The sequence below is a fragment of the Zea mays genome, chromosome 8, assembly GCF_902167145.1.
Source record: "Zea mays cultivar B73 chromosome 8, Zm-B73-REFERENCE-NAM-5.0, whole genome shotgun sequence".
Classification (NCBI taxonomy): domain Eukaryota; kingdom Viridiplantae; phylum Streptophyta; class Magnoliopsida; order Poales; family Poaceae; genus Zea; species Zea mays.
The window spans coordinates 177,072,026-177,142,527 of NC_050103.1; the positions used below are offsets into that span (position 1 = coordinate 177,072,026).

The following is a 70,502-nucleotide window of genomic DNA, read 5'->3' on the forward strand; positions in this document are numbered from 1 at the left end:
GAGCAATCGCCATCTCGAGTTAAAACCTTGTTTGCATTCCTTTCACTCCCCCGTTGGATCATCTTGCTCAGGAGAGCAAGTTCCAACATGAGCAATGCACTTCCCTTTTAGTTGTGTCAAGCTCATTTTTAGCCTCTCATTTTCTTCTTTGAGCTTTTGATATTTATCATCTTTTGTTCCTGCAAATTCTAGCTCAAAGGAAGATTTGCTTGTCGATGGACAACAAGCATTAGCACATGGTAATATAGTTTCAATTTGAATACATGTGCATGAGTGAGGTTGTTGGGATTTTAAGTTTTCTATCACAACCTCATGAGCAATATTTAATATGATATGATCATCCATAAGATTTTTATGAGAGCATAGAAGCATATCACATTTTTCTTGAAAAGCTAGATTTTCAAATTTTAGCTTTTCTACTTGGTCCTTACGTAAGGCATTCCTATTTACTAATTGAGCGATACAATGTAAAGAGTTATCTTGCTCAATTGAAATAGTTTCATACCTTTGGACCAAATCAACATGAGAGCATTTTAGCTCCTCATGTTCTTTAGTCAACTCGTCAAAGCTTAGCATTTTTATGGAGAGAATATCTTCTAGCCTTTGACGAGCTTCGCTTTGCTCTCTCGCTCTTTTTAGAAGGTTGAGCATGACCGCCTTATCTTCTTGGCTTAGGCGAGCGTAGAGTTGCAAGAAGCTTCTTTCTTCCTCCTCATCCTCATTTGTGCTTCCGCTATCATTTTCATTAGCCACACAACATATGTGGGAATCGAAATGGGAAGACAAGCCTTTTGGAGAGGTGGATTCATCATTTGGTCTCCATCGTTCATTTTCTTCTTCCTTCAAAGGGTTAGTTTCACAAATACCAAAGGAAGTAGAGGCACAAAATGAATCATCATGTTTGGACTCATCAAATTTGCTTTTAATTCTAGTCCAAATATCATGCACATCACAAATAGGTTTATCATATTTTATTATGAAGGCATGATAATCTTCTTTGCTAAGGGATTTACTTAAGATGTCATAAGCTAGATAGTTTAAGCGTATACATCTTAGATCTTCCTCGGAAGCATTATCCCTAGTATAACTAGGAGGAATAATACTCTTGTCTAAAATTTGTTCTAATTGAGGATCTATGGTTCTAAAAGCATTTATCACTCTAGTAGACCATGAATCATAATTAGAACAATCAGAAAGTAGTATATCAAGAGTTACCTCCTTGTTCTCCTGGGTCTTCTTATTCTTTCGGGATCTTCTACGAGCCATCACTTCGAGTTGTTAGACTCAAGATGAAGTGCCTACCTCTGATACCAATTGAAACTCGCCTAGAGGGGGGTGAATAGGCAAAACCTGAAAATTAAAACTTTATCCCCCAACTAGATCCCTTGATTAGTGGTTAGAACAAGATGCACAATTATCAAAGTATAAAAACTAAGTCCTTTGCTTGTAAAGAGTATTGCTTTCAAATAATGCGGTATTGATAAATCAATGCAACTAGAAGATCTATGAGAATAAAGCAAGAGGGCTTAAATAAGAAGAGCAATAACTCAAGTTCTTTTCTTACAAGGTGTTGCTTCACTAAATGAGAATTTAACTTGAAGTAACACCAAATAATATTAGCAAAGAATTGAGAGCACCTAGAGGGGGGTGAATAGGTGATCCTGTAAAAATCAAATACTTGTAGCCACAAAAACTTGGTTAAGTGTTAGTGCAATAGAACCAAGTGGCTAAGGACCGAGCTCTTGTGAAACACAATGGTCACAAAGAAAGACAACACACAAGACACGGTGGTTTATCCCATGGTTCGGCCAAGTATAATACTTGCCTACTCCACGTTGTGGCGTCCCAATGGACGAGGGTTGCACTCAACCCCTTTCAAGTGATTCAATGATCAACTTAAATACCACGGTGTTTTCCTTTCTTATACTTTCTCCCATTCACGAGAAATCTCCACAACTTGGAGCCTCTCGCCCTTACACTTGATGATCACAATGAAGCACGGAAGTAAGGGAGGGGAGAGCAACACACACAAGACTCAAAGCGAGAGCACAATCACGCACACAAGCCACAACTTAAACTCAAAACACAACGCAAGGAGTTATTTACTCAAATGGAGCTCAAGTCACTATCTTAAAGAATCGAATGCGTGAGAACGGAGTCTTGTTGCTTTGGAATGATCAAAGAATGATTAGGTGACTCCTCCATGCGCCTAGGGGTCCCTTTTATAGCCCCAAGGCAGCTAGGAGCCGTTGGAAGCAACTTTGGAAGGCAAATCTTGCCTTCTGTCGGGTGGCGCACCGGACAGTCCGGTGCGCCACCGGACAGTCCCTGTAGCTGTCCGGTGCGTGATCTCCTTCCTTTTCTGGCGTATCCGACCGTTGCAGATTTCTGGCAGTTGGCGCACTGGACACTGTCCAGTGCACACCGGACAGTCCGGTGCCCCCTACCGACCGTTGGCACGCCCACGCGTCGCGCGCGGATTGCGTGACCGACCGTTGGCGCAGTCGACCGTTGGCTCACCGGACAGTCCGGTGCCTCACCGGACAGTCCGGTGCCTCACCGGACAGTCCGGTGAATTATAACCGTACGCTGTTGAATATTTCTCGAGAGCGACGACTTCACCGCGGACGACTCACCGGACAGTCCGGTGCACCACCAGACAGTCCGGTGATTTATAGCCATATGCCACCGTCAAGTCCCGAGAGAGGCCTGTTCACCGGAGGCTGGTCTAGCACACCAGACACTGTCCGGTGCACCCAGACCGAGCTGCATTTGGTTGTACATAGCCAACTCCATTCCAAACCAATTTCTCCTGTTTATAGCACTTAGACACAATACATTAGTACTCAAATCAATGTACTAAGTCTAGAAACGTACCTTGTAATATGATTTGCACTTCTTCACTCTTTGGCACAAGTTAGCACTTAGAGAGAATGTGTTGGACACTTAATCACCAAAACACTTTGGAAATGGCCCAAGGGCACATTTCCCTTTCAATCTCCACCTTTTTGGTGATTTATGCCAACACATCAAAAAGCAACTAAAAGAAATGCAACATCAACGCGATTGAGAACAAGAATTGTTTTTTATTCAAATTTGGCATATTTGGATCATTCTTTGCCACCACTTGGTTTGTTTTGCAAATCAAATCCAATTTCCTATCTCTAAGTCAAACACACTTGTTGAGGCATAAAGAGAGATATTCTAAGATAAATTGATCAAAGATCCAAAAACTCCCCCTTTTTCCATAATCAAACGTTCTCCCCAACTTTTGACAATAAGAGACAATAAGAGTATTTTGACAAATCAAAAAGTTCTAACTCTACTCTTTTCGAAATTTCACAAGTGGTAGCTGATCCATTTGCTTTGGCCTTAATTTCTCCCTCATTGGCATTAAGCACCAAAACGGGATCATTCTTGGCCCTTAAACCCCATTGCCTCACCAAAATTGTCAATTAAGGTAAAAAAGGCAATGAGGGCATAGGTATGAACTTGGAATTATTACCGGAGTGCAGTGGAAGTCTTTGCATGGTCCAAGTTCACCTTTCCCTTTTAATTCACCTTTGAGACTAAATCAAGAACTCAAACACAAAGGTTAGTCTCAAAGTGTCAAGTTGTAGCATGCCTCCCCCTAAATAAGTGCATCACTTGCAAATTGACTTGTGAAGTCCGGGGATCATGGTTACAACTTGAGCACCACAAATGAACAAAAATAGATTGAAATGCATAAATTACATGATCAAAGGCATAAAACACATGTATGCTATAGATCAATCCAAGTTACGCGAATCTAAGACATTTAGCTCACTACGCAACCTGCAAAACCTTTTCTCATCTAAAGGCTTGGTGAAGATATCGGCTAGCTGGTTTTTGGTGTTGATATGGTACACCTCAATATCCCCCTTTTGCTGATAGTCTCTCAGGAAGTGATGCCAGATGTCTATGTGCTTAGTGCGGCTATGTTCAACAGGATTATCCGCCATGCGGATTGCACTCTCATTGTCACATAGGAGTGGGACTTTGCTCAGATTGTAGCCAAAGTCCTGGAGGGTTTGCCTCATCCAAAGTAGTTGCGCGCAACACTGTCCTGCGGCAACATACTCGGCCTCAGCGGTGGATAGGGCAACAGAAGTTTGTTTCTTTGAACTCCAAGACACCAGGGACCTTCCTAGGAATTGGCACGTCCCTGATGTACTCTTCCTATCAACCTTGCACCTGGCATAATCGGAGTCTGAATATCCAATCAAGTCAAAGGTAGACCCCTTTGGATACTAGATCCCGAAGCAAGGCGTGGCAACTAAATATCTAAGAATCCGCTTAACGGCCACAAGGTGACATTCCCTTGGGTCGGATTGATATCTAGCACACATGCAAACGCTAAGCATAATATCCGATCTACTAGCACATAAGTAAAGCAAGGAACCTATCATAGACCGGTATGCTTTTTGATCAACGGACTTACCTCCTTTGTTGAGGTCGACATGTCCGTCGGTTCCCATTGGAGTCTTTGCGGGTTTGACATCCTTCATCCCAAACCGCTTGAGCAAGTCTTGAGTGTACTTTGTTTGAGAGATGAAGGTGTCGTCCTTGAGTTGCTTCACTTGGAACCCAAGGAAGTAGTTCAACTCGCCCATCATCGACATCTCAAATTTCTGTGTCATCACCCTGCTAAACTCCTCACAAGACTTTTGGTTAGTAGAACCAAATATTATGTCATTGACATAAATTTGGCACACAAATAAGTCACCATCACAAGTCTTAGTGAAAAGAGTTGGATCGGCTTTCCCAACCTTGAAAGCATTAGCAATTAGAAAATCTCTAAGGCATTCATACCATGCTCTTGGGGCCTACTTAAGTCCATAGAGCGCCTTAGAGAGCTTACACACATGGTCGGGGTACCGTTCATCCTCAAAGCCAGGGGGTTGCTCCACGTACACCTCCTCCTTGATTGGCCCGTTGAGGAAAGCGCTCTTCACATCCATTTGGAACAACCTGAAAGAATGGTGAGCGGCATAGGCTAACAAAATGCGAATAGACTCTAGCCCAGCCACAGGAGCAAAGGTCTCCTCAAAGTCCAAACCTGCGACTTGGGCATAACCTTTTGCCACAAGTCGAGCCTTGTTCCTTGTCACCACCCCGTGCTCGTCATGTTTGTTGCGAAACACCCACTTGGTTCCCACAACATTTTGCTTGGGACGTGGCACCAGGGTCCAAACTTCATTTCGCTTGAAGTTGTTGAGCTCTTCCTGCATGGCTAACACCCAGTCTGGATCTAGCAATGCCTCTTCTACCCTAAAAGGCTCAATAGAAGAGGCAAACGAGTAATGCTCACAAAAATTAGCTAGACATGAGCGAGTAGTTACTCCCTTGCTTATATCACCCAAAATCTGGTCGATGGGATGATCCCTTTGAATCGTCGCTCGAACTTGAGTTGGAGGGGCCCGTGGTGCTTCTTCCTCCACAACTTGGTCTTCTTGGGCTCCTCCTTGATCACACGCCTCCTCTTGAGGAACCTGTTCATCATCTTGAGTTGGGGGATGCACCATCGTTGAGGAAGAGGGTTGATCTTGCTCTTGGTGTTCCTGTGGTCTCACATCTCCAATTGCCATTGTGCGAATTGCGCCCGTTGGAACATCATCTTCATCTACATCATCAAGATCAACTCGCTCTCTTGAAGAGCCATTAGTTTCATCAAATACAACGTCGCTAGAGACTTCAACCAAACCCGATGATTTATTGAAGACTCTATATGCCTTTGTATTTGAGTCATAACCTAACAAAAACCCTTCTACAGCTTTGGGAGCAATTTTGGAATTCCTTCCTTTCTTCACTAGAATGTAACATTTACTCCCAAATACATGAAAATAAGACATGTTGGGTTTGTTACTGGTAAGAAGTTCATACGACGTCTTCTTGAGGAGGCGATGAAGGTAGACTCGGTTTATGGCGTGGCAAGCTGTGTTCACAGCTTCCGACCAAAACCGCTCGGGCGTCTTGAATTCCCCAAGCATCGTCCTCACCATGTCTATAAGCGTCCTGTTCTTCCTCTCTACCACACCATTTTGCTGTGGTGTGTAGGGAGCGGAGAACTCGTGCTTGATTCCTTCCTCCTCAAGGTACTCCTCTACTTGTAAGTTCTTGAACTCGGACCCATTGTCGCTTCTTATCTTCTTCACCTTGAGCTCAAATTCGTTTTGAGCTCTCCTTAGAAAGCGCTTAAGGGCCCCTTGGGTTTCTGATTTATCCTGCAAAAAGAATACCCAAGTGAAGCGGGAAAAGTCATCAACAATAACAAGACCATACTTACTTCCCCCTATGCTGAGGTAGGCGACGGGTCTGAAGAGGTCCATGTGAAGTAGCTCCAAAGGTCTTGATGTGGTCATCACATTCTTGCTGTGATGAGCGCTTCCCACCTGTTTGCCTGCTTGACAAACTGCACAAGGTCTATCTTTTTCGAAAAACACATTTGTTAGACCTAACACATGTTCTCCCTTTAGAAGTTTGTGAAGGTTCTTCATCCCAACATGTGCTAGATGGCGATGCCACAGCCAGCCCATGCTAGTCTTAGCAATTAAGCATGCATCTAGATCGGCCTCCTCTTTCAAAAAATCCACTAAATAGAGTTTGCCATCTAGTACACCCTTAAAAGCTAGTGAACCATCACTCCTTCTAAAGACAGACACATCTACATTTGTAAATAGACAATTATAACACATGTTACATAATTGACTTATAGATAATAAGTTATATCCGAGCGATTCAACTAAGAACACATTTGAAATAGAATGCTCGGATGAAATAGCTATTTTTCCTAGTCCTTTAACCTTGCCTTGATTCCCATTTCCAAAGATGATCGAATCTTAGGAATTTTTGTTCTTGACGTAGGAGGTGAACATCTTCTTCTCTCCCGTCATATGGTTTGTGCATCCGCTGTCGATAATCCAGCTTGAGCCCCCGGATGCATAAACCTGCAAGGCAAATTAGGCTTGGGTTTTAGGTACCCAACTCTTGTTGGGTCCTACGAGGTTAGTAACAATAGCCTTTGGGACCCAAATGCAAGTCTTGTCTCCCTTGCATTTGGCTCCCAACTTCTTAACAACCACTTTCTTATTTCTATATGAAAGTACAAAAGCAGTACTGCAAGCATGGAAAACAGTAGCAGATTCATTATGCATTTTCCTAGGCACATGATGAATAACATTTCCCTTCCTAGGCCTACTTCTACCATGCACAAAAGTAGAACTTGAAGCAATCATAGCATGTGAATCATAAGCATCATAACTCCTATTATAATGAGCATTCCTAGAAAATTTTCTATCAGAAATGAACGCCTGATTCCTTTGAATGCCACTAGCCATAGGAGCCTTCCCTTTCTCCTTGTTAGGAATGGGAGCCCTTTGGCTTGTTAAGTTCTTGGCTTCCTTGCGAAAGCCAAGCCCATCCTTAATAGAAGGGTGTCTACCAATCATGTAGGCATCCCTAGCAAATTTTAACTTATCAAAGTCACTTTTGCAAGTCTTGAGTTGAGCATTAAGACTTGCTACTTCATCATTCAATTTTGTAATAGCAATGAGATGTTTATTACAAGCATTAACATCAAAATCCTTGCATCTATTGCAGATAACAACATGTTCTACACATGAACTAGATTTATTAGCTACTTCTAGCTTGTCATTTAATTCATCATTAACACTCTTTAAGCTAGAAATAGACTCATGACAAGTAGATATTTCAGAAGATAGAATTTCATTCCTTTTAGTTTCTAAAGCAAGAGATTTTTGTACACTAACAAATTTATCATGCTCTTCATACAAAATGTCTTCTTGCTTCTCTAAAAGTCTATCCTTTTCATTTAAGGCATCAATTAATTCATTAATTTTATCAGTATAATCTATTTCATCATCTCTAGATTCATCATCGCTTGAAGTAGTATACTTAGGAGTTTCATGAACGCTTACCTTTTTCTCCTTTGCCATGAGGCAGGTGTGGCGCTCGTTGGGGAAGAGAGATGACTTGTTGAAGGCAGAGGCGGTGAGTCCTTCATCGTCGAAGTTAGACAAAGAGCAATCTGAATCCCACTCTTTGCCTAGGTGCGCCTCGCCCTTCGCCTTCTTGTAGGCCTTCTTCTTCTCCCTCTTCCCGCTCTTTTCTAGTTCCTGTTCATTAGCATTATCGGGACAATTTGCTATGAAATGACCAGTCTTACCACATTTAAAATAGGAGTGCTTTCCCTTTGCTTTGCTCTTGTTGGGATGCTCCTTTTGTCCTTTTAGCGCCGTCTTGAAGCGCTTGATAATGAGGGTCATTTCATCTTCATTTAGCCCGGTAGCTTCAACTTGTGCCACCTTGCTAGGTAGCGCCTCCCTGCTACTGCTTGTTGCTTTGAGTGCAACGGGTTGGGGCACATAGATGGGCATTGGGCCATTCAATGCCTCATCAACGTATCTTGCTTCCTTGATCATCATACGCTCGCTCACAAACTTTTCGAGTATTTCCTCGGGCGTCATCTTTGTGTACCTAGGATTCTCACGGATTGAGTTCACAAGATGAGGGTCAATGACAGTAAAAGACCTGAGCATAAGTCGGACGACGTCGTGGTCCGTCCATCTCGTGCTTCTATAGCTCCTGATCTTGTTGACCAGGGTCTTGAGCCTGTTGTACGTTTGCGTTGGCTCCTCTCCCCTGATCATGGCAAACCTTCCTAGCTCGCCTTCCACCAACTCCATTTTGGTGATCATGGTGGCGTCGTTCCCCTCATGCGAGATCTTGAGGGTGTCCCATATTTGCTTGGCGTTGTCCAAGCCGCTCACCTTGTTGTATTCATCCCTGCACAACGATGCTAACAAAACAGTGGTAGCTTGTGCATTTTTGTGAATTTGTTCATTAATAAAGACAGGGTTGTTCGTACTATCAAATTGCATTCCATTCTCAACTATCTCCACTAGGATGGAGAGAGAAAAGGTGACTGCATTTTGTGACTCTAAAAAGCGTAGTCCTCTCCATCAAAGTGTGGAGGTTTACCAAGACGAATAGAAAGCAAATGGGCATTGGAATTATACGGAATACAAGAATAATCAAAAGAAAAGTTTGAGTTAACCGGTTTCTTTGTCTCGTCGTAGTTGTCGTCCCTTAGGGAAGAAGAAGACTCGTCGCTGACGTAGTAGACGATCTTCTTAATGCGCCTCTTCTTCTTCCCGTCCTTCTTCTTATGACTCGAGCCAGAGTCAGTGGGCTTGTCGTCCCTTGGCTCATTGAAGATGGACTCCTTCTCCTTATCATTGACCACCATCCCCTTTCCCTTAGGATCCATCTCTTCGGGCGATTAGTCCCTTTCGTGAAGAGAACGACTCTGGTACCAATTGAGAGCACCTAGAGGGGGGTGAATAAGTGATCCTGTAAAAATCAAATACTTGTAGGCACAAAAACTTGGTTAAGTGTTAGTGCAATAGAACCAAGTGGCTAAGGACCGAGCTCTTGTGAAACACAATGGTCACAAAGAAAGACAACACACAAGACACGGTGGTTTATCCCGTGGTTTGACCAAGTATAATACTTGCCTACTCCACGTTGTGGCGTCCTAATGGACGAGGGTTGCACTCAACCCCTTTCAAGTGATCCAATGATCAACTTGAATACCACGGTGTTTTCCTTTCTTATACTTTCTCCCGTTCGCGAGGAATCTCCACAACTTGGAGCCTCTCGCCCTTACACTTGATGATCACAATGAAGCACGGAAGTAAGGGAGGGGAGAGCAACACACACAAGACTCAAAGCGAGAGCACAATCACACACACAAGCCACAACTTAAGCTCAAAACACAACGCAAGGAGTTCTCTACTCAAATGGAGCTCAAGTCACTATCTCAAAGAATCAAATGCGTGAGAATGGAGTCTTGGTGCTTTGGAATGATCAAAGAATGCTTAGGTGACTCCTCCACATGCCTAGGGGTCCCTTCTATAGCCCCAAGGCAGCTAGGAGCCGTTGGAGGCAACTTTGGAAGGCAAATCTTGCCTTCTGTCGGGCAGTCCGGTGCGCCACCGGACAGTCCCTGTAGCTGTCCGGTGCGCGATCTCCTTCTTTTTCTGGCGCATCCGACCGTTGCAGATTTCTGGCAGTTGGTGCACCGGACAGTCCGGTGCCCCCTGTAGACCGTTGGCGTGCCCACGCGTCGCACGCGGATTGCACGGCCGATTGTTGGCGCAGTCGACCGTTGGCTCACCGGACAGTCCGGTGCCTCACCGGACAGTCCGGTGCCTCACCAGACGGTCCGGTGAATTATAGCCGTACGCCGTTGAACGTTTCCCGAGAGCGATGACTTCGCCGTGGATGACTCACCGGACAGTCAGGTGCACCACCGGACAGTCCGGTGATTTATAGTCGTACGCCGCCGTCAAGTCCCGAGAGAGGCCTGTTCACCAGAGGTTGGTCTGGTGCACCGGACACTATCTGGTGCACCCAGACCGAGTTGCATTTGGCTGTACACAGCCAACTCCATTCCAAACCAGTTTCTCCTATTTCTAGCACTTAGACACAATACATTAGTACTCAAATCAATGTACTAAGTCTAGAAACGTACCTTGTAATATGATTTGCACTTCTTCACTCTTTGGCACAAGTTAGCACTTAGAGAGAACGTGTTGGACACTTAATCACCAAAACACTTTGGAAATGGCCCAAGGACACATTTCCCTTTCAAGAATAGTGCAAGAAAACTTAGAGAGGGAAAGAACAAACAAATCACAAAGCAATAAGCACACGAGACACGGGTGATTTGTTTTACCGAGGTTCGGCCCTCGAAGGCCTAGTCCCTGTTGAGGAGTCCACTAAGGACAGGTCTCTTTCAACCCTTTCCCTCTCTCCACCTATCACTGAAGACCGGCGAGCTCTTCTTCTTCTCAAGGATCACTTAAGACCCCGCAAGGATCACCACACTCTTTGGTGTCTCTTGCTAGCTTTACAAGCCTCCAAAACTTTGGAGGAAGTTCAATGGGAGTCAAAACTCCACGTGCAAATGAACACAAAGATGTAGCACACACTATCTCTCAATGAATCTCACAAGGCACTAGTGCTAAACTCAAATGAGTAGCTCTCTCTTGCTTGCTCTCTCTTTTGTGGCACTTGTGTTGGTTGTAGTGGTCTAAATCTTATGTATAGGATGGATCAATGAATAGAGGTGGTTGGGAGGGCTTGAGTATATCAACTAGATGACTTGGAATGTTGCTTGGGCTCCCCCACTTTGAAGTGGCCGGTTGGGGTGGTATTTATAGCCACCATCCAAAATATAGCCGTCGGAGAAGTCTGCTGGCGATGGGCGCACCGGACAGTCCGGTGTGCCGCCATGTCATCCTCCCGTTAAGGCTTGGAGCTGGTCGACCGTTGGAGGCTTTGTCCTCATGCGGCATCGGACAGTCCGGTGCTACACCGGACAGTCCGGTGCCCCTCTGACCAACTGCTCTGACTTCTGCTGCGATCACTGTGCTACACTGTTCACTGTCAGAGTCGACCGTTGCGCGCAGATAGCCGTTGCTTCGCTGGCACACCGGACAGTCTGGTGGCCCACCGGACAGTCCGGTGAATTATAGCGGAGCTGCGCCTGAGAAACCCAAAGCTGAGGAGTTTGAGGTCGATCCTCCTTGGTGCACCGGACACTGTTCGGTGGCACACCGGACAGTCCGGTGCGCCAGACCAGGGAGCACTTCGGTTTCCTTTGCTCCTTTATTTTGAGCCCTTTCTTTTGACTTTGTATCTGGTTTGATGTGAACCTTTGGCACCTGTAGAACATTTATTCTAGAGCAAACTAGTTAGTCCAATTATTTGTGTTGGGCAATTCAACCACCAAAATCATTTATGAAAAGGTTTGACCCTATTTCCCTTTCAGTTCGCCTCGGCCTGAAGTTGTTCGTGGGTAATTCAATCCATTGCCATCTTTTACAGCTGAAAGGGAAATGTGCCCTTGGACCATTTCTATAAGTGTTTTGGTGATTAGATGTCCAACACATATTGATTGAGTTCTAATGTGTAAGAAGTGCGAATAAAAAAAACAAGATATGTTTCTAGACTTAGTAAATTGTTTTTGAGTACTAACATGTTTATCTAAGTGCTAGAAACAGTGATAAAAGAAGAAGAAAAGAATTGGAAAAGAGTTGGCTGTGTATAGCCAACACCAGCTCGGGCCTGGCACACCGGACTGTCCGGTGACCCAGGCGAGCCGACGGTGAACCGGCTGCTCTCGGGAAACGACGGAGTGACGTGGCTATAAATCACCGGACTGTCCAGTGGTACACCGGACTGTCCGGTGAGTCGTCAGCAACGAACTCGTCGCTCTCGGGAAAAGAAAAGGCGACGTGGCTATAATTCACCGGACTGTCTGGTGGTGCACCGGACTGTCCGGTGGGCCAACGGCGCTCGCGGCCAATGGTCGTCAGCGAAATCTGCGCGACACGTGGCCGAGCCAACGGTCGGTTGGGGATACCGGACTGTTCGGTGCGCCAACGGGACCACCGGCTCAACGGTCGGATACGCCCGATATGGAAGGAGATCGCGCACCGGACAGCTACAGGACCTGTCCGGTGGCGGCAGAAGGCAAGAATAGCCTTCCATGTTGATCTCCAACGGCTCCTAGCTGCCTTGGGGCTATAAAAGGGACCCCTAGGCGTATGGAGCAGTACACCAAGCTTACAAGAAACATCCTAAGACACCTAGACTCTGCATTCACACAATCGGATCATCGTTCTTGAGATTTGAGCACTGTTCGAGTTGTAAACTCCTTGCGCTGTTGTCGGCGTTTCGAGACCGGGGGTCCCTAGGCCGACGAGTGAATGTCGCCGCGTGCCCCAGCCCAGATGGGTCGAGCGCGAGGCCGAGCGCGAAGGGGGGAGAGCGAGGCGGCCGGAGACCGGCGCGAGAGAGGTGGGAATCCCGCGGCCTTCGTGTTCGTCCCGCGCCCAGGTCGGGTGCGCTTGCAGTAGGGGGTTACAAGCATCCACGCGGGAGAGGGAGCGAGCGGCTCCAAGCGAGCGCGTATCTCGTCCTCGTCCCCGCGCGGCCAACCTTCTCTAAGAGGGCCCTGGTCCTTCCTTTTATAGGCGCAAGGAGAGGATCCAGGTGTACAATGGGGGGTGTAGCAGAGTGCTACGTGTCTAGCGGAGGAGAGCTAGCGCCCTAAGTACATGCCGTTGTGGCAGCCGGAGAGATTTTGGCACCCAGCTGGTGTGATGTCGTGGCCGTCGGAGGAGCGATGGAGCCTGGCGGAGGGACAGCTGTCGGAGCGGTTGAATCCTTGCTGACGTCTTCTTGCTTCCGTAAGGGGGCTGAGAGCCGCCGTCGTCACAGAGTATGCAGGGCGCCATCATTGCCTATCTGGCGGAGTGAGCCAGATGGGACACCGGTCTTGTTCCCTGCGGCCCGAGTCAGCTTGGGGTAGGGTGATGATGGCGCCTCCTGTTGACGTGGCTGGTCTGCGCCCTAGGTTGGGCGATGTGGAAGCTCCTCCGAAGCCGAGGTCGAGTCTGTCTTCCGTAGCTGTGGTCGGGTCCGAGCCCCTGGGTCAGGCGAAGCGGAGTTCATCGTCTTCTGGGGCTGAGCCCGAGTCCGAGCCCTGGGTCGGGCGGAGCGGAGTTCGCCGTCTTTCGGGACTTAGCCCGAGTCCGAGCCCTGGGTCGGGCGGAGCGGAGTTCGCCGTCTTCCGGGACTTAGCCCGAGTCCGAGCCCTGGGTCGGGCAGAGTTTACCGTCTTCTGGGACTTAGCCCGAGTCCGAGCCCTGGGTCGGGCGGAGTTCGCCGTCTTCCAGAGTTCGCCATCTTCCGGGACTTAGCCCGAGTCCGAGCCCTGGGTCGAGCGGAGCGGAGCTTCCTATGGTGCCTTTGGTCGGGCCTGACTGCCTGTCAGTCTCACTCTGTCAAGTGGCACCGCAGTCGGAGTGGCGCAGGCGGCGCTGTCCTTCTGTCAGGCCGGTCAGTGGAGCGGCGAAGTGACGACGGTCACTTCGGCTCTGCCGGCTGGGGGGGCGTGTGTCAGGATAAAGGTGTCAGGCCACCTTTGCATTAAATGCTCCTGCGATTTGGTCGGTCGGTGCGGTGATTTGGTCAGGGTTGCTTCTTAGCAAAGACAGGGCCTCGGGCGAGCCGGGAACACATTCGCCGTTGGAGGGGGGCCTCGGGCGAGACGGAGATCCTCCGGGGTCGGCTGCCCTTGTCCGAGGCTAGGCTCGGGCGAGGCGTGATCGAGTCCCTCGTATGGACTGATCCCTGACTTAATCGCACCCATCAGGCCTTTGCAGCTTTATGCTGATGGGGGTTACCAACTCAGAATTAGGAGCCTGGAGGGTACCCCTAATTATGGTCCCCGACAGTAGCCCCCGAGCCTCAAAGGGAGTGTTAGCACTCGCTTGGAGGCTTTCGTCGCACTTTTTTGCAAGGGGACCAGCCTTTCTCGGTTGCGTTTTGTTCCGGTGGGTGCGCGCGAGCGCACCCGCCGGGTGTAGCCCCCGAGGCCTCGGAGGAGTGGTTTCACTCCTCCGAGGTCTTAATGCCTCGCGTAATGCTTCGGCTGGTCTGGTCATCCCTCATGCGAGCTGGCCGTAGCCCGGGTGTACGGTCGGGTCCCAAGTTCTCGGGCTGGTATGTTGACGCTGTCAACGGTTCGGCCGGAGCCAGGATTGCGAGAGCAGCCCCCGAGCCTCTGCACAGGGCGAGAGGACGATCAGGGACAGACTCGACTTTTTTACATACGCCCCTGCGTCACCTTTCCGCAAGGAGGAGGGGGGAAAGCGCCATGTTGCCCTCGATGGGCGCCGAACATGGTGTCTCCGGTGAGCTGCAAGCGGGTAATCCGAGTGGACGTCCGTGCCCCGTTCGTTGGGGGTCGGCTAGGGGCCCAGGGGCATGCCCAAAAGTACCTGCGGGTGATCTGCCGGACCCGGTCCCTTGGCGACGGGGTCCGAGGGCTCGATGCCTCCCTCTGATGGGATTCCGTTACAAGATCGTTCCCGCTGGTCTCGGAAATGTCCTAGGGTACCTCGGGAGCGCAGCCCGAGCCTTGGTTATGTATCGAACGTACCCATGGTCATCCCTCGCTCGGCGTCTGAGGCGGCTGTGAACCCTTCGGGGGCCAGCCTTTGAACCCCTGATCAGTAATGGGCGCGGAGCCCGAGTAGCCTGAGGCAGCCGTGGAACCCTTCCGAGGGGCCGGCCTTCTAACCTCTGACCAGTAGTGGGTGTAGGGCCCACGCGATCTGAGGTGGCTGTCGAACCCTTCCGGGGGGCCAGCCTTCGAACCTCTGATCAGTAGGGGGCTTGGAGCCTGGTTTCTTCTCGGGGAAGGATCCTTTTCGGGGTATCCCCCTTTCCCGGTCCCTGTTGCAAGAGAGAGAAAGAGGAAAAAAGGAAAAGGGTACGAAATCGAATGACGCGGCGTACCTTTTTTGACGCGGTCATTATGGCGAAGGCGAAGCGCCGCCCGCTTCTCCTGCCAGAGGCGCCGCCTGTCCTGCCGCGGAGTTAACGCGACGGGGCGAGTGGTTCGCGGGGCGGCCGTTGCGCGTGCGCGAGCCGTTCGAGGAACGGATCACGGGCGCGTTGTCTTCACGCCGTGAGAGAGGGTTCTCTCGCTGCCCCCGGACGGGACGCGAGCTTGGTTGATGACGCGACCGCTGCTCCTGCCTGCCTGCCACCGCCATTACTGCCGGCCCATTCTTGGCCGCATTGACCGTCGCGCCAGGCTGGCGCCGCTGGGTCGTGCACTGGGCCGCCTCGAGTCGCGGCATTGGTTCCGCAGTCGAGGAGGCGCAGTGGTGGCGCAAGTGGCGGTGCAGTTGCATGCACGAAGCATTCGGCGCGCCGGTTGCATGACGCGTGGGCCTGGGCCTCCATGCCGGGCATGTTGGGAGTCGGAGAAGTGCGCCCACTTGGCGCGTTGCATGCCGCCTGCATGGCTGCCCACCCTTTCGCCCGCTGGTCTGGGCAAAAGTGGAGGGTCGCTTGTAACCGTTGGGCGGTTGTACGCACCGCGCGCGGCGGTTTGGCTTCTTCTGCTCTGAGTCGGCTTGCATGACACGTGGGACCCAGCCCCCGTGCCGTAGGGGAGGACCTTAGAGTGTGTTGGAGAAGACTCAGCCCATGACGGCTGGGGACGCAAGTAGGGAGAGCCGCCTTTAAAAGGAGGGTGACCCCCTTGGAAGGCGACCATGTCTTCGCGCTCCCTTATGCGTCGCGTCTTTCCGCCTTCCAAGCCCCCGGATGGGGGATATCCGCCGTCTTTCCGCCTCGTCGTTGGAGGAACACAACTCCGTGGGAGTTGGTACCTTTCAGCCATCGTTCGGCTTCAAGGATTTTCATCATGCAGCCCGGCTGCACCCCCCCCCCCCCCCCCCGCCGGCGGTCACCCAAGACGGTGACCACCAGCCCCTGGGTGGGGAGAAGCAAGCTGGGCTGCGATCTTGGTCCCACCCTCTGCTTCAAGGATGTTCATCATCCTCGCTGGGGTGGAGGTTGGGCTGAGCCGGAGCTCTACCTCCCGCGCGGGCTCGTGGGTCACCCTCTCCTGCGGCGTTCGAGGGAGAGGGCGCTCGCCGGCCCTGCGGGTGGGTCGGACTTCGACAACGCGGGGCCGGTCGACGACAGGCGTCGTCTGCCCTAGCGCGTCGGGCTCGTTGGCTTGGCCCCCAGTGCCCCCTCCTGCCGGAAGGCGGCTGCCGCGCCGTGTGCACGGGAGGACCGCCCAAGATGTCCCGCGCTGCTAGGGCGGCGTTCGTGTTCTAGGGCGGTCCTGCCTTTGCACCGGTACGGTGCCTCCGCGGGGAGGTCGGTGCCCTGCTCGTCCGGGAGGATCCGAGTGGGGATCTGCCGGCGGGCTGACGGCCCCTGTCGTCGGTGCCGAGGCGGAGGCGGCTCGAGAAGTCCCCGTCGCCGACGGGATCACCGCCACCATCCGCGCTTCGGGCCTCCGGCTCTTTGTACTTGTCCTCGCCCCTCGAGCGTCGGCGTGGGCGAGGGCAAGGTTGCAGCAGCGTTCGCCCTGAGGCCATCGCCGCTGCAGTTTGGCCACCCGTAGAGGGGGTCGTTGTCGCTGCTGCTGGAGCGGGCGACGGCGAGCCGTCCGTTGGTTTTCTGTTGCTCCGCAGGCCCCCCCCCCATTGAGTGGGGTTGTTCGTACCTGCAGAGGTGGAACCGGAGTTCCGTTTGTAATGGCACTTTGAATGCCAGTGTTTTTGTTCATTGTGGCTGTTGGGGCCTGAACATGTATGTATTTTCGGCACGGAGCCGTGTTTTTCCTCATTTTCGAGCACTAAGACTCGCCTGTTGGTTGTCTGAACCCCTTCACCAAGCGTGAGTCGCCCCGTGTAAAGGTGACGAGTGAGGTATCCGTATCCCGGAGGCATAGGAGTCCCTCGGCTCGGTCGGCCTTGTTGTCCGAGGCTTCTCTAGCTCAGTTAAAGGAAACCCCTCGGCCGCTCTTCGATGAGCCGAGGCCAGGGGGTAGCGGCGTCAACATGAACAGAGGCAGAGTTGGCTCGAAAAGAAAACCTGGTTGGCCGGAGCCTGGCCGGGTCGTCCGTTAGTGGGACCGACGCCGGAATTGACCAGCCGAGGCTTCGGGTCGGGCTGACGTCCTCGGAGGACAGCTGGCCGAGGCCCCGGGGTGACCGGCCGAGCCGCCTGCTCGGACCGGATTCCCGAGAAGACCCTGGCAGCGATGGCCCGGGCGTGGCGATGACGTCATCCTTCCGAGTGGAGATCTTCGGACCGCGTCGCCATCCGAGGCTAGGTCGGACCTTGCCGAAGGTGTCGTCGATGCCGAGGGTGCTGCTGCTCCCTTCGGCCGTCAAGATCCGAGCCTGCAGGATCGGATTATCTTGTCGCGTGTGTTTTCTGCGGCCGCCGAGGCCTAAACACACCCTCGCCTGTTGTAAAGCTACGTCTCTTTTCCTCTTGTTTCGAGTATCTGGACTTTTCTGTCGGTAACAGAATTGTTTTGTGCGAGCGAGAGTTGCTTCTCATGGAAGGTGATGAGTGAGGTATCCGTATCCCGGAGGCGTAGGAGTCCCTCGGCTCGGTCGGCCTTGCCGTTTACGCGCACTCTTACCCGTCCATGGGGTTCTGTTCCCGACGCAGTCGAGAAGGCTCGAGAAATCGCTTCAGCAGAAGAGCTTCCGAACGTGAAGACTTGTTCGGTCCGCGGAATCACCTATCCGAATGCGAGTTACTTATCGCAGAAGGTGATGAGTGAGGTATCCGTATCCCGGAAGCGTAGGAGTCCCTCGGCTCAGTCAGCCTTGGCTGCTTACGTGTACTCTGTCGTTTTCAGGATCCGCTTTCGATGTAGTCAAAAAGCACGAAAGACATTCTGGCAGAAAGGACCTTTTTTCGAGGAAAAAATTCGACGCAGAGGGGGTTCCCCCCTTTTAGCCCCCGAGGGAGGGTCGGGCTTTGCCGAGGCAAGGCTGACCCTTCCTTGATGACTAAACTTTGCGTGGGAGCGAGGTATATGAACAACTTGAAAACATCTTAAGGTAGAAGCGATGTAGCTGTTGGATGTTCCAAGCGTTGCTGTAGACCTCGCCTTGACTGTTGGCCAGCTTGTATGTTCCGGGCTTTAGAACTTTGGCGATGACGAACGGCCCCTCCTAGGGGGGTGTGAGCTTGTGCCGCCCTCGGGCGTCTTGTCGCAGCCGAAGCACCAGGTCGCCCACCTGGAGGTCTCGGGACCGGACCCCTCGGGCGTGGTAGCGTCGCAGGGACTGCTGGTACCGCACCGAGTGTAGTAAGGCCTTGTCCCGAGCCTCCTCCAGCTAGGGATGGATCCGGATATTTATTCGGATGTCAATTTTTTGGTCTTCTTTCTTCGATTGTGAACAACAAACATATAGAATTTGCTATATAAATTTATATTCTTGTTTTTAGCATTGAGGCTATTAATCTTCACAAAAAATAAACATTAAATTCGTTCTATATCTTTTTAAATAATTCATATAAAATTCGGATGTCTATCCGAATACGGATTTGGATGTTTTTTCACCTTTTTTGTTGTAGGGAGGAAATAATGTACATAAAAAATTATACAAAAATTTATTTAAATACTTCATAATATTCTTAATAACATTGCCGAAAATTAGCTTGAAATTCTATATACATCTATACTAAAATATTAGATTTGTGATACAATTCGGATGTTTTAGGAACATCCCTACCTCCAGCTGGTCCAGCGAGTCTTCTCGGCTTGCTTGGTTGCTTTGGTCGGTGTAGGCCCTCGTCCTCGGGGAACTGTATTCTAAGTCTGTGGGCAAGATGGCCTCGGCCCCGTAGACTAGGAAGAACGGCGTGAAGCCTGTGGCTCGGCTCGGCGTTGTCCTCAGACTCCAGACCACCGAGGGGAGTTCCTTCATCCCTCGCTTGCCGAACTTGTTGAGGTCGTTGTAGATCCGAGGCTTGAGCCCTTGTAGAATCATGCCGTTGGCATGCTCTACTTGCCCATTTGACATGGGGTGAGCCACGGCGGCCCAGTCCACCCGGATGTGGTGGTCCTCACAGAAGTCCAGGAACTTTCTGCCGGTGAACTGGGTGCCGTTGTCAGTGATGATGGAGTTTGGGACCCCGAAGCGATGGATGATGTTGGTGAAGAACGCCACCGCCTGCTCGGACCTGATGCTGTTCAGGGGTCGGACCTCGATCCACTTGGAGAATTTGTCGATGGCGACCAGCAGGTGTGTGTAGCCCCCGGGTGCCTTCTGCAAGGGGCCGACGAGATCCAGACCCCACACAGCAAAAGGCCAGGTGATGGGTATCGTCTGCAGAGCCTGAGCGGGCAGGTGGGTTTGCCTTGCGTAGAACTGACACCCTTCGCAGGTGCGGACAATTCTAGTGGCATCGGCCACCGCCGTCGGCCAGTAGAAGTCTTGCCGGAAAGCATTCCCGACAAGGGCTCGAGGCGCTGCGTGATGGCCGCAAGCCCCCGAGTGTATCTCTTGCAGGAGTTCCTGACCTTCGGCGATGGAGATGCATCGCTGGAGGATGCCGGAGGGGCTGCGGTGGTAGAGCTCCTTCTCATCACCCAGCAAGACGAACGACTTGGCGCGCCGCGCTACCCGCCGAGACTCGGCTCGGTCGCGGGGTAGCTCTCCTCGGTGGAGATATTGCAGGTACGTGGTCTGCCAGTTTTGATCAGGCGTGACCCCGCTTTGCTCCCTCTCGACGTGCAGTGTCTCGCCCTCAGGGGCCGAGGGTACCCCGGGTTGAACCGAGGATACCTCGGGGCGAGCCGAGGGCGCCTCGGAATGATCCGAGGGTACCTCGGGCTGGGCCGAGGGTGCCTCGGGCTCGGGCGTGTCGTCGATCTTGACGGAGGGTTGATGCAGATCCCGGGAGAAGACGTCCGGGGGAACCGTCGTTCGCCCCGAGGCTATTTTAGCCAGCTCGTCCGCAGTCTCGTTGTAGCGCCGAGCGATATGATTGAGCTCGAACCCGTAGAACTTGTCTTCCAGGCGCCGAACCTCATCGCAGTAGGCCTCCATCTTCGGGTCGCGGCAGTGGGAGTTCTTCATGACTTGGTCAATGACGAGCTGTGAGTCACCGTGAGCGTCGAGGCGTCGGACCCCTAGCTCGATGGCGATCCGCAACCCGTTGACCAGAGCCTCATACTCGGCCACATTGTTGGACGCCGGGAAATGGAGGCGTAGCACGTAGCGTAGGTGCTTCCCGAGGGGCGAGATAAAGAGTAGGCCTGCGCCAGCTCCTGTCTTCATCAGCGACCCGTCGAAGAACATGGTCCAGAGCTCCGGTTGGATCGGAGCCGTCGGTAGATGGGTGTCGACCCATTCAGCCACGAAGTCCGCCAAGACCTGGGACTTGATGGCCTTCCGAGGAGCGAACGAGATTGTCTCGCCCATGATTTCTACCGCCCACTTTGCAATCCTACCCGAGGCCTCTCGGCACTGGATGATCTCCCCCAGGGGGAAGGATGACACCACAGTTACCGGATGAGACTCGAAGTAGTGTCGCAGCTTCCGCCGCGTTAGGATCACCGCGTACAGCAGCTTCTGAACTTGTGGGTAGCGGATCTTGGTTTCGGACAGTACCTCGCTGACGAAGTAGACTGGCCTCTGAACGGGCAATGCATGCCCCTCTTCTTGCCTCTCGACCACAATCGCGGCGCTAACCACCTGAGTGGTCGCGGCGATGTAGACCAGGAGGGCTTCTCCGGCAGCTGGGGGCACCAAGATAGGCGCCTTTGTGAGGAGCGCCTTCAGGTTCCCGAGGGCTTCCTCGGCCTCAGGGGTCCAAGTGAAGCACTCGGCCTTCCTTAAGAGGCGGTACAGAGGTAGACCTCTTTCGCCGAGGCGTGAGATGAAACGGCTCAGAGCCGCGAGGCATCCCATGACCCTCTGTACGCCTTTCAAGTCCTTGATGGGTCCCATGCTGGTGATGGCTGCGATCTTCTCCGGGTTGGCTTCGATGCCCCGCTCGGAGACGATGAACCCCAAGAGCATGCCTCGGGGCACCCCGAAAACACACTTTTCGGGATTGAGCTTGACGCCCTTCGCCTTGAGACATCGGAATGTTACCTCAAGGTCGGAAAGGAGGTCGGAGGCTTTCCTTGTCTTGACTACGATGTCATCGACGTAGGCCTCGACCGTGCGGCCGATGCGTTCGCCGAACATATGGTTCATGCACCGCTGGTACGTCGCGCCCGCATTCCTCAAGCCGAACGACATGGTGACATAGCAGTACATGCCGAAGGGTGTGATGAAAGAAGTCGCGAGCTGGTCGGACTCTTTCATCCTGATTTGGTGATACCCCGAGTAGGCATCGAGGAAAGACAGGGTTTCGCACCCAGCAGTGGAATCCACGATTTGGTCGATGCGAGGCAGAGGGTAGGGAACCTTCGGACATGCTTTGTTGAGACCAGTGTAGTCTACACACATCCGCCATTTTCCCCCTTTCTTTCTCACAAGCACAGGGTTGGCAAGCCATTCGGGATGGAATACCTCCTTGATGAACCCCGCCGCCATTAGCTTGTGGATCTCCTCGCCTATGGCTCTGCGCTTCTCCTCGTCGAATCGGCGCAGAGGCTGCTTAACGGGTCGGGCTCCGGCTCGGATGTCCAGCGAGTGCTCGGCGACATCCCTCGGTATGCCGGGCATGTCCGAGGGACTCCACGCGAAGACGTCGGCGTTCGCGCGGAGAAAGTCGACGAGCACTGCTTCCTATTTGGGATCGAGCCCGGAGCCGATCGGGATCTGCTTGGAGGCGTCGCCGCTGGGGTCGAGGGGGACGGACTTAACCGTCTCCACTGGCTCAAAGTTGCCGGCATGACGCTTCACGTCTGGCACCTCCTTAGAGAGGCTCTCCAGGTCGGCGATGAGGGCCTCGGACTCGGCAAGGGCCTCGGCGTACTCCACGCACTCCACGTCGCATTCGAACGCGTGTTTGTACGTGGGGCCGACGGTGATGACCCCGTTGGGGCCCGGCATCTTGAGCTTCAGGTAGGTGTAGTTGGGGACGGCCATGAACTTCGCGTAGCATGGCCTCCCCAGTACCGCACGGTAGGTTCCTCGGAACCCGACCACCTCGAACGTCAGGGTCTCCCTTCGGAAGTTGGAGGGTGTTCCGAAGCAGACGGGAAGGTCGAGCTGTCCGAGGGGCTAGACGCGCTTCCTGGGAATGATCCCATGGAAGGGCGCAGCGCCTGCCCGGACAGAGGACAGATCAACACGCAGGAGCCCAAGGGTCTCGGCGTAGATGATGTTGAGGCTGCTGCCTCCGTCCATGAGGACCTTGGTGAGCCTGACGTCGCCGATGATGGGGTCGACAATGAGCGGGTCTTTCCCCGGGCTCGGCACATGGTCGGGGTGGTCGGCTTGGTCGAAGGTGATGGGCTTGTCGGACCAGTCTAGGTAGACTGGCGCCGCCACCTTCACCGAACAGGCCTCCCGACGCTCTTACTTGCGGTGCCGAGCCGAGGCATTCGCCGCCTGCCCACCGTAGATCATGAAGCAGTCGTGGACCTCGGGGAACTCTCATGCCTGGTGATCTTCCTTCTTGTCGTCGTCGCGGGCCTTGCCACCCTCCGCGGGTGGCCCGACCCTGTGGAAGTGGCGCCAAAGCATGACGCACTCCTCAAGGGTGTGCTTGACGGGCCCCTGGTGATAGGGGCACGACTCCTTGAGCATCTTGTCGAAGAGGTTGGCACCTCCGGGGGGCTTCCAAGGGTTCTTATACTCGGCGGTGGCGACAAGGTCCGCGTCGGCGGCGTCGCGTTTCGCTTGCGACTTCTTCTTGCCCTTCTTCTTGGCGCCGCGCTGAGTTGACGCCTCGGGGGCATCTTCCGAAGGGCGGCCCTGGGGCTGCTTGTCCTTCCGGAAGATAGCCTCGACCGCCTCTTGGCCAGAGGCGAACTTGGTGGCGATGTCCATCAGCTCGCTCGCCCTGGCGGGGGTTTTGCGACCCAGCTTGCTCACCAGGTCGCGGCAGGTGGTGCCAGCGAGGAACGCGCCGATGACATCCGAGTTGGTGATGTTGGGCAGCTCGGTGCGCTGCTTCGAGAATCGCCAGATGTAGTCCCGGAGAGATTCTCCCGGCTGCTATCGGCAGCTCCGAAGGTCCCAAGAATTCCCAGGGCGCACGTATGTGCCCTGGAAATTCCCGGCGAAAGCTTGGACTAGGTCGTCCCAGTTGGAGATCTGCCCCGGAGGCAGGTGCTCCAACCAGGCGCGAGCGGTGTCGGAGAGGAACAGGGGGAGGTTGCGGATGATGAGGTTGTCATCGTCCGTTCCACCCAGTTGGCAGGCCAGACGGTAGTCCGCGAGCCACATTTCCGGTCTCGTCTCCCCCAAGTACTTTGTGATAGTAGTCGGGGGTCGGAACCGGGTCGGGAACGGCACCCGTTGGATGGCTCGGCTGAAGGCCTGCGGACCAGGTGGCTCGGGCGAGGGACTCCGATCCTCCCCGCTGTCGTAGCGCCCCCCACGCCTGGGATGGTAGCCTCGGCGCACCCTCTCGTCGAGGTGGGCCCGACGGTCGCGGTGATGGTGCTCGTTGCCGAGGCGACCCGAGGCCGCAGGCGCGGTGTTGTGCGTGCGCCCGGTGTTGACCGAGGCTTCCCGCATGAATCAGGAATTCGCGGCATGAGGTTCCGAGGGGTACCCCTGCCTTCGGGAGGCGGAGCTCTCGGCCCGTCGGACCGCGGCGCCTTCCAGGAGATTCTTGAGCTCTCCCTGGATTCGCCGCCCCTCGGTGGTTGATGGCTCCGGCATCGCGCGAAGAAGCATTGCTGCTGCCGCCAGGTTCTGGCCGACCCCACTCGATGCGGGTGGTGGCCTGACCCTGACGTCGTCGGTGATGCGGTGCTAGAAGCCCTAGGGTAGATGACATATTTCTCCGGGCGGAGGTTGGCCCGCCCATGCCTGCCTGACGTCCCGACGGATCGGCTCAAGCGCTCCTGCTCCCTCGTCGAGCCTGGCCTGCACCCCGCGGATTTGCTCGAGCTGTGGGTCATGGCCCCCTGCCTGAACGGGGACCACAGCTAGCTCCCGTGGGATGTCAACGCGAGGCACCGGCCTAGGGAGGTCACCGTCCTCCGGCATGCCGAGATGGTTGCCTTCGGAGGGACCCCCTAGATCGACGTGGAAGCATTCGCGACTTGGGCCGCAGTCCTCGTCGCCGAGGCTACGGCTACCATCGGAACAGTCGGAAAGGCAGTAGTCGCATGTGGTCATGAAGTCCCGCATGGCACTGGGGTTGCCAAGTCCAGAGAAACCCCAACAGATGCTGGGCTCGTCGTCTTCCTCGGACCCAGAGGGTCCGTAGGTCGAGACGTCCGTCAGCCGGTCCCAAGGTGACCGCATACGAAACCCCAGAGGGTTTGGACTTGCCTCTACGAGAGCGCCCGCCAAAGCGAAGTCGCTAGGCGGGTTGAGGCTGAATCCGAAAGACGTGGGATGGGGATCGGTCGGTACCTTCTAGTCGACGGGCGGCGATGAGGTCACGTCGGGGACTGACTGCGCCGTCGTCTCAGGTACGAGGGTGACGTCCAACAAGCTTTTCGCGAGCGTGCTGGCGTCGTCCGCTTGCTCGGGATTGGCGTGTCGCGGGGAGACGGCGCTCGCCTTCGTCTCAAACGCGAGGTCGACGCCCGGTGCGCCCCCCGTTGGGGCGCTGGGGCCGTCGACTCGCTCGACAGCCGACGATGCGCTGTCTCCTGTTTGGCCTTGGTTGCCCCGCCTCCTCCTCCGTTGGCGGGGGAGAGGACGGGGTGAGCTCGAAGGTTGTTCTTCCACCACGCGGGGAAGACGTCGTCGATTCCGCCGCCGGCGGGCGGGCTGTCGGCCGCCACTGTCGTTGTCGCACGGCGGTGGAAGGAGTATCATGTCGTAGCTGCCGTCGAGGGACATGAACTCAAGACTCCCGAAACGAAGCACCGTCCCGGGTTGGAGAGGTTGCTGGAGACTGCCCATCTGGAGCTCGACGGGAAGCTGTTCGTCAACACGCAGCAGGCCCCTACCTGGCGCGCCAACTGTCGGCGTTTCGAGACCGGGGGGTCCCTAGGCCGACGAGTGAATGTCGCCGCGTGCCCCAGCCCAGATGGGTCGAGCGCGAGGCCGAGCGCAAAGGGGGGAGAGCGAGGCGGCCGGAGACCGGCGCGAGAGAGGTGGGAATCTCGCGGCCTTCGTGTTCGTCCCACGCCCAGGTCGGGTGCGCTTGCAGTAGGGGGTTACAAGCGTCCACACGGGAGAGGGAGCGAGCGGCTCCAAGCGAGCGCATATCTCGTCCTCGTCCCCGCGCGGCCAACCTTCTCTAAGAGGGCCCTGGTCCTTCCTTTTATAGGCACAAGGAGAGGATCCAGGTGTACAATGGGGGGGTGTAGCAGAGTGCTACGTGTTTAGCGGAGGAGAGCTAGCGCCCTAAGTACATGCCGTTGTGGCAGCCGGAGAGATTTTGGCACCCAGCTGGTGTGATGTCGTGGCCGTCGGAGGAGCGATGGAGCCTGGCGGAGGGACAACTGTCGGAGCGGTTGAATCCTTGCTGACGTCTTCTTGCTTCCGTAAGGGGGCTGAGAGCCGCCGTCGTCACAGAGTATGCAGGGTGCCATCATTGCCTATCTGGCGGAGTGAGCCAGATGGGATGCCGGTCTTGTTCCCTGCGGCCCGAGTCAGCTTGGGGTAGGGTGATGATGGCGCCTCCTGTTGACGTGGCTGGCCTGCGCCCTAGGTTGGGCGATGTGGAAGCTCCTCCGAAGCCGAGGTCGAGTCTGTCTTCCGTAGCTGTGGTCGGGTCCGAGCCCCTAGGTCGGGCGAAGCGGAGTTCGTCGTCTTCTGGGGCTGAGCCCGAGTTCGAGCCCTGGGTCGGGCGGAGCGGAGTTCGCCGTCTTTCGGGACTTAGCCCGAGTCCGAGCCCTGGGTCGGGCGGAGCGGAGTTCGCCGTCTTCTGGGACTTAGCCCGAGTCCGAGCCCTGGGTCGGGCGGAGTTCGCCGTCTTCCGGGACTTAGCCCGAGTCCGAGCCCTGGGTCGGGTGGAGTTCACCGTCTTCCGGGACTTAGCCCGAGTCCGAGCCCTTGGTCGGGCGGAGTTCGCCGTCTTCTAGGACTTAGCCCGAGTCCGAGCCCTGGGTCGGGCGGAGCGGAGCTTCCTATGGTGCCTTTGGCCGGGCCTGACTGCCTGTCAGTCTCACTCTGTCAAGTGGCACCGCAGTCGGAGTGGCGCAGGCGGCGCTGTCCTTCTGTCAGGCCGGTCAGTGGAGCGGCGAAGTGACAGCGGTCACTTCGGCTCTGCCGGCTGGGGGGCGTGTGTCAGGATAAAGGTGTCAGGCCACTTTTGCATTAAATGCTCCTGCGATTTGGTCGGTCGGTGCGGCGATTTGGTCAGGGTTGCTTCTTAGCGAAGACAGGGCCTCGGGCGAGCCGGGAACACATTCGCCGTTGGAGGGGGGCCTCGGGCGAGACGGAGATCCTCCGGGGTCGGCTGCCCTTGTCCGAGGCTAGGCTCGGGCGAGGCGTGATCGAGTCCCTCGTATGGACCGATCCCTGATTTAATCGCACTCATCAGGCCTTTGCAGCTTTATGTTGATGGGGGTTACCAACTGAGAATTAGGAGCCTTGAGGGTACCCCTAATTATGGTCCCCGACAGCTGTGTTTGTGTGCTCACTTCTTCACTTGTGTGCGCGGTTATGCTGCGGATTTGAGTCTTACGCGTGTTGCTCTCCCATCCTTACTCTTGTGCTTTCTTTGTGATCTATATTGTAAGGGCGAGAGGCTCCAACTTGTGGAAATTCCTCACAAATGGGAAGAATACTCAAAAGAGAAAAGACCATGGTATTCAAGTTGATCATAGGATCACTTGAAAGGGGTTGAGTGCAACCCTCGTCCATTGGGACGCCACAATGTGGAAGTAGGTAAATGTTTCTTGGCCAAACCACGGGATAAAAATCGCGTGTCTCTTGTGTTGCCTTTCTGTAATTGTTTTATTCACAAAAACTCGCTTCATAGCTACTTAGTCGCACTAACACTTTAATAATCAAGTTTGTGGCTATTTAATATTGATTTTACAGGATCATCTATTCACCCCCTCTAGATGCTCTCAGCAGCACCTCCAAACATGCAGTTGACGAGGAAGAGCTGATGATGCTCCTTTGCTTCTTTGCCTTGTTCCATCCTATTGGTGGAACTGGGAGAGCAAAGTCTTCATGAATGGCTCCTTGTATACCATTACCTTGCCGCAACAACACATGAGCCTGAGCTCCACCTAGGCTCATGGCGTAGCACCAGACAACAATGCAGGTAAGGAAAAATCATTTCACATAATTCTATCATACAGTTGCAGTGTTTTCATTAACTTGCATATAATTGAATTGTAGTAATTAGAAATAATTTTGGCAATATCATATGTTATGTATTTAGCATATTTCAATGACTTACGCTAGCTAGCATATGTTATATAGGGCATGTTTGGTTCAGCTTTTTCTGACCAGCTTTTCTGAAAATCTGGCTGTGGAAAGAATCTGGTTGTGGGGAGAATCTGGGTATCATTACGATTACGTGTGGAGAAAGATAAAGTTGTTCATAAGACTCAGGATCTAGAAAGTGACGGATTCCTAGTATTACAAAAACTCAACCGATTATGTGTTTATGTTCATTTTAGATTGTTTTTACCCCATCGAAACAAACAGACCCATAGTTGTTTCTCTTGTGCTTTGCTACCGTGACAAAACACAAGTGTCCAACTTACTTTTTATGTCAAAAGATTTATTTAGCTCTACCTATATCTGTCTAAATTAATATGTGTTATGATAGATTATGAAAAAAATTAAGTGTAGAAAATCAGGAGAGGTTCTGATATTTGCCACCAGCGAGAAACAGGTTTGTAAAATTGCCATCAGACCCATATTTCATAGACCCAACTGGACCCAAATTTCATAGACACAGTGATAATTATAACAAGAAGACAACATTGTGAGTGACAAAAATCCAATTATCTCGAAAATCAGTCATTTTTCTATCCTAATATATCTCAACATAATGGATTATAATTAAGATGGATACAAGTACAACTAAACAAGGCTTAAATATAAAAGAATTCAAGTGTGGTGAGCCATAGGCTTATCTGGCGTCTTACAAGCATCCAACACTTAGGTGCCGTTTGGTTCAGATTTTGGTAACGTAATGGACAAACGATAATGTTAAATGATGTTTGTTTAAGTCCAACCGTAATTGAATACCACACTACAAATGGATACCGGCTTATTCAAACTTGTTACCGCCGTTACTCAAGTGTCAATCATTACTATTACCATTTACGTTACAAAATTTGAACCAAACAACACCTTATTTCGTCTGTACCAAAAATAAAATTCTAATAGCACAAATTTCGAGGTACAGCTTCTATGCTCCCAGCTGGCCTGCTGTAAGGTTAAAGAGCTCAAACCTTGTCTCCGGAGGAAGCTTCCTTGTCAAAATACACCAAATACAAATGCCTCCGAAAACCTTGTCACACGTGCATGGCCATTGTGCATTTGTGCTGTCAAAAACTCAAAATAGTTGCAAATTCTCGCAAATTTTAATGATGAGTTGTGTTGTGTGCCTGCCCTCCTGCTGTCTGTCCAGCTGCAGATTCTCTCACGAGTCTAATCATAGGCCAGGGGTAAAAGCGCAAATGTTTCTGCGCTCTCTTTTCTCCCCTCACCCTTTCTCTTTCTCCCTCGACCGCCCCGGATCTATCTCGCCGCGCCGGCGCGCAGCTGAGCCGCCGAAGCGAGGAGGCAATCGAGGCGGACGAAGCGCCGCACCAAATTCGACGGGGGATCGAGCACCAGAGGCGTAGCGCAAAATGTTCAAGTTCCTCAAGGAGGTGGTCGCGGGATCCGGATCGGGACTCAAGGACTTCCCCTACACCATCGGCGAGCCCTACGCATCGGCTTGGGGCTCATGGAAACACCACCGCGGTACCTCCAAGGTACGCTTCCGCATCATTCCACACTTTCACACCCGATCGATCAGTCCCCCTTAGATGTATCGTTGTTTTGTTTTGTCGACTGCCGACTGGTACGGTTCGGTAGAACTGGTTCCGTTGGTCGAATTCGGGGAGGAACGAACTGTGCACGCTATGCTTCGCGTGTGCTTGGCTGTGTGGTTCATGTGCTACGTGGCTGCATACGCTCTTAATTTTGTGGGTCTGCTGCGCTTAGCGTTTTGAGCACTCGAGCTTTTTTCGGGTAGGTGTGACTATGTTGGACTATTGCAAGCTTTAGTAACCCTTTAGAAGCACAATCGCTGGATTCGGTGCAGAGTTGATTCGAGTATAGTCTATAGTCTGGTTAATCCAATGAAGGGTATTTGGTTGTACTTTAGATTTTTTGTGATATAGACATATAGTTGTGTGCAGTTATTTAAACTTCGATCTGCATGTTTGACTATGGAGCCCATTTACAGTGCCATGCCATCCAACTTGGTGAGGGTCAAAGGATATTGGGGATGTTACTGCTACTAGCTCTTATGTTGCATTCACCGTACCATCCAACTTTGTGTGATATAGTTATGTGCAGTTATTAGACTTCGTCTGCTCGTTTGACTGTGCACACATCTTATCTCACTATTACATCACATCGCATCAGCTGTAGGCTGAGAAAAGACGATAAAATCAAATAAACACAAAACCTTGGATGGCTTGCAAAACTAGTAATTCTTAATATATTGTCAAATACACAGAGGTTTAGAGAACATGTGCCATATTACCACTCATGTATTTGTCACTGATATTGCACACTGTCAATGGAGTTTTATTATTCATCCTAGGTTTACCATTAGTACTGAATTTTCATATGTAATTTGATTTCTTAAGCAGTTCCCATCAAATGATTATTTTGTCTGATTTTTTGGTAGATTTGTTTGTATGCCATTGCCAACATTGTTTGTTGCCTTGTCTTCTCCAGGATGATGGGTCGCCTGTGTCAATTTTTTCTCTGTCAGGGAGCAACCCTCAGGACAGACACATGGTTGCTGGTCGCAACGGTGTTAAGAGATTACGAACAGTAAGCTAACAACTTCAGTCATTGGGTTTTTTTATTACCGATATTCAATAGTGATGTACCTTTTAGACTTGAGGAGCAGTCTTTGGTGGCAAAATGTCAAGTCTTAAAAAAATAACGATGGCAACAGAGCCTTCTTTCAGAAAATCTAGACAACATCATAAAAATATATATGCCAAATGAGAAGGCAAAATGCCAAAAGAGAAGATGGAAATGTTTTTTAGCGATATTTCAGCATTATATACTTCTATGTGCTCTTCCATCCACAACATTACTGAATTGTTTCTGTTATATCTTACCTTCACCAGAAGTAGCATTTCTATGATACACATGTTTCTTTTTGTGTGGGTGGGTTGGGGGGGGGGGGGGGGTTAACTTGCCCTTTTGTTTCCTCAATATAGTCTGTTCAGTGCTGCTTTGGTTACTGCAGGTGCGGCATCCAAATATCTTATCCTTTTTACACAGTACTGAAGCAGAAGCTGCGGATGGACCTGCCATGAAATACACAATTTATATTGTAACAGAGCCTGTTATGCCACTTTCTGAAAAGCTCAAGGAACTGAATCTTGGTGGTACACAGAGGTACCACAGAACTTGTAGTTTTGTGTTTAGGAAATATTCTTTTCAGAAAGAAACAATCTGCAGTTTCTAGCATTTTTTCATCAGGTTTTAGTTCTGTTTTGTTAATGTTTCCTTTTTTTGGAATATTGGACTACTTTGTCATTATGGCTAATGGTGCAGAGATGAGTACTTTGCATGGGGGCTTCATCAGATATCCAAAGCTGTGAGCTTTCTCAATAATGACTGCAAACTTGTAAGTTCCTGCATCAAGTTGAAGTTTGCAGTGTAATATGCAATCCGGCTTGTTTTAATCTCTCCTTAGATGCAAGATAAAACATTCAATTTTGTTGATTTTGTTACATTTCCATGTAGATTTGCATTGTATTGTTCTGATAATTCCTTCTTGCTTGTAACAATGTTTTATTTAGTTATAGATGATGAACTGATCTTATGAAGCATGTGGTTGTGAATTTGTGTATTCTGCTTGCAGCACAGTTGTTCTTAAAATAAGTTAGGCTTTTTGTTCTATCTTCTTCAGTCTTGACCTAGAACATTTCCATGTTTTGATTATTGATGTGGGTGATTGTACATATATTATTGTAACATATAGTGCATTTAAATCAAAACAATGGGGTCTTAACACATAATTAGAAAGTACAACGCTATAAACGATTTGATTGTCAAATGACCTGTTTGCCATCACTTGATCAATATAGGTTCATGGTAATGTATGCTTGGCCAGTGTTGTTGTTACACAAACCCTGGATTGGAAGCTTCATGCTTTTGATGTTCTGTCAGAATTTGATGCTAATAATGAAGCCTCTGGTAGCCCCATGTTGGTAAGGACTTGACCCGCACCTTTATTTATATTATTTAGACATGTTGCATGTACAATTCCATCTCCAATGTCATTTACGTAATACTCAAAGTCAAACTGTGCTCCTACAAAATATATTTGAAACTTGTTTCATTTGGACACCTTATGTGTTAAGGTCAACTTTAACAAAAAAAGTTAGAAGGGTTTAGTTCATATTAGTACCATGGAAATTGAGGAAAAGAGATGGACTATATAATTACATTCCTTGATAAATAAAGTAATAAAATGTTTACTTTATCTGAATTTGTTGCCATGTGTGTGTTTTCTTTTTGCAGCAATTTGAATGGTTAGTTGGAACACAGTACAAGCCAATGGAGCTGTCAAAGTCAGATTGGGCTTCAATTAGAAAATCACCCCCATGGGCCATTGATTCTTGGGGACTAGGTGAGCGTAAATAACTCTTAATGGTTCCTCCTCATGCATGACATGCTTGTTATGGTTGTACTTATATATTTTTTTTTGAGTAAAGTACATTTCCGGTCCTTAAACTTATTAGGGGTGGATTGGGTATTTCTAATCTCCAGGAGCTCTGCTGGGCTCTCAAGATGAGATGGCTTTGGTTGCAAAAAACTGACCCTGATCGCCCTTGGTCTGGATTACCTATCCATGTCCCTAGTAAGGCTCGGGCCTTCTTTTCCAGGGCCTTGATTTCTGAGGTTGGGGATGGAACAAACACCATGTTCTGGACATATTGATATAAGTGGCTTCATGGGAGAAGTATTTCTGATTTGGCACCTCGATTGTATGAACTAATACCAAAGAGAGCCCTCAACAAGAGAACTGTCTAAGACGCCTTATCAAATAGGAGATGGGTTTCAGATATCAAAGGGGCCCTCACAGTTGGAGCTCTAATTGATAAACTTCATCTTTGGGAAGCTCTCTCAGATATTGTCCTGCAACCCAATATAGAGGATAAGCACATTTTCAGCTTTGCTTCAGATGGAAGATACTCTGCAAAGGTTGCTTATAAGAGTCTTTTCCTGGGATCAAGCTCCTTTGGACATTACAGAAGGGTGTGGAGATCTTGGGCCCCATCAAAATGTCAATTCTTTATTTGGCTGGTTGCCCAAAACAGGTGTTGGACGACGGACAGACTGGCTAAGAGACTAAGAGAGGTTTGAATCATCCAAGCAAATGCACTTCATGTGACCAGGAAGCTGAAACTATAAACCATTTGCTTGTGTCATGCGTTTTTGCAAGATCATTTTGGTACATGATGTTGAGGAAGTTTGGCATGCATTCTTTAGCCCCACAATCAGGTGCCACATCCTTTCTTGGGTGGTGGGAAAAAGCAGAGGCGGTGAATGGGCCTGTCAGGAAGGGTCTTGGCTCCCTCATCATTCTAGGGGCTTGGATGATTTGGAAACACCGTAATAGATGTGTTTTTGATAACTGGACGCCCAGCTTGCCTCTAATCCTCAGGCTTGCGGATGAAGAGAGGAGAATGTGGGAACTTGCAAGGGGCCAAAGGGCTAGCCTATATGGCAGCTTCCTTGCCTGATACCTAAGGGATGCTGTCTTTGGAGTAGCAGTGGCGGTTCAGGGCTCTATGGACTCCTTTTTGTATGCATGTTTTTGGCCTCCGTCATGAGTGCCTTGTATTTGTTTCGGTCTTCTTTAAGACCTTGTTACCTTTCTTCTTAATATATAAAAAGGCGCATTTCTCCTGCGTATTTCGAAAAAAACTTATTAGGTTGTGTCATTCCGGTCCATAAACTTTTAAAGTATGTATATTAAGGTCTTAATCTCTGTTCGGGTCTCAGTTAGGTCCAAAACGGATCAAAACAGATCCGGTAACAAGTATTTTCTTTCTTCCTCCTTGTCTCATGTTGCTATGCCCACATGTCACTTGCTTGCATTGCACTGGCAACGTGAACCACTTAGTTACAGCTGAGGAGGCGGGCACCACCTGTTGCTGCTTCTTACAGCCTGCACATCTCATTCACCATTTCATCAAACACCTTGAGTGTGTTGTGGCTGTACCTGGCAGCGCTGGTGACCAGCTTCTTGGCGTTGCGCGCGTGCACGCCGTTCGGCCGCAAGCGCACCATGGCTGGCTGCTTTAGTTTCCATGCATTCAAGTTTAGATTTCTAAAGTAGTAGCCATGCAACAACACAAAAACGATCTGCTGCTGGTTGATTTGCATCCAGGAAAGGAATCACGAGCCTTTTGTTGGAGAAGTCGGAGGCTTTGAGAGTAGATGGCGACTCCATTGGTGTCCATGTCAACGGATAGCGTGTTCTGGAGCAGCTCAGGATCGCCGCAGCGGCGGACAGCGCACTGGGCCCGGAGTTGGAGAAGGAGATTCGGTTTCCCCATGTTGGTGCTTATGATGGCGCTGTGGTTGCTGCTGCTCATGAGCTGTGTAGGAAGGGGGTCGTGTCCGGGATCCCGCCGACGATGATGACAGTGGTGCTGCCAGCATGGGCATAGCGGTAGCAGTAGCAGCAGCAGCAGCAAGCTCCTGCTGAAGGCGTGCACACAGATGCTGGTGGCACGCTCGACATGCCGCCGCCGAGCACCTGACTCCTGCATCCGATTAACGAAGAAGAAGACATGTTCCGGTCCTAACGAGTCTGTTTTGATTCATTTTGGACCTACCGGAGACCTGAATAGAAATTAAGACCTTAATAGACATACTTTAAAAGTTTATGGACCGGAATGACACAGCCCAACAAGTTTAAGGACCGGAAATGCACTTTACACTTTTTTTGTTACTATATATGGGAGAAATTGTGTTCTAGTGGTAGTGGTTAAATACTAGTACTGAACTTTTGAGTTCTACATAAAAGTCATGAGGGGCTAAACAAAAATGTCAAATTATAAATTGATGTCATTTGAACTTGTATGTTGTTTGCTTTCGGTGGTCTTCATCATTGGTTGTTATTTTCTGAAAACTGAAACAATGAGAACATGACACTCATTGCAGGGTGTTTAATTTATGAACTATTTTCTGGTGCAAAGCTGGCTAGAACAGAGGACCTTCGAAATACTGCTTCAATCCCAAAGGTCAGCTCACATGATTTCAGCTAGTCACTTATTTTGCACTGTGCAATTACCTTCATTGCTTTTGGAGTTTCCCCACTGTTCTAACTGCAGAAGTTTGTATGCATTTGTGTCTTTTTGGTTATTGACTATTTTCTTCCCTGTAGTCTCTACTTCCAGATTACCAGAGGCTCTTGAATTCCACACCTTCTCGTAGACTAAATCCTTCAAAACTTATTGACAACAGCGGTAAGCTCAACATATTTTCTGTGTCGTTCAGCCAACTTTTGGGGTGTCATTTTATCTAATTATAATACATTTCTTCAATGCTTAGTCTTACCACAATTATTGTCCTCCATGTGGGAATTGCATTTGTTCAAAAAGCTGAAATGGTGTCTTTGGCTCTCTGTTTCAGAGTTTTTCCAGAACAAGTTAGTAGAGACCATCCAGTTCATGGAAATTCTTAATTTGAAAGACACCTTTGAGAAAGACAGTTTTTTTCGTAAACTCCCCAATATAGCTGAACAGCTTCCTCGTGAAATAGTTCTGAAAAAGGTACTTCCAAAGTGTCAAGTAGAACCCTCTATTCCCTCGTTCATGATTATTCTCTACCTTTGTTTATTCGTTTCAAACCAGCCAGGTGAGTAGGTGACCTTATTTGTATACTTATTATTTGGGTTACTTTGTGCACAGCTGCTCCCTGTATTGGCTTCTTCTCTTGAATTTGGTTCAGCTGCCGCTCCAGCCTTAACTGTTTTGTTAAAGATGGGTTCCTGGCTTCCTGCTGACCAATTTAATATCAAGGTGACCTTTTCTCTACTTATTATGGTTAATACTGCTTATGAGCTATCAAGTAGTCTGATTATTAGAGAATGCTGGCCCTTTTCAGGTCTTGCCAACTATTGTCAAGCTTTTTGCCTCCAATGACCGAGCTATCCGAGCATGTCTTTTGCATCACATAAATCAGTTTGGGGAATCAATGTCAGCTCAAATTGTTGACGAACAAGTATGTGATATACTTTGTGGACAATCGGACATCTGTATTTGTTCCATTAAACTGTATGCATAAATGTTTCTATCTAATGATCTAATGTTCCTTTTTAGGTTTTTCCTCATGTAGCCACTGGCTTCTCTGATACTGATGGTACTATTCGTGAACTGACATTGAAGTCGATGCTCGTATTAGCACCAAAAGTAAGTTGCTTCTATCCTCCTGTTGGGTATGGGTTTATCAGTGAGATGTATTATAAACTGGCTAGATCTTAGTTATGAAAAAATATAACTTTTTTTTGTCAATTTTTCTAGATTTGTTATTTTCTTGGTTGTGATTTGTATTGCAAAGAAACAGAACATATATGTATTAATTTGATAACCAATATTGTCTTGTGTTCAGTCTTATTCTGTAAATGGGTTTTTTCTAAGGTTAATATTATGCAAGCTTAGGGCTGAATTCCTATAACCAATTTGGTTTTATGAACTCATATTCTTGCCTTTAGATGCAGGAGCGTGCACATACGCACAACAATTTGCCATGGCATGCTTTGATGGAATATTTCTGGGATTTTAGATCCTCAATCCCTCATGCACTGATTTCTATTTCCTGCCAAAAGCTATACTTGCAGATGACTGATTGTCTGGTCCGTTATTGCAGTTATCTCAGCGTACAATCTCAGGATCTCTCTTAAAATATCTCTCTAAGCTACAGGTGAAATTCATTTTTGGATTTTAAAAGGTTTATACTGCAGTTATGGTAGACAACTAGACACTGCTTTATGTGACAGGTGGACGAAGAACCTGGTATCAGGACAAACACAACAATTCTTCTTGGCAATATTGCAGGCTACATGAACGATGGGGTCTGTCTCAGAGATACAACTATTGTGTTATTTGTATTCCTTGTTGATACCCTTTTCTATGTTATGTACTAATTAGACATGCTGAACATGTTGTGTTAGCGCAGTTCTCTTGCGCTTTCGAAAAAACATGTTGTGTTAGAGAATTTCATTGAAATTAGCTTTTACAGATATTAGCAAACATGCCAGTTCGTTGCATTGGAACACACAATATCATCTGTTACGATACATCTTGGAATCGACCTATTTACCATGGCTAGACGCATTCTATTCTAACTCATATGAGCATGAGCACTGGTTGTGAGTTCGGGTCACTATAGGACAAATAAACCAATCAGGATTCTTATCTCTAATTCATCACGTATACTATTCTTAGTAAAACTGGCTATAACTATTATGCTTGGGGAAGTGGAGGGACGGGGTGGGGGAGAGAGAAGGATGAAAATTTTGAGGAAGAACTTTTCTCCTTTTAATATTAGGTATAGAAGCTGTGTTTAGGGGGAAGTTTTGGAGTTTCTTATACTCTGGATATCCATTTATTTAAAATATGCTTTAAACACAAAAAGGTGCAAGTGCAAATATGAACAGTCATTTTGCGTATAGGCTTCTGCTTCCAGGTTCAAGGTTTCTATTTCTATTGAAGACACTTTTTTCACAACTGACCTGACTAGCACACCTGGTTAAGGGTTTTTCAGCCCTATCTATTGCTGCAGAAACATGATTACCGAACAGAAAAAATATTACGAAAACTGCCTCTATCTAGGATAGCCTGTTTATATGAAAAATAGAACTATGTATAGCCTGGAGATGGATTTTATTTGCTAATTCTAGCATAGTGTTTGCTTCTTTGCTGACAAGGCTTTGTTATCTGACAGACAAGGAAGAGAGTACTGATCAATGCATTCACAGTTCGTGCATTACGTGATACCTTCCCTCCGGCCAGAGCAGCTGGTACATACCTTTGCAAACGTGCTGTTTTAGTACCGTTAGATCTACGAGTATTTTTCAGTGAGCAAGTGTGAATGCTTTGTACCATGCCTAACAATTATTTACTCTTGCTTCATTGCAGGAATCATGGCACTGAGTGTCACTAGTTCATACTATGAAATGACAGAGATTGCAACTCGCATCCTGCCTAACATTGTTGTGCTCACATTTGACCCAAATAGGTAAGCTTAGTCTTTATGTTCTCCTTGCTAGCTGGTAATAACAGGCTTCATCCCTGTAAAACATTTGGGGATCTGAAATAGATGCATGTAAGCTTTTTATGGCGCTAGACTAGGATGCCATCTTGCACACAGGAAGGATGTGATTTGGTGAAGATTGCACAAGTGTAATCAGCGTATTTTTCGCACATATGTTGTAGACAAAAGAAGCAACAACAATAACGAAGTCTTTTAGTCTCAAACAAGTTAGAGTAGGCTAGAGTTGAAACCCAGCAGAAACCATAAGTCAAGGTTCATGCACATGGATGGCGGTTTTCCATTCACTGATATTAAAGACTAAATCTTTAGGTATATTTTATCATTTCAAGTTTTCACTGTCTCTTTTCATGTCAACTTTGGTCTTCTTCTGCCTCTTACCATTGTTATTGCACCTTAGTATCCCACTACGCATTGGAGGTCTTGATTTTTTTAGATAATGGATAACAAAGTATCCGACTTTCACCTCACTAGGAGGATAAGGCCAAAATTATTACAGGACCAGCAGCTCATTCGTCTGCCCCAGAGGGAAGATCAAACCTCCAATACATAACACCAACAAAACAGAAAGGATAGATAGTTTGGTTACAACTCAATCCTATTTGTAAACCGCCATCCATTGAGTGCCCAAATCTCCATAGCCACCGTCTCTAACCAACGGCAAGCGACCTTTATTTTGTTAGCTTCTTCACTTTTCTGCAGCATGGCCCAAAACCTGAGCCAATATGTTCCCCTGAAGAGCACCTGTAAAGAAGTTAGCATTGGGGTGTTACCAAAAACTAAATCATTCCTACTTATCTAGATAGCCCAGCACAGAACTGAAACACCTGTAATAATAAGCTTTCTAGTTTTTGAGTTCACCTGCAACAATCAATTCCCGAACACTTGACGGATTGACCGAGGTGAACTCAAACCAAAACACCAGTACAAGAGCCACCACAAATGGTTGGCAAGGTGGCATTGAAAAAATAAATGTTGAATCGTTTCATCTCTCTAGCAAAACACACATTTTTTATTGCCCCGCCAATTCCGTTTTGCCAAGTTATCCTTAGTAAGTACCACTCCTTTGAGTAAGTACCAAATGAAAATTTTGATCTTCAAAGGCATTTTTAATTTCCAAAGAACTTTGTGATGGGAGACATAACCATTGTTGATCAGAGTCCTATACATCGATTGAACAGTGAATTGTCTCGAAGAAGTTAGATTCCAACAAATCAATCCTTTTCAGTATTTAATCTAGCATTCACAAGACGTTGAACAAGGTTATGCCATACCACCAAGTTGTGCCCCACTAAAGCTCTACGGAAAGCTACATTTAGCGGAACTGAGCTGAAAACCTTGGCAACCGTTGCACTTTTGTGCTGAACAATTTGGTATAAGGATGGGTATTGAAACATGAGGGGTTGGTTACCTAACCACTTATCTTCCCAAAACCTAATTTGTTCACCATTTTTAAGGGTAAAAACACCACATCTTAAGAAAAGTTCCTTAGCTTTCATGAGACTGGACCGAAAGTGCGAGTCCCAAGGTTTATGCGAAACTTTAGATAGAGTATATTTCTTTAGGTATTTTTCTGCAGAATATTTTGCCACGTTCCATCCTCATTAATCAACTTGAAAAGCCACTTGCTTAGCAAACACTTATTCTGCAAGTCTATATTCTGGATCCCTAAACCCCCACGCTCCTTTGTCTGGCATATGATGTTCCATTTAGCAAGCCTATATTTCCTCTTATGGTCTTCTCCTTGCCAGAAGGACCTAGAATGGAAGTAGTCTATTCTCTCCAAAACTCCCCTAGGAACTTCAAAAAAGGACAACTTAAACATTGTCAGACTTGAAAGGACAGAATTTATTAACACCAGCTGACCTCCTACTGACATAAGTTTTCCTTTCCAGCTACTAAGCTTCTTCTCAAACTTATCTCCAATGATTTTCCAATCGCTATTTTTAAGCTTCCTAAAGTGCATAGGAATCCCTAGATATCTAAAAGGATATTCCCCCACTTTTACACCTAAACAAATTAATGTATTGAGACTCATCATCTTTGGCTTGGCCAAAACAGAATAACTCACTTTTGTGATAGTTAATCCTTAGGCCAGAAACTTGCTTAAAAGCCAGTAAGAGATGTTTAATGTTTTCTGCTTTGGCCAAGTCATGGTCCGTAAAAATTAGAGTGTCGTCCGCATATTGTAAAATAGATAGCCCACCATCAACTAAATGGGGGATAAGACCGTCAACCTGGCCCTCATCGTTTGCCCATTTTATTAATATGACAAGCATATCTACTACAATATTGAAGAGAATTGGAGATAGGGGATCTCCTTGACGCAAACCTTTTTTATCTGAAAGTTTTCCCCCACCTGATCATTGACTTTTATACCCACATGACCACCAATCATCACCGAATTAATCCAAGAGCACCACTTACTAGCGAAGCCTTTCATCCGTAATGTTTGCTGCACAAAAGGCCATTTCACTTTGTCATAGGCCTTTTCAAAATCTATCTTAAGAATGACACCACTAAGTTTTTTTTCTATGCAACTCATGGATTGTTTCCTGTAATACTACTACCCCCTCTAGAATATTCCGTCCGGGAATGAAAGCCGACTGAAATGGTCTAATATAATTATCCACCACTCTGGATATCCTATTTGTGAGAACCTTAGTAAAGATCTTGAAACTAACATTCAGCAAGCAAATAGGATGAAATTGTTTAATGGACTCGTGTTACCGGCTTCCCTCTGCTAAGCCTGCAACTTAGGTTTCCTAGTCTCTCCCAAGGGTGAGTGGAGGGGAAGATCAGAATTGCGCAAGGCGAGGGGGGAGGAAGGCGTTGATCGCCTGATTGCCCTGGTCACCGGTGCCGGCGCTGTGCGCAGCCAGGGTGACCCAAGACGATCCCGCCCCTAGGGAGATCTTATTTCTTGGATGCCTTAGTCTATTACAGCTGATGCCTAGCCGCCCTTATAGTCGCAGGTGACCTGGCACACCCTACTGTAGAGATTATTTAGGAAACAAATCAAAATGAAACTAATCCTCTAAGGAACTGATCTTCTAAGGAAACTTATCTTCTCCTCCTAATCAGGAACTGATCATCCCTGCTGCCTCTTCTTGCGCCCCTTCCCTTGCGCCTGGTAAACTGGCGGCCCATAAAAGCATCTATAACATTTTCCTCCTCTCCGACTGTCCGACAAACAACTCGTCCTCGATTTGGATCTCTGGGTAACGCCTCTTGAACTCAGTAAACTGCTCCTAGGTAGCATCTGACGGCGCGCGCGGCGCGCCCCATCCATTGTATAATTGTTATATGCTGAACACAGTCTTTTTGTAGGTCAACATTATGCACCATACACCATAGCAGGTCTAATCATTGTCCTATAAAACTTGCTTTTTAGCTTCTGTAGTACTCTTTTGTCGCATAGAGCGCCAGATGCTTGAAGTCATTTCATCTACACTACTTTGATTTTATGGCTAACATCTTCACCAATATCCTTGTCTTTTTGTAGGATTGATCCTAAATACCAAAAGATATCCTTCTTGAACATCAATTGACCTTCTAAACTAACATCTTCCACATGCGTAGTATTGTTGAAGTCATTGTTTTTAGATCGTCTGAGAGTCGGGCTAATCGGTACTCTGTGCTCGATTAGGGTGTTCGATTCGATTATGTTGCCTGATCGTCTGTGTCAAGGACCAAGAGGGCCCACTACAGTGCCTCTACAGTAACAGTGGTACTGTAGCACGTCCCTCATGTTGGTTACTAAAGAAAAGGTTAGATAAAGATAAGGCTGGTTTGGAATAAGTTTAGAATTAGAGATAAGATTAGATCTAGTGCTTAAGGTCAAGTAACCTCTGCGTAAAAATATGATTCCTACTGCATGCGCACAAATTTAGGATGGCAAGAATGTGTGTTGAAAGGAAATGGATCGACATGCATGCAAACAAAAAAACTGATTTAAATGTTTTATTTCCTCATAAATATAGTATCTCTCCAACAGCCAAGCATCTAGACTCGTTAGAACCGGTTTATGATATATACTGATACTAATTATGCTACACGATGAAGGTATTTATGCACTGCGGTATAGTGCGTAAAAATCTGGGATGCGGTTCGAATTAACAACCCCATGTACATGCGTCAACTATAAATCATGAGATTTGATTAGGGGCATCGATTAGGGGATTTAATGAGGTGGATTGATTAGGGAATATAAATTTTTTATGGTAGTAATGGACACCATAAATCAAGGGATTGCATGCGCGAGATTTTATGAAATAATGGCAAATGGCCTTATTTTCGGGAGCAGTTACCTTTTTTGTGAATTTTTGTTTCGTTGCGTAAACGAGTGTGTCGTAAATATCTTATACATATGGTGTAAATGGTAGAAACCAAATATACACACTGGGTTAGGTAATGAGATCATGCATAAAATCAATAAACGTTTGCGTAATATGTGAATAAAAATATCATAAACAGACAATATATGGAAGCGAAGCCATGAACTGAAATATATGTCGTAAACACGTATTGACGTTGGCATAAAATATGTATACAAATTAGCATAACAATAGGTCTGCCACTCGCGGAACCGCCACCTCGTCTCTGGGATTCGCCACCACTCGTCGGAGGATGCCTGAAGTGCGTCGAATCGGAGGATGTCGCGGTTCCCACGGTGTGGATGGCGAACCCCGCGCGTACCTCTGGGGAGCCGCCACCGCCGTCGCGCCTCTGGGAAGCCATCGACGCTGTGCCTCTAGATCGGGGAACCGTTGTTGCCGCGCCTCCGGATTGAGGAACTGCCGCCATCGTGCCACCGAATCGGGGAGCCGCAATCGTTGTGCCTTCGGATCATGGAACCACCGCTGGGGAGCTGCCGCTGCCGTGTCACCGGATCAGGGAGCCACCGTCGTCGTGCCTCCGGATCGACGAGCCGCCGTCGTCACGCCTTCGGATCGAGGAACCACCACACGCGGCTAGTTGGTCGCCCGTGCATCGTGGTGGGGGCGTAAAAACCTAAACCCTGGTGGCCTAGTGCTCTTTTTGTAGACACCCGGAACCTGGTGCGGCTGAACTAGATGGCAGCATTAGGCCAGGGCTTCCCTTAGCTATTGGAAGCCCATAGCTTGTAATATCTGTGCGTGCGTGGGCGACTAATCGCCCTGAATCATCGCCTAATCGTCTGATCGCCCTGTGGCATCGATTGGACGATCAGGCTATCTGAAAACTATGGTTGAAGTCACATCTCATATATTTGGTTTCAGTTTTACTAAAAACTGAGTTAACTAATCATATGTGACTTCAACCATATATGAGATGTGACTTCAACCATAGTCACATCTCATATATTCGCCGTCGTCAAACCTTTGGAATCAAGAGTCTCCTGCCACAACTCTAGTTCCTTATCTACTCTTGCTCGGCTTTCATCAACTAGTATTACATCGTCCTTAAAAAGCATACACCAAAGGATATCCCCTTATATGTGCCTTATGACCTCATCTATCACCAAGGCAAAAAGCTAAGGGCTCAATGCTGACCCTTGATGTGGTCCTATTCTAATCAGGAAGTCATTTGTTCTATGTCCCTTGTTCGAACACTAGTCACAACATTGATGTACATGTCCTTAATCAGTCCAACGTACTTCATTGACATTATGTGCCTTATGACCTCATCTATCACCAAGGCAAAAAGCTAAGGGCTCAATGCTGACCAAGGTTTTAAAATCGGCTAGTCGACTCTAGTCGCCTAAGCACCGATAAGGTGACTAATCGCGATTAGTCGTCGATTAGCTCGATTAGTCGATCCTAGGTCGACTCCCTAGTCGTCCTATAGTCGTCCATCTATAACAGGACCATATATATATATATATATATATATATACACACATATACATATATATATACATATATATATATATATATATGTATGTATGTATATGTATATGTATGTATGTATATGTATGTATGTATATATATGTATGTATATATATGTATGTATGTATATATATGTATATATATAAATATATATAACAGTATACTAGATTGCAAATCCTAGTCGACTCCCATCCTCATCTGCAGCAAGCAAAGAGCAACTCAAGAAGTGCTCATCTCTGTTTCCAGCAAAAGAACAAAAGACTAGAGGAGGGAGGGATTACCAGAAGTTCTCATCTCTGTTCCAGCAAAAGAACAACAGAGCAGGAGGGAGTGGAGGATGGTCTGAACTCTGAACAGAGCAGAGCAGGCGGCGCTCAGCAGTCAGCAGTCCAGCTCCAACAAGAAGCTGAGGGCGGCGGCGCTCAGCACAGCAGTTAGCACTCAGCAGTCCATCTCCAGTCCAGCAAGCAGAGGAGGGCGGCGGCGCTCAGAGCAGTTAGCAGCAAGCAGAGGAGGGCGGCGGCGCTCAGAGCAGTTAGCAGCAATCAAATGAAGGCGGCGGCGCTCAGAGCAGCAGCAAGCAGAGGAGGGCGGCGGCGCTCAGAGCAGTTAGCAGCAAGCAAATGAAGGCGGCGGCGCTCAACTCCAGCTAGGGTAAAAGACTGTACAAGAGGGGCAACGGCATTGGCACATTGGCGCTCAGTTTCAGCTCCCCTGGTGGGCCGGCCCAAATAGAAAAGACCAGCCTGGAGCCCAAAACAGAGCACCTAGTCGAGAACAAGCCTAATCGGACGACTAATCGCCGACTAATCACGATTAGTCGGACGACTAGGTTTCTAGTCGCCCTAATCGCGTCGGTGGCCCTAATCGGCCTTGCATCAGCGATAAGTCCGACTAATCGCGACTAATCGCGATTAGTCGGACGACTTTAAAACCATGATGCTGACCCTTGATGTGGTCCTATTCTAATCAGGAAGTCATTTGTTCTATGTCCCTTGTTCGAACACTAGTCACAACATTGATGTACATGTCCTTAATGAGTCCAACGTACTTCATTGACATTTTATACTTTTCCAAAGTTCACCACATAATTTTCCTTGTATTTTGTCATAAGCCTTCTTCAAGACAATGGAAACCATGTGTAGGTCCATCTTCTGCTCCCTATACTGCTTCATCACTTGTCTTGTTAAAAAATGGCTTCTACAGTTAACCTTCTGAGCCTGAAACCAAATTGGTTCATAGAGATCCTTGTTACTTCTCTTAGAAGATGCTCGATAACTCTCCCCCATATCTTCATAGTATGGCTCATCAACTTAATTCCCCAGTAATTAGTACAGCTTTGAATATCTCTTTTGTTTTTATAGATCAATACCAATATGCTTCTCCGCTCGTCAGAAATCTTGTTCGACCGGAAGATATGGTTGAACAACTTGGCTAGCCATACTATAGCTATGACCGCGAGTCATCTCCATGCCTCAATTGGGATACTATTAGGGCCCATTGGCTTACCCCTTTCTTCTTTTTCCAAGCCTTTGACCTCAGATTCTTGGATTCTACAGCAAAAGAGCCATCCATCTGAAAGGTTGTGTCCACATTCTCCCCATTGAATTTTAGACAGAAGAAGGAAGGAAAATTAAGGACAGGAGACACTAGTCTCTCTTGGGTCTTGGTTCATCACCAAACTCAAGCCCAACCGGCCTCTGATCACCAATCCTATCCTGTGTTCCTTTATACCTAGTACTAACCTACTACTACCAGGTCATTGCGCAATGCCCAACCCTTTCACTGGGCTGCTGCTGGCATAGTTGTTAAAGCGGCAAGGCGAGGTAAGGCGACCGACCCCCTTTTTACCTTTTAAGCGATAAGGCGTAAGGCGAGGCAACGCCTTAGTAATATACAAAAATAGGCAATACAAATTAAATATATAGGAATATAGTCTCGAATAGCAAATAGGAGTACAAGATCAACATAAATCAACATAATAGACTAGTCCAACTGAAGTAATAGATAGTAGTAGATAACACCCTCATCTCTCAATAGCCATCATCAAACTCATCATGAAATGCAGGAGGATTCTCTTCATCATCTTCCTCCTCGTTTGCCTCATCACTATCACTCACATTCATATCCAGATTTAGAGAACTAAAACTGAGTTAACTAACTAAGAACACTAGCAGTTAACTGAAACTGAGTTAATTAAACAGAGAGAGAGAGAGAGAGAGAGAGCAGAGCAGAGAGGAAGAGAACATAGAAACAGAGAAGGGAGATAACAGAGAGAGCAGAGAGGGAAGGGAAGAAAGCGCACTGGGGGAGAGTAGAGATGGAAGAGAGCACACTGAGGGAGGACAGCCATCCAAGGCGCCCGCAAAGCGTCGCTAAGGCGACGCCTTATTGTCTAAGGCGGACGCCTTAGTCACGGACGGTCGGACGCAAGGCGAGGCAGACACCTTGCCCCTAAACCTCGCCTTACCGCTTAAGCGACGTTTAAGCGATGCCTTAACAACTATGGCTGCTGGCCAATGTTTCCATTCCAATCTTTCAGCCTTGGATTATCCACACAATGTCATAAAATCCTCAGCACACAGTACAGTAGGCAAGATTCGGGTGTGGCAGTTCTCTGTACCTGTCTGTCAGCATCTAGCACTGATTATGGATGGCAAGCCCATATAAAGAGCTTCGACCTTGTATAAGCCCAAGGTTTCCAAATGTGCTGACAGGTTCAGAGGTCAGGTCACATCTCCAGCAAAGAAAGCTTTGTAGGTTTCGTTTAATGTATGCATGTTAATCACTAATAAATAGTAGTACTTGTCACATTCAAGTTGATCTAGATTGTTGGTGTCAGCAAACTTGAATGCATGACACCATTCATTCCATGTTTGTACATGGTACTATGCATTTGTCCATCAGAGTCTACTTTTCCCTCTTTTTGTGGAGTGAGGTTTGGTTATAACCTAAACCTATTGGCATAACCGTGGGCCCATGATTCAGTAGCATGCGGCACCAAATTGGAGAAATTGTTTGAGCACTAGATGCACAATTGCTACAAGAGAAGTGCTTGATCCTTTCCAATTTGAATGCAACAATATCTTGCTAACATATTTTTCTGCACTATATTTTATTGTTTTAGTTTTTATAGCAATTTCTTTGATGTTTCTACAGTGATGTCCGAACGAAGGCTTTTCAGGCTACCGATCAGTTCTTGCAAATAGCAAAACAACACCATGAAAAGGTATGCATATCTAGTTTCTTATGATCTATCCACTTTGTTGGATCACTTGAACCAACCAACATTTTTCTTTTAATGGTGTGCCACATGTATTTTTTTTAATGTTCTGAAGCACTGATTGTCTTAAGACTTGAATAAGGCAGAAGCTAAAAATCACAGAATAATATTCCTCTGGATAATACCAAAATGAAAACACATACTCTAAAGCATCACTGCAGTTGGTTCTGGATCCTAAAATGGAACTGTCAAGCATTCATCAATGCTAGTTATTTGAATTTTGTTCATTTAGATTCAAGGGTTCTGGTACTTTTCATGGTTTAGATCACAGGTTAAAATGTTTTTAGAGCCTCTCCTTTTTGTTATAAGGTCATCTGCTGTACATTTACTAATGTAAATTAGTAAATATTCTACTTTGCCTTTCTGTACTGTTGATTTTGCTCTTCCTATGTTGTCTAATATTTTAATTTTGTGTCCTATAGCTTAATACAGGAGACAACAGTGTGGCTGAAAGTACTGGTGTTAAGTTAAAGCCTGGAAATGCAGGTTTACTTGGGTAAGCTATCTAACGTCTTGGCTGCCAAAAGGAAATAAATAATGTTTATAATCAGTGCCTGTTTTGGTTGACTGCCACACTTCGCCACAGTTTGATTCAATTGCTTAGTTCACTGCCACACTTGGCGTGCCTCTGAAAATATTTACCTTCCATCATAGACATGTTCTTGTCACACCTTGCGTAAGCCGTAAGGTGTGGTGAGCAAATTGTTTGCTACACCTTAGACAAAGTTTGGCAAGTGGAAAAAGTTTGGCAATGTAGAGGTAGGGAACCACAGATCAAATCATCTATCTATGCTTAATATTTGTAGCTGAAAGCTTCAGCCAATGCATAATGGACTTCAGTATCAGTAATAAATTTACCCACATTTGTGATTTTTTTTAAAAAAATATGCTGGTTTTAAGCAGTAACCACGTACTGAATGATAGGATGTTTTAGTTTCCTGTATTCTACTGGAATGTTTATTCAAACTCGTCTGGATACAGGTGGGCCATGAGTTCTGTTACACAAAAGGGTAAACCTTTTGACCATGCCCCAATATCTACTGCAAATGCCAATAATTCTCAAGCATCAACAACCTCGACTGCCACTCCAGGTATTGGTGATTTAATTGTCACACAATTGCTTTCATCCCTAACAATCTCTACTGTTCTCACATCCATAAAGGGATGAGGTTTAGATTTCCAAAAAAGAGGATTAATACAGTACTCTTGTCAATTCATTATCTGTTATTAATACTTGTAGGTTTCTGGATTCATCTGACGACTAGTTTTACAAGTTTGTATTAACATTTACTAAAAAAATCTTACTTCTATGAAATAATTTCATTAGAAAAATCTGTCAATAATATTTTTTCATATAAATCAAACCTTAGAGGTTTCACATGTCAATGGTCAAAATTCAGAAAGCTGGATGGAACTGATCCTAGCCTTTGGTGGCTGACAAACCAGAAAGAACAGAAAAACAATGACAAACAAGAGTTGATAATGCCATGTGTTGTTATATGTTTTGAATCCTAACCTTGTAGTATCCTGTTATTAGTACTCTCATGCCCCATTGCAACATCTATCCTAGCTTTTTTTTTGTGGACTAATTGAGTGCAACTATACTAGTTCTGTTCACTTTAAAAGATCTGCAATTGAGTATATCAATTCGATTGCCAGACACTCAGGCTTCCACACTAGCGTATGCACCATCCACATCCACCTCGCTTGATCAAGCTGCATCAGCATCAGCAAGGTCGTCAGTAGATGGGTGGGGTGAGCTTGAGGATGGTAATATCCATGAGGAGAATAGTAGCGATAAAGATGGATGGGATGATGTAGACCCATTTGAGGACAAGCCATCCCCATCTCTTCTATCCAACATACAGGCTGCTCAAAAACGTCCAGTGGTGCAACCAAAGCAACCGGGTAAGCTGGCTTTCGTCGAGTGTATTGTTTTGTTTCATGCAGTCGCATGGTCATCTTTCATTACAATTGTACTATTGCAAACATAATCAAGTATGAAATTTACCCACGTGTCAACTTCACATATGTTCGCATTTCCATCTTTTACGTCCTTGTTTGTGATCGTACCAAACTAGATTGATAAGATGATCATTTAATTTTGCCGGTTTTCCTTTTGATCTTCTCAAATGCAGTTGCAAACTCATCTAAACCAAACCCACTGAAAGCGCCAAAGTCAGAAGACGATCCTTTGTGGGGTCCTATAGCTGCTGCACCACCTAAAAGTGCAGTAAAATCTGCAGACATCAAGCCATCAACATCACATAATGATGAGGATGACCTCTGGGGTTCAATAGCAGCACCTCCAAAATCATCTGGGAAGCCTTTGAAGCCAGCTGTAGCGAATAGTGACGACTTATGGGGTGCCATCGCAGCACCTCCACCAGCAACCAAAGCCAGACCCTTAGCCTCGTCAGGTAGGGGCCGAGGAACAAAGCCAGCGCAACCAAAACTTGGTGCTCAAAGAATAGGAAGAACATCTTCAACTGGAATGTGACGTCTTATGATATCAAGTGTTGTACAAGAATGCAAAGTTTTCCTTTTTTTTTCCCCTGCCTTGCGTTGAGTCTGTCCAGGATGACATTCTTTGTAAACTAGTAAAAAGATTTATGTATATGAGCACAGTTTTGACCAATGTATTAGTATTATTTTACCATTGTGTATTAAAATAGATCCAGAAGATTTTTGCACATCACAGCTGCAATCATCTTAAGTCCATATTATTAATATATTGCTATGTCTTATTTTGGCGTGATAAGAGCAACTTAATGCCTTGTTTGGGTAGTGTCGTATTCACCTTAATCCAAGGTAGATTGAGATGTAATTTAAACTAATTTACACCTCAATATACATGGAGAGGTGAATATAAGAGTATCTAAAATAAATTTTCTATACCCTTCCTATCCACAAACAGTTTTGATTGACTATGATGGAGAATTAAGTTGACTATCTTGAGCGCATGAGATATCCTCTAACCAACTTACATGCTCTAACCAACTTACATGCTGTTTGGTTTCTAGGGACTAATTTTTAGTCCCTACATTTTATTCCATTTTAGTATCTAAAGTAAATTAAGACTCTATTTTAATTTTTGGATTTGGCAATTTAGAAACTAAAATAGATTAAAATGAAGGGACTAAAGAATAGTCCCTAGAAACCAAACACCCCCTTAGCGTGTTTGGTATTGACTAAAGTTTAGTCTTCGTTATATCGGATGTTTAAATATTGAATGACAATTATAAGTATTAAATATAATATAAATATTAAAAGTAATTATTGACAAAGACTAACATCGAGACGAATTTATTAAATCTAATTAATCTATAATTAATAAATATTTACGGTTGCATCTAATGAGAAAATTAATGACTAATTAGGCTTAATAAACTTGTCTTTTCGTTTAGTCTCTAGTTTTATAATTAGATTATATTTAATATTTCTAATCAATATAAAAAATGAGATTAAAATTTAGTCCCTCCAAACGCCCTATTAACCGGATACACAAATATAGCTATTCTATGTTCTAGGGGGTGTTTGAATGCACTAAAACTAATAATTAGTTGCTAAAAAATGTTAGTGAAATTAGCTACCTAACAAATAACTACATAGCTATTAACTAATTTACCAAAAATAGCTAATAGCTGAACTGTTAGCTAGAATGTTTGGACGTCTCAACTAATTTTAGCCACTAACTATTAGTTTTAGTGTATTCAAACACCCCCTAGTCGAAGACGAAGAATGACGCTAACTCTGAGTGTATGAAATATGAAAAAGTTAGAGTAAAAAAATATAAAATGATTTTAATTTAAAAGTCTCTTTAGATGAAGATTTAAAGTTAGTTTTAAAAGACACTTAGAGAGATGCTCATCGCTAGGATTCTTTTTAAAATTTTCTCTGTAAATCATTATTTAAAAAACCAATCGAGTAAAAATAGTTTTCTATGTCTTTGTTTCCTCTAATAACTTTTCTATACCTTTGCACATTCTAGAGAGCATATTTTCGCGCTCTATTTTTGGCCTGTGAGAATTTTGGAATATATAAACTTTTATATCGGAATATCTAATTAAAGGGGTTATTGAAGAGTATTTTTATCAAATTTTTTATTTAAGTATATAAAGAGTCTCTTGGAGTTACTATTAACTGGCCATGTCCTGTTCGTGTTAGCTAATCCTAGGGTTCCACAAAATGAAAATCGCTGAATAAGAAGTCAGATAAGTAATTTGCATAGGCTCACATACTCTCGTTCTATACAAACTTCCGTTACGAATGTATTCTATAAACAATACACAATGAGTGAAAAAATGTGCATTATTCATGAAAACCAAAAAAATGCTAATCAGGCTCATTGCAATTTACAAGAATGAAGAATCGTTCATGAAAAAAATTCAGAAATCACCACGTCGCTGGATCTTTCCGCGGCTACCGAATGAAAAAAAAAATGGAGATGGCGCGCTCAGCTGTACCGCAGGCTGCGTAGCACCGAGCTAACGGAGCTGTACCCCAGCACGCGGTGCAGCGGCTCCATCGTCGGCCGTGGCTGCTCGCGGCTCAGGCTCAGGCTCAGGTTGCTTCTCGCGAGCGGATACTCCTCGGCATCCTCTCCGCCGCTGACAGCAGGCTGCGGCGCGGAAAAGATCTTCTTGGGCAGGCCCGTCGAGCCGACCGCCGGCAGCGTCATCTCGAACGCTTCGCCGCAGCCGCCGCACTGCAGCCTGCATACTCGGCCGGCGGGTAGGGCGGGCGGCAGCTGCAGTATCTCCGAGCACTCGCCGCAGACAACGAACGGCGTGCCGCCCAGCACCGGGCGGCACTGCGGGGCCCGCGCCCTGGCGCCACCGCGCCGGCGGCTGCTCGACGCCGAGGAGGAGGACGAAGTGCTCGTGTTCGCGTCTCGGCGGCGCGGTCGCTCGGCGGGCAACGCCCGCGTGAGCTGCGACTGCGACTCCAGGCGGAGCATGAGTCGGGAGCTGCGCCTTGTGGTCGTACGCTTGCCGCCGCTGCTCCCGTTGTTGCAGGACGCGCTCAGCCGAGGCGTCGCGCCTTGAAGGTGCCCGTCGTCGACGTCGACGCTCCGCGGCGGATGATCGACGACAGCGATGAGCTTCCGGAGGTTGTCCAGCGCCTGCAGGAGGTCCTTCTGGAACGCCGGATCACCGAGCGGCGTCCTCGTAAGGTCGGCTGACTCGAATCCTGCTGCTGCTGACAAGGCCGTCGGCGCTTGGAGTTCTTGCGAGCTCAGCGGCGACGACCGGCGCGTGTAAGATGTATCAGTCGCGGCGGAGTACGACTCGGTGTTCGATCCCGCGTCGCTGCGCACATCTACGTCGCCGCTGCTCGATCGCCTGGTCCTCCGCGACGACGGCCGGAGCTGGGTCACGCGACTGTGCAGCGGCGACGCGCTTCTCGCGGCCTCCGATCGGTGGTCCCGGTTGAGGCCAGAGTTGAGAGCGCTGCCGCTGCTTGTTGGACCTGCCCTGACCGAACCAAACTCTCCCTCTCTGTACGAGGGCGACGACGCGGAGCTTCTCCGGGTAGCGGTAGCTGACCTGCTCTGTTCTCCGTCGTCATCCTCGACGGCCCAAGCCGACCTCGGGTTGGGCGGTTCGGCGTCGACGTCGGAGAACACGGACGCGGTGTCGGCGGAGAGGATCTCGAGCTGCGCGAGCGCGTACTCGGTCTCGTCGGCGGGTTGTGGGTTCCTGCCTGCGGCAATGCGGGAGGAGAATCGAACTCGAACCCATCAATCGACCGCGCCGGGTGCTTGCTGAAAACAGAGCTGGTCCAGCGCTTGCTTGCTTGCTTGGGTTTCGTATCGTACTCGTACCTCGGATGGGCGTGCGGCACCTGGTGCAGTAGAAGATGACGGCGCTGAGGTCCTGGTAGATCATGGCGCGGCAGTAAGGGCACCGCCCGAACCGCGACCTCACGTCCTCGGCCTGCATGGATGGTGTGGCAGGCAGGCAGCAGGCTTATCTGCAAGAGCAGAACAGAGCAGGAATTCGTGAGCGGCAGCAACAAACTTGTAAGGGTTCTCTCGATTTCTCCTCTACCTCTTCATCCACTGATCTCAACAAGGACGGGAGTTCCAAGAGCATGAGCTGCTCTGCCCTGCTCAGGTCCGTTTTGACAAGGATGGTGGACGCGGAGGTGAGGTCAGGTGCCGGGAGAATGGTAGAACAACTAGGGAGTGCGTGAGGACAAGCTGTGTTTGACATTGACTAGGACATCCTCGGCCTGCATGGATTGCTTGCTGCTCCCGAACCGCCGTTGACGGTTGACGCGAGTGAATAAAAAGTTGCCGGGTCAACGCGCATTGCTGCAGAAAGCGAGGCGGAGACCGAGCTCCCCCACCCCACCCCACTCCAACTGCTGTTACAGGAGTACATGAATGATGAGTACTAGTTTACTACTGTTTGCCAATGGGTCGCCATCGTCAGTGTTTACTTACACAAGGAACTAGTAAGTACTAGTTTGTTCTGGAAACCTTGACCTCTCACCTGTCACCTCACCACCGACGGTGCCTCGTACCTGTCGCATGAGCTTGCTATTGAAGACTTGAAGAAAGACAAAATCCAAGTATCCCTTGCTTTACGAAACACCTTCCAGCCTCCAGCCGACAGCCGATGCAGTTGACGAGGTGCAGTGAGATACCAGAGGAGGTGCGATGAGAGTGAAAGGCCATTGGTACCGGGAAGGGAAGGCAGCAGCCTCGCTTTGATGATGTCGACACTTGTAAATTCAGGAACAAAAACCTCCTCTTTTTAGACCGAGTACAACGCGAGGCGATATCGGTTCCACGGTCCGAGCGCGTATCGGTTCGCCGCACCGACCATCTGATCGGTCGGTAGCGCCTGTATTGAGATCAAAACCGGTCGTTCACGACCGGTGCATACACGACTTACATAAATAATTCGTATGTTAATGATATTAATAAGGTAAGTGAAAAAAACATAAGAGACGTATCTTAGCTAATGACGTCTATAGCACAGTTCTCTCTATGTTTAGATACGGTTTCACCCATACAGTCCATATAAATAAGCAGTGTCTTAAAAAATTATAATGAATAAGATATAAGCCTTATATATATTGTTGAATTGTACGAAGATGTTTCTTAGATATATCTAGTACTTAGAAAAACACAATATAGTATCTAAATTGTATATGCCCTAAAGAAGGTTTAGTTTCTAGGGACTGATTTTAGTCTTCATATTTAGTAATTTAGAGACTAAACAGAATAAAATGAAGAGACTAAAATTTAGTCTCTAAAAATCAAACATCCTCTGAATCACCTGCTCCAATATGTCATTTTTTCAATTAGTCCGCGCCATTTTGATGTCAAAATTTTCTTAAAACATCTAAAAATATCATACTTTGTTTTTATATATTATATATTTTTATGTTTTATGAATTATATTAATTCTATATACGGTTTATAAACTATGTAATTTGTACTATGTGTTTTTTATGAATTATATATATTTTATTTGCTTAGGTATATACCCAGATGTATTTTATTTCAATAAAACGTCATGTTTTATTTTAAATAAGAATCTGTAAAAAAAATATCATGGCATCTATACAGTCGAGCGTAATAATAGTAGATATAGACTGGCAGCAGAGCTCGCCAATAAGTCAAAATCCCCTAAACCCTCCAATCCCTGAACAAGCCCTCAATGAGAATCATTAACATCAACACTAGCATAGTTACCACAGCAAGCACAAGTCATCTCATTACCCAAGGCAATGGTAGGTTAATGTTGGACTAGAACTCGGATCCTAGAGATGGATCGGAGAATGCACAAGGAACAGAAGAACATACGTCCCCGATAACAGTTTCATGGGCAACACCACAATCGTCTGCATTTAGCCAGTAACGCCGAACATTTCATCCCATGGCGTACTTCTGGGTCCAGCTGCGGGCTGTCGCCTCGTACTTAGGCCGATCCGTCTTGTACATGTGAGCAATCTCAGGGACAAGAGGGTCGTCTGGGTTGGGATCAGTAAGCAGGGAGCAGATAGAAAGCAAAACCTAAAACATCAAAAAAGATGGTGGTTAATGGTGCAACTACACATTAGTATGCAAGTATTTTGAAGATGGCATGCTACATGTAGTAATCGGACTGATCATGAATGGCCGTTGTAAACTAGTTGAGCTTGAGGAGAGAATCGTACTATTGTTTCGCAGTCCTGTACTCGAAAGGTGTCCAAAGCCTAAGTACATATGATAGTTTCTCTGGTATGTTTTGGACGTGTAAATTTTGAACGAAAAGAATGGCTTGCAATTGATATTCTGCCATAAACCCAAAACATGATGACAGCATAAACAAGAACAGCTTATATGTATCAGTTTATTCTGAACCATTAGACTGGATAAACAGCAATACATCACTTAACCTTTCTACACATATAGAGACTACTACCAGTGGGCAAATACTGACATTTTAAATTGCAGGAAGCTATATCGTCCAAATTGGCATTCGATTATAATATGAACAGTGTATATGCTAGCGCATCAATAATATAAACATCACAGCATGCATTTAAGCTAATCATTTACTGTGCACAAGTCATTTAAGCTATAATATGAACAGTGTATATACTAGTAAAGTTAGTACTAAATTGTCCCAGCACCTTAGAGATTGTCAAAGCAGGGCTCCACTGCTCCTTAAGAATGTCAAGACATATGCTTCCATTACTATTGATGTTTGGATGGAAGACCTTCGTCTTAAAAGATACCTAAAAACAGATAATTTTAGTGGTAGTTAACAGAAACAGAAGAAAGCACATAGACAAAAAACTTCATACAAAAAGAAATATACCCAAAATATTTGAACTTATCCAAAATCAATATTAAGTTCAGTGCCACCAAGAAATATATTGGTGATATTCGAAAAAATAAGCAACATAACAACGAACCAATGATGAAAGGAGTTGCTAAAATAACAAAATCATGGTTTTTAGACCATAGAAATAGAAGGGTTAGTTGACCCTGCAACATTTATGAAACATGTAGGTTGATAGCATGAGTCCTCAAAGTGATAGATCAAATTCGAAGATGATTTCTTTGGAAAGGGCGTAAAGACATGAAAGGTGGGCACTGTCTCGTTAATTGGGAGCAGGTTTGCAGACCTCTTGATCTTGGTGGGCTTGGAATCCACAATTTAGAGATGTTTGGCTGGGCCTTATACATGAGATGGCTATTGGCTTAAAAAAAATCCAACTGGACAGACCTTGGACTGACCTTGAAATTCAGATACATCCCAGTGCAACTGCCTTATTTGCCTCATGTGTGATTTCAGTCGATGGGGATGGAAGAGGGACCCTTTTTTTGGCAAGATAGATGGCTGCACGGTCAATCTTTTTCTTTCCTTGCCCCCAATCTGGCCGTTGTGGTTCCCCGAAGAATTAGTAACAAAAGAACAGTCAGGGAGGCTCTTACTAATATGCAGTGGGTCAAGGACATCAGGGGACATCACCTTTCTTCCCGGGATCTCATGGAATATTTACTGGTATGGGATTTGCTTGCGGGTGTGATTTTGTCTACTACGGTTCCCGATCAATTCAAATGGACTCCCTCGGCCTCTGGTTCTTACTCTTCCAAGTCGGCTTATGACCATTTATTTGAGGGATCGGTTAAGTTCGAGCCAGCGAATAGAATATGGAGGAGCTGTGCGCCACCTAGGTGCAAGTTTTTCATTTGGCTGGCTGCGCTAAACCGATGCTGGACATCGGATCGTCTTGATAGGAGAGGGTTGGATCACCCGGAATGATGTCCTCTTTGTGCACAAGAACAAGACACTATTGAACACTTGCTGGTGACTTGTGTCTTTGGGGAAATCTGGTATAGAGTGCTTTCCTTTGTTGGATTGCAGCAGCTTTCTCCATCTTTGGATGAGGAGAGTTTTCAGGATTGGTGGGCCAAGACTGAGGACCGGATGGCTAGCCAAAGAAAGGCTTCAATTTCGTAGTGATTCTAGTAGCTTGGGGCCTTTGAAAGCATCACAATGCCTGTGTTTTTTATGAGGCTTCCCCTAATGTTTCCAAACTTTTTTTAGACATTAAGGGTGAGGCTAGTTTATGGTGTATGGCTGGTGACGTGAAGCTGCCGGAGTTGTGGCCTCCTTAAAGTTTAGTTTTGTTTTTTTGGTTTTGGTGTGTGTGTGTTTGTGCCTGCCTTTGGGCAGTTTTGTGCTTGCCTATTTTTGGGTTTCTTTTCTTCTTAATACAAAGATACGCAGCTCTCTTGCGTGTTCGAGAAAAACACATTACAGAAGAGACTGACAAAAAAACTCGATGCAGGGGGGTAAGACAGACCCCCATCATTTTTGCCAAGAAGACATTCTTGTGCAGGTCGAGAAAACCCTTCAAACCCCTACGCCACTCATACACAGTGGCACCGTAACACACGTGAGAACGATCGTGGCCTAGGTCGAGCCTTAGACCTATGCGCTATGCGTTGACGTGGCGACAGTCGATGGGATTTTTTAACCCCAAACTGAAATTCGCTCCAACATGGAGTCAACCCGAGGACCTAGAGAGTGTTATTAGAGCCACTTAGGCTATCTCCAACAGCTTACCTATCCCTATACACATATTCAAACTCCACTCTGCGAAAAGTACAGTCTACAGTGCAAAACAGTGTTTGGATGACCATATAGGTGAACTGCTAGACACGGTCTTAACCAACTAAGCTGAGGCCCATTCGCAGACTGACAGAACATCATTTTTCATCTTCCCATAAAGAAAACAAAAAAGCAGAAAATTGAACTCTAAAATAAAGTGATACTAACCTTTGGAGGCTTGAAGGGGTAGTCTGGCGGGAAATGAATGTTCACCAAGAAAACACCTCCAGCATATGGACTATCAGGAGGACCCATGATGGTTGCCTGCCAGTGGAACATATCCTCACCAGCAGGACCTAAGCAAATAGAAAGCTATAATCCATGACCACTTAAGTGTGTACAAGAAAAGCACAAAAAGGGAGCAAACATAAAATCATTGCTTACTGCTCATCAAATTAGATTTCTAATCAAATAATGAAAGTAAGATGCCCTGTTCTGTATGCTTCTTTTTGAAAATCAAACATTAACATCAGCTATTACAACATGAGACATCAACAACCAGTCCAGAGTCCACAGTAGCAAGAATGGCAATAAACTTGTATGCATAGATAATTTGTGATAACAACAAATAGCATTCCCAGCTGACTAAATGCAGTGTAGATATTCATAATTTATTTTCCAACGAAACATTCCAAAATGAATTCCTGAGAGAACCAAACCAGCAAATACTTCCAGTTTACTTAGGTTCATGCAAAGTACAGAGATCTATGACAGAAAAAATCAATCGTATTATACGATAAAAAAATCACGCAAAGTACAGGTCGTATATAAGTTCATGACAAAATTCTATAGCACAATAAAGATTTTCTATTATGAGCTTCTACCCTATAACAGTTCAATTAGTATTCATAAGTGTAACAAAATGCATCAATCCTCAGAGACAAACCATGTGGCATCATTCGCAAGTCAATTGGTAACTCGAGCTCATACCTGCACTGCATGATGTTGGAGGGTCCTTTTGCAAGTCCTTTAATTCCTTGAGGATACGTTTGGATGCCATGACAAGCCCCTGCATTGACCACGTTTTCATATTGTGACTAGTTAGTCGTAAATGACAAATGCATTTAGTTCAAACAAACCTTAAACTAGTGCTACCTAGATAAACTAAACTGTCACTCTGGCAGCATGAGTAAACAGAAGTTACAGAGGAAAAAAAAGTAAAGGAGTAGGCATTTATTTGGCTACTGAGGTACTAGCTCATCCCAAGTAATCCAGACACTAACACTACTTGGTGGACCCACAAATATAACAAAACTTGACATGACTTCGTCTGTTAGAAGCTTATAAAACATCAATCAGGTACCAACTGGACGATAAGGCTGCCAGTTTAAAATCTTAAAAGTTAGCTTCATGAACTATGATAGCACGAAGAAACATACCGCGCAGGAGCAGAACTTGGCTACCCCAAAAAAAATTGCAAAATTAAACAGGTATTATTAGCACGACACCACACAACAAGCAAATCCACGACAAACTGGATGGAGGGAGGCACCAAGCGCAGGAAAAAATATTTGGATTTTCAGGGCTCGCAGCAGTGAACATATTCTACAGAACAGAGCAAGACGATGCGTCCGCCGAAGCAATCTAGGCTTCCAGACCAAACAAAAAGGGATCGAATCCGGTCTTGGATGGACCCCCAATCGACGACGGTGCAAGGGGAACGGGGACGATGAGGACGCCTAACGGATAAGGGACGGAGGCGGAGCTGCGGACGATGCATACCTGGATCTGGATCTGGATCGGGGGCGCGGAGGGAGGGCGATGAGCAGCCTGCGGAGCTGGGGAAGGAACAAGGAAGGAATGGTGGTGGCCTGTGGCCTCGGTTGGTGCGTCGTGAACCGATAACTGAATATGCAAGGTAGCCCGGGGGTAACTCCGGAATACAAAACATGGGCCGTGGCAAGAATACAAAACATTAGTTTGGATTCGAGACGTCAATGGCTACGTGGGACCTGATAATTAATTTTTTATATAATATATATATATATATATATAATTTCTAAATGTTCTATATATGAGTTTTTTATTGGACAAAAACCTTCATTAAACGTATATTAGAACTTATGTCCTCACCATACCCGTTAACTCGTGGGTATAAAATAACTGGTATAAACTTAACCCAAAAGCATGAACTTAATCATCCATCTCTTTTGACTATTTAACAATCTTTTAGGCGATAATGTCATAAAAGGCTGTAACACCCGGATTTTAGGGGTCCAAAACCCGGGGTTAACATAAACACCAGGTATGCTGGGACCAAGTCTCACACATATGATGTATAGTGGCACAGGATCGAATGTCACAACATTATATATCACAGGAGTTCTATACAAAATAAATAATTACATTATAAGGAGACAACGGTCCAGCAACCCAAAGTTGACTGGGAGACGACGACCTAGACCTCTCACGAACTCATCACAGCATCCTCCATGAGCATCATCCTGCAGTACCTGGTCTTGACCTGTGGTGTATGTGAGACAGCAAGAGTGAGCTCACATACGTTCATCGCTCAACAAGTTGTGGGGAATAATGTGCATGAACTCGCCAAAGGTGGGAGCTCACGTGAAGTGTAAGGCTTACCAAAGGAGATGGTTAGAGCTGAGTATTGCTTTTAAAGTTGGTCAAAATTTTATTAGCAATTACTAAGTATAAGTAAATACCAAACCCTATTAAGTAGTAGAACCAAAGTAACAACTTCACCTGCGATGCAATGCATATGACAAATTGAATTTAGTTCCATAATTTAATCATGTGAGGGTCCGAGCTGCTCATGACCGTGAGCACGGCTAGTATACCAGTTTTACACTCTGCAGAGGTGGCGCATCTTTACCCACAAGTCATGTTACCCATCTGCCAAGGGATCGCGACTTCCCATACACCTCTACCGAGGAGGCGAGGCAGGGTAACACTACGAGGCCTTTACAAAGTTCCACTAGCTTCAGAAAACCCGCTACAGTTTATAGGAAGCTCCAATGCAGGAATCCCTTGCAGGACCGCCATCACAGCAAAATCCTCCCGAGGGCCTCCCCAGGAATCCCTTGCAGGACCGCCATCACAGCAAAATCCTCCCGAGGGCTTCCCTAGGAATCCCTTGCAGGACCGCCATGACAGCAAAATCCTCCCGAGGGCCTCCCTACATTGACCACTCCCCTACTGCCCTTGCCCCTTTCGGGTAAGGTAGTCTTCCACTAGCTTTCCTAATTAATCAGCCAAGGGCGTCCCATTAAACCCTTGTGGTAGCACTGTTTTCCCGGGTGGTCGCTCCATGTTCCAATTAACATAATGATCTCATCATGAACAATAAATAACAACTGATAACCAAAGTATAATCATGAATAATGTAATCTTCATACCCAAAACCACATATAGCACTAGCAAGTACTACCCAGAAAGTTCAGTGGTAAGCAAGGTATAAAGATAGACAAACTAGGGTAACCTATTGGGTCCCATCAAAATTAACCTATGCAGATCATTATGATTAATTAGAACATGAGTGGGTAAAAAGAAGTGATCAAGGGCACAACTTGCCTGGGCCTTGAGAATCCAGGTACCAGGATGATCTTCAGATGGCACGTGACCTCACTGCTAGTCGTAGCAATTCAAACAAACATGGTATAGGCAAAATTAACATTACACCAAACATAAGAACAAAATACACATTAATAATATACATATTAAAATAAGATCACAGGAAAAAGAATTATTAATTTTTGAGTTATAGAATTCAAGTTATGAATTTCCTAAGATTTAAGGTGATTATAATAGGATTACATGATAAATTTATTTTCTAACAGAGTTCATGTCAAAACAGTGATTCTAAATGATAGAGAATATTATTACAAAATTTTAGGAATTGGAATGACTCAATTTGGAGCTAAAATGAATTTTCTATGCATTTTACAAGTTTCTAGATTTGTTTTTGTATTAAAAATGAATTTCTAATATTAATTTCTCTGTTTTTAATACTCTCGGGACTGGGCGTCAAATTCCAGAAAACTCAGGGGCCACGGAGTAAGTTTTCCGTGACACAGTGAATAGTAATAGGTGGACGGCGGGTTTATTTCCTGGAAACCCGAGGACTCTTTAACAAAATGACCCGCGAAGGGGGGGTATCGGCGGAGATGAGCCGTTGGATCCGATTTGGATGGCGCAGATTAGATCTATCATATATCGAACCGGTACGCGACGACAGCCGTTCGATCAGCGATCAACGGCCCAGATTTAATGAGGCCGAGATCACGCCACAGCCCTCCGATTGAGTCCTACGGTCCAGATCGGCCCAGCGAAGGGGGTACGCCCCGATCTAATCGTGGCCGTTGAATAAGATCCAACGGTCAGGAGCCTTTCCCCCAATTTCCAGCATCCCGAGCGGCGGCGGTGGCGCTCCCACGGCGGAGCTTCGCCGGCGAGCGCGCAATCCGGTGCCAAACCACCCCGAACTGGAAATTAATCGGTGCAAAATCAAGAGGGGAAGATAGTGAATCTACAGAGGGGGGTCTCACCGGCGATTGAAGGGGTTGCAGACCCGCCCACGGAGAAGAGCGGATTCACGGTGGAGCTTGCTCGACGACGAGCAATTCCTTGCGTCACGGTGGCGCCCAACCCGAATTGGAGGCGCGGACAGCTTCCCCGGGCGAAGACGATACTCCCTGACCCAACTCCAAGAGCGGAGACCCTCCAACCACGACGTTCCACGGCGGCGGCGCTCCTCTCCGGTTTCTCTCTCTCTCGGTGTTACGGCAGTGGTTGTCGTCGTAGGCGGATACGGGAGGGGAGGCGAGCTTGGTGAGCTTTTATACCCGGAGCAAAGTCCGAGCGAGGGGGAGGCGGTGACCGGTAGGAGCGCGATACTCGGCGGCGAGCGCGCGGCTCCGTCAAGCTCGGGATTCCGTTGCGAGGAGGGAGACGTCCTGACAAGCGGGGCCCGCGCGCCAGTGGAACAGCGTAGGAAGGCACGAGGTGGAGCAAATGGCAAGTGGGTCCGTGTTGTCGGCGCCAGCTGAAGCGTGAGCGTGTGGTGAGTGGGTCACTGACCAATGGGCCCGGCCGACAGTGAGGGAAGGGCGGGCGCGCGGCGTGAGAGGCTGGGCGGTGGGACCGGGATGTCGGCGCCCGGATTTGGAGTTGGGCCGAGCGCGCGTGGAAATGGGAAGATGGGCTGAATAGGAGGTAGCCGGCCCAGTTAGGGTTTTTATTCTTTTTCTTTTTCTTTTCTATTTTCTTTTCCCCATTTTCAAATCCAATTTGAATTCAAGTTTGAGTTCAAACTTTGTGAATAACTTGTCCTCAGTTTGAAAGGTATAATTTATTAATATAAGTGTGAAGGATATTTATTTTATTTTATGTAATATTTTTCTTAGTTCTTCCCTTCTCTTTTATTTTTTTCTATTTTCTATTCCAAATTCAAATTTATACTTCTATTTTAGTTTTCAGATTTTTCAAACGTATCAATTGAAATCCAAGGGTGAATATAAACCATACTATTTTATTATTACTAGTTTAAGTTTTATTCTCCTTGTTTATTTATTTCATGAGATGTATAAATGGTTTCCTTTAAAAGAAAAATTCTTTTTCTCCTCATTTTTCTTATTTCCCAATGATACTTTGTTTAGATTTCTTCTACCAATTCCAAATTCAGAATTTGGGTGTTACAAATCCTACCCCCCTTAAAAATAATCTCGTCCCCGAGATTTGTAAGAAAAGGATGTATGTTCATATGGTTTCAACACATATGCATAAACAAAATCTCGGCATGATGCATATCTTATTAGTAACACATGGGGTCAAATAGACCTTATTATTCCCACTAAAATAGTATCTTATCAACTACTAACTAAAGTAACGCTTAGAGCTTAGAAATAGTCGTAATCTATATATATGTTTATGTAGCTTGGTGGAACTGGTGGTTAGGAAAGCATGGGTGTATACATGTATGTCCACTTTATTATGTAGGATAGAAGATGTCTTTAAAGTATAGATAGGTTTGGGTAAGAAAGTGTAGGGTAAGGAAAGACTTCCCCCAAGATTTTGTGGATCTTGATTCATCTTGGTGATCTCACTTGATCCTTGAAGACTTGAGTTGATGCTCATCCTTTCTTGATGAAGTTGATCATCTTCTCCGGTCTTGTCTCATTGATTCGAGGTTAGTGTATATTATTGGGCTAGAGAATATGGTTAAGATAGGTATGGTTGATATAGACTACATGATGTAGGTCAAAATCTGGTTTGATGTCAGGTGGTGGTTGATAGATTATGCAATCCATTAAGACTCTATTGATTGGGTAAGTTATGTAACTTGTTATATAGGTCGAGTTGTTGTGTATGGCCAGGTTGATATAAGTCTCCAAATTAGGCTTAAGTGATTTAGGAGTATGGCCTTATCCTTTCTACCAGCATTAAGTAACTCACACTAGATTAGACCATATTAAATTAGATATGATCTAGATTAGACTAGTTTAAGTTAGATAGATTCATCAGGGTAAGATATATCTTGTTAGGATATGTTAGAATCTTTTGAGATAGGATGGGGTATACAGTGTAGGTAGGTCAGAAGCTCTATTAGGTTAACCCAGAGGGATTATGCAACTATAGGATGGGTAAGGTAGTTGCATATAACATATGTATATGGTCTAGGGCATCAATTTAGCTTAACTCAGTTTTATGGGAGTGAGGTCTAATCCATTTCACTAGTACTAACTAATTTATTAAATAACTCACTTTAGATTGGATCATATTAGATTAGATGGGATCTAGATTGGTATCACTGGATTAGTCTAGACAATATCTAATTACTTTGAATTAGATCATGGTTGATATTTTAGACTAGGATAAATATGCTAATTTCATAAGAATAAGGTATAATCTTTTGAGGTAAATTAGATCTATTAGGATAACAAAATCTTTTCAAGATAAGATGAATTTATTAAGGCAAGAGAGTATCTTGTAAGATAAGATGGATCTATAAAGATAAGATAGAATCTTTTGAGGCCAGTTAGATCTATTAGGATAAGGATAAAATCTTTTCAAGATAAGATGAGTATCTTTCAAGATGAGATGGATCTATTAAGATAAGGGAGAATCTTTTAAGATAAGATGAATTGGTTAGAATGAGATCTTTTAGGACAAGATAAGTCTCTTAAGCTAGATATGTTCCAATGGGGGCAGTCTGGGTTGTCTAGTTACTTTATAAATATATTTTTATACCTATGTGTATATACAGATGCAATTGTGGACATTACTCCACAACCCATCACACTCAATCAAAGATCCAAATCAGACAGGTATCATAAGAACAAACATTCAAATATATAAACACTTATAAAAAAAAATAGTTTTGTTTTTGTTCCTAGGATTAGGTCTCCTATTCCTAAAGTCACTTTAGGCACAGGGTTTCAAAGTGTGAAATCCATTTTTGTCTTTAGAAAAGAAAAGGTAAGAATAATCAGAGTAAAGCGGAAATAGATGAGAAAGATTAAGAGAAGTTTAGAAAAGAATCAGAGTAGCAAAGGTAAGTAAGTATTGGTTGTCCAGTGCTATCTAGGTTTCGTCCTACAGTCAACATGCCTCTGATACCACTTCTGTAACACCCGGATTTTAGGGGTCCAAAACCCGGGGTTAACATAAACACCAGGTATGCTGGGACCAAGTCTCACACATATGATGTATAGTGGCACAGGATCGAATGTCACAACATTATATATCACAGGAGTTCTATACAAAATAAATAATTACATTATAAGGAGACAACGGTCCAGCAACCCAAAGTTGACTGGGAGACGACGACCTAGACCTCTCACGAACTCATCACAGCATCCTCCATGAGCATCATCCTGCAGTACCTGGTCTTGACCTGTGGTGTATGTGAGACAGCAAGAGTGAGCTCACATACGTTCATCGCTCAACAAGTTGTGGGGAATAATGTGCATGAACTCGCCAAAGGTGGGAGCTCACGTGAAGTGTAAGGCTTACCAAAGGAGATGGTTAGAGCTGAGCATTGCTTTTAAAGTTGGTCAAAATTTTATTAGCAATTACTAAGTATAAGTAAATACCAAACCCTATTAAGTAGTAGAACCAAAGTAACAACTTCACCTGCGATGCAATGCATATGACAAATTGAATTTAGTTCCATAATTTAATCATGTGAGGGTCCGAGCTGCTCATGACCGTGAGCACGGCTAGTATACCAGTTTTACACTCTGCAGAGGTGGCGCATCTTTACCCACAAGTCATGTTACCCATCTGCCAAGGGATCGCGACTTCCCATACACCTCTACCGAGGAGGCGAGGCAGGGTAACACTACGAGGCCTTTACAAAGTTCCACTAGCTTCAGAAAACCCGCTACAGTTTATAGGAAGCTCCAATGCAGGAATCCCTTGCAGGACCGCCATCACAGCAAAATCCTCCCGAGGGCCTCCCCAGGAATCCCTTGCAGGACCGCCATCACAGCAAAATCCTCCCGAGGGCTTCCCTAGGAATCCCTTGCAGGACCGCCATGACAGCAAAATCCTCCCGAGGGCCTCCCTACATTGACCACTCCCCTACTGCCCTTGCCCCTTTCGGGTAAGGTAGTCTTCCACTAGCTTTCCTAATTAATCAGCCAAGGGCGTCCCATTAAACCCTTGTGGTAGCACTGTTTTCCCGGGTGGTCGCTCCATGTTCCAATTAACATAATGATCTCATCATGAACAATAAATAACAACTGATAACCAAAGTATAATCATGAATAATGTAATCTTCATACCCAAAACCACATATAGCACTAGCAAGTACTACCCAGAAAGTTCAGTGGTAAGCAAGGTATAAAGATAGACAAACTAGGGTAACCTATTGGGTCCCATCAAAATTAACCTATGCAGATCATTATGATTAATTAGAACATGAGTGGGTAAAAAGAAGTGATCAAGGGCACAACTTGCCTGGGCCTTGAGAATCCAGGTACCAGGATGATCTTCAGATGGCACGTGACCTCACTGCTAGTCGTAGCAATTCAAACAAACATGGTATAGGCAAAATTAACATTACACCAAACATAAGAACAAAATACACATTAATAATATACATATTAAAATAAGATCACAGGAAAAAGAATTATTAATTTTTGAGTTATAGAATTCAAGTTATGAATTTCCTAAGATTTAAGGTGATTATAATAGGATTACATGATAAATTTATTTTCTAACAGAGTTCATGTCAAAACAGTGATTCTAAATGATAGAGAATATTATTACAAAATTTTAGGAATTGGAATGACTCAATTTGGAGCTAAAATGAATTTTCTATGCATTTTACAAGTTTCTAGATTTGTTTTTGTATTAAAAATGAATTTCTAATATTAATTTCTCTGTTTTTAATACTCTCGGGACTGGGCGTCAAATTCCAGAAAACTCAGGGGCCACGGAGTAAGTTTTCCGTGACACAGTGAATAGTAATAGGTGGACGGCGGGTTTATTTCCCGGAAACCCGAGGACTCTTTAACAAAATGACCCGCGAAGGGGGGGTATCGGCGGAGATGAGCCGTTGGATCCGATTTGGATGGCGCAGATTAGATCTATCATATATCGAACCGGTACGCGACGACAGTCGTTCGATCAGCGATCAACGGCCCAGATTTAATGAGGCCGAGATCACGCCACAGCCCTCCGATTGAGTCCTACGGTCCAGATCGGCCCAGCGAAGGGGGTACGCCCCGATCTAATCGTGGCCGTTGAATAAGATCCAACGGTCAGGAGCCTTTCCCCCAATTTCCAGCATCCCGAGCGGCGGCGGTGGCGCTCCCACGGCGGAGCTTCGCCGGCGAGCGCGCAATCCGGTGCCAAACCACCCCGAACTGGAAATTAATCGGTGCAAAATCAAGAGGGGAAGATAGTGAATCTACAGAGGGGGGGTCTCACCGGCGATTGAAGGGGTTGCAGACCCGCCCACGGAGAAGAGCGGATTCACGGTGGAGCTTGCTCGACGACGAGCAATTCCTTGCGTCACGGTGGCGCCCAACCCGAATTGGAGGCGCGGACAGCTTCCCCGGGCGAAGACGATACTCCCTGACCCAACTCCAAGAGCGGAGACCCTCCAACCACGACGTTCCACGGCGGCGGCGCTCCTCTCCGGTTTCTCTCTCTCTCGGTGTTACGGCAGTGGTTGTCGTCGTAGGCGGATACGGGAGGGGAGGCGAGCTTGGTGAGCTTTTATACCCGGAGCAAAGTCCGAGCGAGGGGGAGGCGGTGACCGGTAGGAGCGCGATACTCGGCGGCGAGCGCGCGGCTCCGTCAAGCTCGGGATTCCGTTGCGAGGAGGGAGACGTCCTGACAAGCGGGGCCCGCGCGCCAGTGGAACAGCGTAGGAAGGCACGAGGTGGAGCAAATGGCAAGTGGGTCCGTGTTGTCGGCGCCAGCTGAAGCGTGAGCGTGTGGTGAGTGGGTCACTGACCAATGGGCCCGGCCGACAGTGAGGGAAGGGCGGGCGCGCGGCGTGAGAGGCTGGGCGGTGGGACCGGGATGTCGGCGCCCGGATTTGGAGTTGGGCCGAGCGCGCGTGGAAATGGGAAGATGGGCTGAATAGGAGGTAGCCGGCCCAGTTAGGGTTTTTATTCTTTTTCTTTTTCTTTTCTATTTTCTTTTCCCCATTTTCAAATCCAATTTGAATTCAAGTTTGAGTTCAAACTTTGTGAATAACTTGTCCTCAGTTTGAAAGGTATAATTTATTAATATAAGTGTGAAGGATATTTATTTTATTTTATGTAATATTTTTCTTAGTTCTTCCCTTCTCTTTTATTTTTTTCTATTTTCTATTCCAAATTCAAATTTATACTTCTATTTTAGTTTTCAGATTTTTCAAACGTATCAATTGAAATCCAAGGGTGAATATAAACCATACTATTTTATTATTACTAGTTTAAGTTTTATTCTCATTGTTTATTTATTTCATGAGATGTATAAATGGTTTCCTTTAAAAGAAAAATTCTTTTTCTCCTCATTTTTCTTATTTCCCAATGATACTTTGTTTAGATTTCTTCTACCAATTCCAAATTCAGAATTTGGGTGTTACAAAGGCTTAAAAACTATTTGATGACCATGTAATGGAATATGTAATATGTTATGTGGTAATATTCTAGTGTTGATAATTTATCCAATTATCTATGGTATTTTTGAATAGATGATTGAATGATGTTAGAATTTTTGTAATAGTATTTAGATGAATATATTTAACATCTGTATAATGTAAATGTTTAATATTTGTGGGTACGAGTGACCCGGCGGGTGACCCATACCCACTAGTGGATATGGGTGACCCGACGCGGCTATTTTCATCGTGAGTATGGGTATAGAATAGTAATACTCGGTGGGTATTTATTCATTGCCATCTATAGTCTGGATGTTTATTTAAGCATCAGATTGCACAGTTTATTACTCCCTCCGGTGTCCTATTACTTGTCGTTTAGGAAAACGTCACGGTCTCTAAAATATAGCTTTGTTTACCAATGTTTTTTTTTTGTTAAAATACAAATAAGCTCTTAATACATTTATACTTTTATAAAAGTACTTTTTAAGATAAATTGGTGCATATAAATATTAGGTTTCAAAACTAAATAACAAAATAGTTATTTGTAGTCAAAATTTTATAAGTTTAGCTTAAACCTTTTTCAAAATAGTAATTAATAGAACAGCGGAGAGAGTATCTAGCATCTGCAAGCTGGAAAAAAAGTAGGTGAAATAATGTTATGTCGTGAACAATATTTTCATTCACATAATAATTCATGGTATCTAGTGCCTATTGATTAGTCTGGTCAAAGCCTAAAGCAAACATCAAAGTAGTTGCGTTGCGTTGCGTTGCCTTACCGTGAAGGCGCGCACTGCTATGAGCTACAGCTTTCCCTGCGACTGCGAGGCTGCAACAGTAATCACGCGGGGACCATGACTCATGGGGCCCGCCTGGCCAGGTGACGCGGCTGGGTCTCGAGCCTGTGGTCAGCGTCAGCGGCTGTGCGCAACCACTACAGTAGTTGGCTAGTTGCCGGACATGGCCGGCAGCGCGGCTGGCGTATGGGTGACGATCGTATCGTGGAGGCTACGCAGCCGTTGTCCTGGTTTGACAGACCAGTCGTTTTTCCACGTCCGTTTCTGCCTTGTCGTGTAGGCGCAGCCGCGCAGCACACCTATTGGCGGAAGCCGGACGGGCAAGATCACATCATGTTGCATCCTAGTGGTTTGAAGCTATCAAACCGGCTAACAAATGTGACATGTGGGAGTAGAGTGATAATAGCTCATGATTTAAATGTTTTTTCACAATTAGTTAAGACCCTTACTAAATATTAGTTTAAAAATAAATATAAATAGTTTGATCCTAGTTTAATTTGATTCTTAAGTCTTATAATGTAAAATTTAGAGACTATTATCACCTCTATATGGTTAGTCATCCACTCAGGTCGATGACTACTACCGGCAAGGGATTGATAGCCACGCTCTCTTAATTATAAAAATAATATAAGAGATATACACTTCTACAATTAAAAGGCTCATAGTTGCATAGAATTTCTTAACTGTCTCTTGTATTTAGAAACCCGTTTCACGGTTTCTAGGCTGTACATACCCTAAGCCCAGCTACACCATATCAAGCGACAAGGTCCTTTGGTTTGGAAAATATAAACCAACGCCTGCCTGTCTCACTTACCCATCTTATCTGTCTCCCTTACCTATCCTATCTCTCATCTCTTATCACATTGTAAATAGTGCAGTT

The 70,502-nt window shown here is 46.6% G+C and overlaps 3 protein-coding genes across 5 annotated transcripts; 1 reads left to right on the forward strand and 2 right to left on the reverse strand.

Annotated features, from left to right (window-relative positions):
* Window positions 1-28,988: 28,988 nt before the first annotated feature.
* LOC100279852 (uncharacterized) lies at window positions 28,989-49,902 on the forward strand. Of its 2 annotated transcripts, none has more exons than XM_020542079.2 (21): window positions 28,989-29,440; window positions 30,417-30,515; window positions 30,943-31,094; window positions 31,254-31,326; window positions 31,790-31,912; window positions 32,226-32,334; window positions 34,881-34,960; window positions 35,104-35,185; window positions 35,352-35,491; window positions 35,630-35,740; window positions 35,826-35,942; window positions 36,041-36,130; window positions 36,588-36,641; window positions 36,718-36,792; window positions 37,665-37,740; window positions 37,859-37,958; window positions 47,021-47,090; window positions 47,567-47,640; window positions 48,126-48,235; window positions 48,753-49,052; window positions 49,283-49,902. In XM_020542079.2, exons 1-21 carry the CDS (start codon window positions 29,315-29,317, stop codon window positions 49,642-49,644), a joined length of 2,523 nt encoding a protein of 840 aa, XP_020397668.1. In that variant the 5' UTR covers window positions 28,989-29,314; the 3' UTR covers window positions 49,645-49,902. The 2 variants fall into 2 exon arrangements, with proteins under 2 accessions (XP_020397668.1, NP_001146277.1); NM_001152805.1 differs by having other exon boundaries at window positions 29,103-29,440; window positions 48,804-49,052; window positions 49,283-49,799.
* Window positions 49,903-51,478: 1,576 nt separating this feature from the next.
* Window positions 51,479-53,311, reverse strand: LOC100384715 (uncharacterized). Its single transcript, NM_001177187.1, has 3 exons — window positions 53,198-53,311; window positions 52,972-53,120; window positions 51,479-52,850 (listed from the first exon to the last, which is right to left on the reverse strand). The coding sequence occupies exons 2-3, from the start codon at window positions 53,087-53,089 to the stop codon at window positions 51,601-51,603; spliced, it is 1,368 nt and encodes a 455-aa protein (NP_001170658.1). The 5' UTR covers window positions 53,090-53,120; window positions 53,198-53,311; the 3' UTR covers window positions 51,479-51,600.
* A 1,425-nt stretch (window positions 53,312-54,736) lies between these two features.
* LOC100192684 (putative ubiquitin-conjugating enzyme family) lies at window positions 54,737-59,660 on the reverse strand. Of its 2 annotated transcripts, XM_020541868.3 has the most exons (6): window positions 59,492-59,660; window positions 58,700-58,778; window positions 57,938-58,065; window positions 55,779-55,883; window positions 55,320-55,437; window positions 54,737-55,176 (listed from the first exon to the last, which is right to left on the reverse strand). In XM_020541868.3, exons 2-6 carry the CDS (start codon window positions 58,767-58,769, stop codon window positions 55,145-55,147), a joined length of 453 nt encoding a protein of 150 aa, XP_020397457.1. In that variant the 5' UTR covers window positions 58,770-58,778; window positions 59,492-59,660; the 3' UTR covers window positions 54,737-55,144. The 2 variants fall into 2 exon arrangements, with proteins under 2 accessions (XP_020397457.1, NP_001131361.1); NM_001137889.1 differs by lacking the exon at window positions 55,320-55,437 and having other exon boundaries at window positions 54,824-55,176; window positions 59,492-59,586.
* Window positions 59,661-70,502: the final 10,842 nt, after the last annotated feature.

Bases quoted from the DNA above. Each gene is read 5' to 3' on its own strand.
- LOC100192684 (XM_020541868.3), bottom strand. From the start codon at position 58,769: ATGGCATCCAAACGTATCCTCAAGGAATTAAAGGACTTGCAAAAGGAC. The intron at 55,884-57,937 runs GTTAGTATCACT...ATCTGTTTTTAG, and splicing joins ACCCCTTCAAGCCTCCAAAG to GTATCTTTTAAGACGAAGGT. The intron at 55,177-55,319 runs GTACGATTCTCT...TTGATGTTTTAG, and splicing joins TACAGGACTGCGAAACAATA to GTTTTGCTTTCTATCTGCTC.
- LOC100279852 (XM_020542079.2), top strand. From the start codon at position 29,315: ATGTTCAAGTTCCTCAAGGAGGTGGTCGCGGGATCCGGATCGGGACTC. The intron at 29,441-30,416 runs GTACGCTTCCGC...TGTCTTCTCCAG, and splicing joins ACCACCGCGGTACCTCCAAG to GATGATGGGTCGCCTGTGTC. The intron at 31,913-32,225 runs GTAAGGACTTGA...TTCTTTTTGCAG, and splicing joins CCTCTGGTAGCCCCATGTTG to CAATTTGAATGGTTAGTTGG.
- LOC100384715 (NM_001177187.1), bottom strand. From the start codon at position 53,089: ATGCAGGCCGAGGACGTGAGGTCGCGGTTCGGGCGGTGCCCTTACTGC. The intron at 52,851-52,971 runs GTACGAGTACGA...GCATTGCCGCAG, and splicing joins GTGCCGCACGCCCATCCGAG to GCAGGAACCCACAACCCGCC.